The 72,089-nt window shown below is 44.8% G+C and overlaps 1 protein-coding gene across 1 annotated transcript; it reads right to left on the reverse strand.

The window, feature by feature from the left end:
* Positions 1 to 13,874: 13,874 nt before the first annotated feature.
* Positions 13,875 to 29,452, reverse strand: CIMAP1D (CIMAP1 family member D). Its single transcript, XM_075264282.1, has 4 exons — positions 29,401 to 29,452; positions 25,659 to 25,769; positions 25,011 to 25,124; positions 13,875 to 14,359 (listed from the first exon to the last, which is right to left on the reverse strand). The coding sequence occupies exons 1-4, from the start codon at positions 29,450 to 29,452 to the stop codon at positions 13,875 to 13,877; spliced, it is 762 nt and encodes a 253-aa protein (XP_075120383.1).
* Between the last annotated feature and the right edge of the window lie 42,637 nt (positions 29,453 to 72,089).

The following is a 72,089-nucleotide window of genomic DNA, read 5'->3' on the forward strand; positions in this document are numbered from 1 at the left end:
CATAATTCAGCCACCCTCTGACCCGGCGGACACGTGATCCACCGGGAGCAGAGTCTTACAAGAGCTGCTGGGTCCTATAGGATCCAGATCAGCTCAGTAAGCTGTATATACAGTGTGCAGGAGGCTGGATTTCTCCTGCAACTGAGGCTAAATGTACCAGCCCCAGTTATAGGAGAAATCAGCCTCAAGTGCAAAAAAAAAAAAAAGTGATCAGATGTCCCCAAAAGTCTCTTATCACCTTATGGGGACACAATCTGAAAAAAAAAAAAAAAAAAAGTTTTTTAAAAAAATGTAAATAAAATAATAATAAAAAAATTTATAATACGCTAATAAAACGCCATTATTAAAGGTTATAGCCCCACCCCCGACGACACCATACAAAATAAAAATTACCGTAACGAAGAGGAAATACTATATTATAAAGTTTTTCAGTGACACTTTGTGCTATTAATTAAAAAAATAAATAAATAAATTGAAAACCAGACATAATTTCCCTCCTATTTTGTTTATATTTTCCCAGATATAAAAAAAATTAAAACACATTTGAAAATAAAAACAACATAAAAATAAAGCCCTATGTGTCCCTGAAAAAAGACGCAAAAATTAGTTGACTGAGACATATGGGAAAAATGTTACAGCCCTCAAAACCGCACATACAAAAAAACTCGAAAATGTGTCTGGTCCTGGACAACAAATTGACCCGGGCCTGAAGTGGTTAAAGGTGCTTGAGCATACTTTTCGTTCAGCAATGGAGTCATCGGTGGTGAGCATGCCATATTCAGACACTCGTAACTTTTTAACTTTCTTATATTTCCGTGTATGGGGATGTATAGGACATCTTTTTTTTTTTTTTTTTTTTTTTTTTGCAGGATCAGGTGTACGTTTTTAGTTCTACCATTTTGGGGAATGTCTATTGCTTTGATCACTTTTTAATAAAATTTTTAGCAGAGGTGAAACAGTGAAAAACTGATTTGGTACATTTGATTTTTTTTTTTCCGCTACAGTGTTTACCATATAGGAAAAATACTTTAATAAAATTGTAAATTGTGCATTTTGGAACACAGGGATACCTAATATGTATGTGTTTCACAGTATTGAAGCTGTTTTGCCTCTGATAAAAAAAAATTTAAAAAGTGATCAAAGCAATAGACATTCCCCAAAATGGTATAACTAAAAAGTAAGAAAAGTAGAAGTAGAAATTGATTGTTTGGGCTCAGGTTCAGACAAACCTGAAGAATTCCCAGTTTATCTGATTCCACATTAAATTCTGGACTTTCAGTAGTGAAGGACAACAAATTGAAACAAGAATGTAAACAATAATTATAGAAAAATGGCAAAGTATTCAGAAAAACATGATATTGTATTCATGACAAATTCTGATAAAGATAAATAGGTTATCTGATCAGACTGATTATCAATAATATAACACCTAAGGAATTGTTCAAGTGTCAATTTGGTACAAAAAGTTTTCCAAAATTTATAGACAAACTGAACACCTCTGTGAGACACTAGATTATCCATAATAGTATGTAGACCAGGGGTAGGGAACCTTTGGTTCTCCAGCTGCTGTGAAACTACAACTCCCAGCATGCTCCATTCACTTCCATGGGAGATCCCAGAACAGCAGAGCCAGTATGCATGCTGGGAGTTGTAGTTTTGCAACAGCTGGAGAGCTGTACGTTCCCAACCCCTGCTGTAGACAAACAATATGATCAATAAATAATCTGGAGAAAACTTTGGCATTCAGGGGTTGAGATTATGGAATAAAATGACACATTTTTCTGAAAAGATCTACAACTATCCAATGACAGAGTTTCCACTCAAAAGATGTCAGATCAACAATGAAATCCATCGAGAAATTGGTCCATGGTCTTTGAGGGACTGGCAAAGGAAGAAGATCTCCCAGAGGGCGACTCAAGGGGTCCAGGTACAAGTATGTGGAGACAAAGGCTATGATATCATGAGACACTGTTGGCTTCCAACAAAAACAAGAAACAAGTCTTTTAGTTTTGGAAACTCCTGGATGATCACATAAAGCTGAATTCATTCAACAAACTACAGATGTAGCCATAGCCACCTGGTCTGCTGGCATGATATTTCCCTTTAAATTGTGCACCAAGAGCACCAGTCAATTCTGTTTCCTCACCCCATGGACCGGCTCTTTAATTATCAGCGCTGCATATGAGAGAGAGGCTAGGGCTTACAGTATGTTTCGATTTTAGCTAAACGAAATGTTATACTGCAACCAGGACCATTTATACCACTTGACCCTGGTCGCCTAACAAGGGGACGCTGAAGTCAGCTTGCTATGAAGAGATTACTCACAGTTATTGGATGAATTTAGCGCCAAAGTACTTGCTGTGGTGCTAAAGTCAAATGGGCCAATCACTGGCGAGCCTCTGCGGCTATTGAATTCAATGATTTTTTTTTTTGTTTTTTTACCCACTTTTACCCATTTATCCCTTTATTGTGACATCATAGTGTCATAGCACAGAGATAGACCATAGCAAGACCATCACTGATATTATCAGTGGTGGATCCACTATCACAGAAGAGCCACTGCTGCTATTGAATTCAACAGAAGTAGCGGCTATCCTGTGATTGGCCAATTAGACCAGAGCAGGCGCTTTGATACTAAATTCAAATGACCAAAGTGTCTATACATAGCGGGGCCACGCTCCACTATGATTATTCTAATGAGGTGTGAATTTGCTAGTGAGGAAGGCACAAGGACATAAGTTAGTCATGGAGATGGCCCCTTAGGATAACACCACCCCAACACCGACTTCTGAGTCTTCAACTTCAACAAAGGGATGTGAAAGTTCAGGTTGAACCAGGGTGGGAACTTCCATCAAACTATGCTTAAGAGACTCAAAGGACGAGAAAACATCTGAATTCCAATGAACTAAGTCAGCTCCTTTATAGTGAGGTTAGTTAGAAGTTTTCATTTGAAAGAAAAATTTCAACTAAATCTCCAATAATAGCAAAAAAAATTTTTGCATGGCTTTAAGAGATGTAGGATGTTGAATCTACAATAGCCTGCACCTTGGCTTGATCCATGCTCATTGCTGGCTATTTACTCTTGCCGTTTTGTTACCTGTATTCATATTCCTGACCACTGGCTTTACCTTTGACTATTCTCATTGATTCCAATGTTGTACTGCATTGCTCAACTTTTACCGATCCCTTGGCTAGCTGAACTCCCTTTGTTGTTGTTTGTCTTGACTGTGTTCTGTATCATCACAAATATCTAGGAAGGGTTTTGCCACCAAGTTGTCCTCTGCCACCTAGGGCAGTGAGGCAAGTAGGCAGGGACGGGGGAAAGGCGTGGTTCAGCTTAGGACTCACTGTCTTGTCATGACCCTTCCCGCAGGGTTCACCTGCAGCTACTAGGGAATTGTTCCGCTAGCTATTCCCTTACACCCACGTTGCATAAACACAGCTATATTTGTTGTATATTTTGCTGCATTTTTTTTTAGAGCCAAAGCCAGGAGTGGATTGAGCAGAAGGTAGAAGTATAAGAAATTCATATATATTTCCAATTCCTTATGAAGTCATTCTTGGCTTTGGCTCAAAAAAAAACTCAGCAAAATCTGCAATAAGAAAAGGCTGCATTTCTGCAGTGTGGGACCTTAACCTAAGGGTGTATTAATTAGATTAATTACCCAGCCCTAGTGAAGGCACAAGGTCATCTGCAACTAGCCTATGGCTAAAAAGTGACTTTGGTCACATCTTCTGTCATGCAACCAAAGACTACTGTGTTGCCCTGTGACTCTTTCACCAAGAAGAGGTTGGAGTTGCATTATAACTACTAGAATACTGCAACTTCTAGTCTCAAAATATTGAGCTCTACTCGATCCATTTTTCTTGCTACTAGAAGTTGCAGCACACTTGAGGGTTACAATACAATCCCATTCACTTACATTAGTGAAGTAGTCACACAGTGATTTGGTCACATGACAGCAGTTGTGACAAAAGTACCCACATTATACTCAGTGTTTGACTTCAGCCTGGGTGGCGTGGCACTTTGCCACTACACATAACAATGAATGACAATAACATCTAAAGTCTGCTCTGCCACACACATCTTTCTCCATAGACAGACAAACCACTACCTTGATGAGTTGCCTGTGAGTGACTCTATCAGGTCTGTCTGGCCCAGGACACTTTTTTTGCACATCCAATCAGTCTCTTCTTCGAGTGCTGCAGGTGAGTGCACAGTGCACTGCACATAATAATAATAATAATAATACATTTTATTTATATAGCGCCAACATATTCCGCAGCACTGTACAATTTATAGGGTTCATATAGCATCGGCCAAGCACAGACAAGATAGTGTACAGTAGTACTACCGGTAGCTGCTTTGCACTGCTGCTGCAGAGCATGACCAAGCAAGCTTCTCCCCTCCATCACCCATCTCCCCTAGTACGTCTTTTTTAAAGTGAGAGATCAGTGAGCAAGGCCACAGTAGATGGAGGGTCCAAAGGGGGGAGGGGCATCTCTCTATGTCTGGTTTTAGCAAATCACAACAAAGGCTTCCCTTTGCCCTATTTAGTTACCAATCTCCGCTCCTCCCAGACCTCAGAGAATAAAGATCGGAGGCCTGGGAAAGGTGATCAAAGTTAGAAAAAATAGTGTTACTCACCTCTCCACTCATCATCAGTCATTGGGTCTTCTCAATGATGTCACAGGCGGACGTCACAATGCATAATGGTACTGGTGTAACCCACTTCTGTGATGTCATTCAGAAGCACTGAAAATAGCAGGGAGTTGCGCTGGAGCCCAGGAGAGGTGAGTAAGACTGTTTGTTTGATTTTTATCTCCTCCCATGGGCCTCAAGTTATTCTACTTTCGGGTCTGAAGAGACCCCTGAGTATAATAATAGTTTGTGGATGGTGAACCCCAAAGCTTTTGGGTTCTCCCAAACCTGGAATTTTTGCAACATTTGCACCGAACCCCATAGTAGCCACTATGGGACATTATACCTTCTGAAGGGGCTAGTATGGGACATTACACTGTTTGGAGGGGCTGCTATGGGAAATTATATTGTATGGAGTGGCTGCTACGGAACAGTATACTGTGCAGAGGGGCAGCTACATTATACTGTATGAAGGGGCCACTGTGGGACATTATACTGTGGGAAGGGGTCACTGTGGGCCATTATACTTGGTGAAAGGGTCACTGTGGGAAATTATAGTATGGTTAAGTGCGCGTTATACCGTGTGATTGTCAGGAAAGGAAGTGCTATGCTGTGTGGGAGTGGGGTTGGCTGAAGTCAAAAGTTTGCTATGGGGCCCAGTCTTTGCTACTTACACCCCTTGCTGAGGTGTTCCCACTATGGCCAACATTGTTCTTTGCCCAGTTTCACCCACTTTTTTAAAAAATGCAGAAGGTAAACAGGATGCAGAAAAAACGCTACAATACCTAGACACAAAAAAAGTAGAAGTAAATTTTGCTGCACACACTATATTTGCATAGTGTAATGATTTATTTTATAATAGAACAAACACCATTAACACAGTGCAAAGAAAAAATTGAAAAAGGCAAACTAGATCAATCAATGTTTTGACGTTTCGGTCGTTAAACCTTCATCGGAATAGATCTAGTGCATAGCATGGTAGGGAGAAGTGTCAGCACCCTGACACTTTGCACTGACACTTTGCACTGTTTATCAGTCTTAATCTATTCCTCTGTTGGTGCTAATTCCCATGCATCGAAACTAAAATCTACAGCAGCCAGGAATTGGCGTAGATTTCAAGTATAAATTAGGCCAACTTTCTGGCATTGGTGATAGTAAATTTTTTAGTCTGCCTTGGTTTCCTCTCTGCTTTGCCCACTATTGTAAAAAAAAAAAAAAAAAAAAAAAAAGTGGTAAATGGGGCACAGAAAGAACAATGTGTCAAATTTTTAACTCAAGAAGGTCATCCACCAAAAATGCACAATTACACTCATCTACCCAAGAAAATTGGTGCAAATGGTTAAGGAAATTCTCCCAACTTGGCGACTTCTTTTCCAAGGGGATGATGCTTAGAAGGAAAAGGGTGTTAGATAGATAAGGAAATGACTGAGGGTCCATTCACACGGAGGAAAATGGTGAGGAATTTGGTGTGGTATTTCAGTGCTGAAAAAAGCCTCCCATTGACTTCAATGGGTTCCTTTTTCTGCTAGCAGATTCCACACCAAATTCAGCGCCATTTTCCTCCGTGTGAATGCACCCTTAGAATGTAAGGCAACCTCAAGGTGCAAAGTGGTCACCACCCATGCAATCATTTATGGTACAAAATGGTGTAAATGAAGGCAAAATCTACCCCAGCAAGGGACAAGAACACCAGAAGAATGAACCTAATTCATAATGAGGGGCAGCCTTAACATGAAATTAGCACTCCCTCTACTGGCATAGGAAGTGGCAATACCAACATATAATATGCTGGTCTTGATGAATTACCCCCATAGTCTTTAAACTGGTTCATGTTTACTCTGTCTGAAAATTTAACTGGATTCTGAAATGTGCCTCACTATCCTACTATGTAAAAGTGAAAAAACCACTTAGTGTGGTGTTAAATTGCATTTAAGCGCTGTATTGTTTCTTTGGGAGAAAGCCTCTGTACAACTGCAAGTAATGCTGCCTTTTACAGTACCAGCAAAGTCAATGAGCTTTTGTCTGATCTTATCCACACAGTGTGAGGGAAAAGCTGTAGAAATGCAGTGTTTTTAAAACCACAAGCATTTATGTAAGGCCTGGTTAACATCTGCGTTTGGTATTACATTTGGGAAGTCTGTATGGGGACCCCCGAACAGACTACCGAACGCATTGACAAGTGGTGAGCAGTAAAAGCACATGCCCCCCCTCCCCCCCCCCCCCACACACACACACAGAACATGCGGACAGAAAAGTACTTCACGACCTACTTTCCTGTCCGCATGACTCGTGCAGACACCGTGCAGAAAACACACAGACCCCATTATAGCCTATGGGGTCCATGTGCTTTCACTGCAAACTGCTTGTCAATGTGTTCGGTAGTCCGTTCGGGGGGTCCCCATGCGTACTCCCTGAACGGATTACCGAACGCAGATGTGAACAGGGCCTAAGACATAGCATTTACATTTTAGCTGCTGAATTGTTTGCCTCTCAATGAAAAATGCAGCAAAAAACCCCAAAACACAGCTGTCTTTTGCTACATGAGGCCTTAGCCTATATCTGATTTGTAGGGTTGAACCGATCTTGAGATTTCAGGATCGTTTTTAAAATCTGATTTTCGATCATTTTCCAGCCGATCCCAATCGTGAAATTTGCTCCATTGCCGATCGGAATGCGATCTTTCCCCGATCCCGATCGCTCAACCCTACTGGTTTGTCATCAGGTTAGTTTTGTGTTTATTGCACTTGATCTTGTACCTGTACTACGGATGTAAACCACTTTACAAATGTCCAGTGCCAAGGAATTAGTTATGCTATGTAAATAATAAGAATCTGTTGCGATGTCTCCCTTCTGATCAGCAATATGAATGAAGAAATAAGAATGAAAATTCTAATAGACCTTACACTTTGAGAAAAACCCTGGGGATACACAAAGGTCCTTACTCTATTGGAAAGAGAAAATCTTTCTTCTGATCACATGAATACTGGGGTCTGATGATGGCCACAGACATGAAGACTGTTATTTATTCCTAAATCATTTGGAATGAAACCCAGTTATCTAGTGTTTATAGTTAGTGTTAGGGGAATAAACCACTGACAGTCTGCCTGACATCTTGGGCACAGAACGGCATTCTGCAGTTTGCTATGTAGTGTACATGCTTGCCAGCTGCAGATGCCAAAGCAACATTTTTAATTAAACCTAATTAGATTTTTTTAGCACAATTTATATGCAATTCAATTCAGATTCTGCACAGTTGTCCAAACTATTTACCCTGGTTGGAAAGAACCTGTAATATAAACATTATACATAACATAATAAATAGAAAATATGATCTGATAATATGACATATATATCCAACTCTCTTGTGTCTGGCTCCATTCATCACCTCCCTACTGTTCTTCAGTTCTTACCTCCCCTGCCTCAGTTTATTTCTCACACACAGTTCTGTAATCTTATTCCTCAGAGACATTTGTTTGCATAGAATACAACTAGATTCTGCATAATTCATTTTCTTTACATAAATGGTAAAGGGCTATGTGTGACGCCAGTGGTGGGGGAAGCTGAGAAATAACTGAGTGTCAATAGATTGCTATATAGCTACCGGGGGATGCAGCTATTAGTAGGTTTGTAAATTGACTGAGATAGCTGTGCTCTAGGGTGGGCGACACTAGTGATTAATGCAAGGAACTGAGAAGAAGCAGTGGCAGGAAATAAGGCAGCGCTGTGTCCTGCGTATAACACATGGTTATCCAACACCACGTACACAGAAATCTACCAGTAGCATATGTCCAATACCATGCCTCCCAACTATTCTGGATTCAACGGGACAGTCCCAGGTTTCCTTCTCACTGTCTCGGTCGGCTGGAGGTATATCCTGGTTTAAAGTCATCTGCGTCTTCTCCGGACCCAGATAAGTTGAATACAATAATGGTGAAGCAAGGTACCATTCACTCCCTGCTTTCCAATTCAGCCCCATCTGTACTCTGTCAACACATCGCGCCTGCAGCTCCCTTAGGACTTAGAAAGGGGGAGGATAAGTGAAAGGGCATGGAAGGGACCGGAAAGGGCAAACAGGGGGGTGTAGGGGGAGGGATGAGAAAGAGTACATTCATACAAAATTGAAAATAGATGCAAGGTAAATACTGTTTTGTTTATGCTGGGTGAGAAAAGGGCCAAGGAGCGGGTGGGAGATGTAGAATGGTAAATTGGTAGGCAGGTCTAGATAAACAATTCTACTGTATATTAAACTTTATTCATAGCAATGGTTATACAAAAGGTATAGAGCTCCAATTTATTTACAATGGCTGTCATATTTCCCTTTGGATAACCCCTGTGTGCAGACATAGTACTTAATAACAACAGACATGATTTAGTTTGCCATAGAAAATAACTGCAATTCTTCATAGTAATGTCATTTTTGGTGATACAGTCATACATCTGTGATGCAATCGGATATGCAGTACAGACCAAAAGTTTGGACACACCTTCTCATTCAAAGAGTTTTCTGTATTTTCATGACTATGAAAATTGTAGATTCACACTGAAGGCATCAAAACTATGAATTAACACATGTGGAAATATATATTTAACAAAAAAAAGTGTGAAACTGAAAATACGTCTTATATTCTAGGTTCTTCAAGGTAGCCACCTTTTGCTTTGATTACTACTTTGCACACTCTTGCCATTCTCTTGATGAGCTTCAAGAGGTAGTCACTGGAAATGGTTTTCACTTCACAGATGTGCCCTGTCAGGTTTAATAAGTGGGATTTCTTGCCTTATAAATGGGGTTGGGACCATCAGTTGTGTTGTGCAGAAGTCAGGTGGATACACTACTGATAGTCCTTCTGAATAGACTGTTAGAATTTGTATTATGGCAAGAAATAAGTAGCTAAGTAAAGAAAAACAAGTGGCCATCATTACTTTAAGAAATAAAGGTCAGTCAGTCTGAAAAATTGGGAAAACTTTGAAAGTGTCCCAAAGTGCAGTTGCAAAAACCATCAAGCGCTACAAAGAAACTGGCTCACATGAGGACCACCCCACGAAAGGAAGACCAAGAGTCACCTCTGCTGCGGAGGATAAGTTCATCCAAGTCACCAGCCTCAGAAATCGCAAGTTAACAGCAGCTCAGATTAGAGACCAGGTCAATGCCACACAGAGTTCTAGCAGCAGACACATCTCTACAACTGTTAAGAGGAGACTTTGTGCATCAGGCCTTCGTGGTAAAATAGCTGCTAGAAAACCACTCCTAAGGACAGGCAACAAGCAGAAGAGACTCGTTTGGGCTAAAGAACACAAGGAATGGACATTAGACCAGTGGAAATATGTGCTTTGGTCTGAGGAGTCCAAATTTGAGATCTTTGGTTCCAACCACCGTGACTTTGTGTGACGCAGAAAAGGTGAACGGATGGACTCTACATGCCTGGTTCCCACCGTGAAGCATGGAGGAGGAGGTGTGATGGTGTGGGGGGGGGGGCTTTGCTGGTGACACTGTTGGGGATTTATTCAAAATTGAAGGCATAGTGAACTAGCATGGCTACCACAGCATCTTGCAGCGGCATGCTATTCCATCCGGTTTGCGTTTAGTTGGACCATCATTTATTTTTCAACAGGACAATGACCCCAAACACACCTCCAGGCTGTGTAAGGGCTATTTGATCAAGAAGGAGAGTGATGGGGTGTTACGCCAGATGACCTGGCCTCCACAGCCACCAGACCTGAACCCAATCGAGATGGTTTGGGGTAAGCTGAAGGCAAAGGGGCCAACAAGTGCTAAGCATCTCTGGGAACGCCTTCAAGACTGTTGGAAGACCATTTCCGGTGACTACCTCTTAAAGCTCACCAAGAGAATGCCAAGAGTGTGCAAAGCAGCAATCAAAGCAAAAAGTGGCTACTTTGAAAAACCTAGAATATAAGACATATTTTCAGTTGTTTCACACTTTTTTGTTAAGTATATATTTCCATATGTGTAATTCATAGTTTTGATGCCTTCAGTGTGAATCTACAATTTTCATAGTCATGAAAATACAGAAAATTCTTTGAATGAGAAGGTTGTCCAAACTTTTGGTCTGTACTGTACATCACTACAGTATAACCAAGTCGCACCTTTGCTCTTCTTTGTTTCTTAACCTGAAATAAAGACTCAACACTGTGTATCATCCCAAGACAGATGGCCTAGTGGAGAGGTTCAATAAAACCCTTAAGGGCATGTTAAAGAGGGTGGTTAGCAAGGAAGGCAAAGATCAGGATTGCTTACTGCCCTATTTAATTTTCAATCTGGCAGTTCAGAAAAAAATGCAGCAGGAAATGCAACAAGTTTTTTTCCGCTTTGTTATTTTTTGTGTTTTCAGTGAGTTTTTCTCAGCAGATTTTCTCACCTTAGTAAGATTTTAGTTGTCATGTGAATGGATCGCCGCCCCAAATCTCATTTCAGGGCTGTCAATCCACTGCAAAATGGCATCACCCATGTGGTGGGGGAGGGGAGGTTAAATGCTTAGCGATCAGTACAAGCACTGATTTTGGATATAGCCCCAAATGTAAAGCACCATGGAATTAATGGTGCTATATAAATAAACAATAATAATAATAATAATAGCTGCCAGGTCTGCACTGTATAATACAGCAGAGACACAGGGGCTATGGCGACCACTCAGCTCCTGTATAGTCACTATATTTTAATGTATTATTATGGCGGATGTTCAGAAAGGAATGCTAAAACTATGCGTTTTTGCAACGTTGGGCTTCAGCCTAAGCCAAATCACACATTTTCCAACATTATTGCTACCATCAAATTATTTAAATTTAACAAAACACTAATTACAAAAACACACACACACATACATACTTTTAAACAGCCTTTTATTTTTTTCCTTCATTTATTACAGTAGTTAACATTTGCACACCTAGATAGTTCTTATACCTCCTTTTGTATTTCCTAAATGCAATCCTCTTCAGGTCAGTACAAGGGGTTAAGGTTTCGTTAAGTGAGCAACAGAATTTTTAATAAACACCTTTATATTTGGACTATGTATCACAGATGTAACAAAAAATCTCAGGGCCCCATAAGAAATTGTGGAATGTAACCATCAATCAGCCATAATAGCGAAACATGAGTATGGAGTCAAGTTCACATTCAGTCTGGCTGCGGTCAGGCTGAATGTGCAGTGGGGGAAAGGACCTCACCTTGTGGAATAACCCCTTTAAGGGTATGTTCACATGGACTTTTTTGGAGCTGATTTTGATGCGGAATCCGCCTTAAAATCCCGCTCCTAAACCGGCTCCCATTGACTTCAATGGGAGCTACTCGTCTCTTTTTTCCGCTAGCTAGTAGCAGAAAAAAGAAGCGACATACCCTATCTTTCCGCGGAGCGAGACTCCCTCCCGATTAGGCCCATTCTTCAGGCCTAATCCGGAGCGGAATGCCGCAACTGAATGCTGGTGCACTGTACCGGCATCCCGCGCAGCAAATTCCGCCGTGTGAACATACCCTAAATACTATAAACAGTGTCTTAGAGCATCTAGATCAGGGGTGCTCACACTTTTTCAGCATGTGAGCTACTTTGTTAGCTGACCAAGGCAAAAGATCTACTAGGGCGGGGCCGGGTCTGTGGGCAGGGGTGGGGCAGGGTTATGGGCGGGGGTCAGACATGTGGGTGGGGCCGAACGGATCGTGAGAGCAGGAGACAGCAGCGTTCTGTGGCCACCCAGGGATCCTCCGGTGTCTGTTCACAGCGCAGGCTGAGAGTGTCAGGAGATGACTCTCAGCCTGTGCTGTGAACAAACAGACACCAGGGATCCCTGCATCCTGCAATCGACCCATATGTCCTTTGCGATCTACCAGTAGATCGTGATCGACGTATTGGGCACCCCTGATCTAGATAAACAAACATGACATACCCAGATAGGATATAACAAAAGCAAATAAATACTGGCATTTAAGGGATTGTCCAGGATAAAAGTGGATTTTTTTTAATTAGGCTAAGGAAGATTAAAAAAAAAACAAAAAAAAAACAACAACATACTCCCCTGTCCGCAGTGCTCTGGTGTGTCCCAGAAAGGTCCATTTCTGCAGCTCTGTTGTTGTCTTCCGGTGGAATCAGTGGCCTCAGAGGAAGGGACCAGGACGTCACAGCCAGTGAGGACTTCCGCCACAAGAAGACAGTCAAGCAGCAGGACTAGACTGTGCTGGGCAGACACAAGCCCACCAGGGACACGTGACACTAAGTTCACATTAGCATTCGACTTTCCATTCTTCTGGTCCATTTGGGGTGAGGACGGAATTCCTCAACGGAATACAGGAGTAGGTGTGAACCTAGCCTAATGCCACAAAGTAGTAATATAAGTAGTGCATACAAAAATAGGGTAATTCAGTGTTTAAATAAATAATGTACACAGTATCAAGATAAAAAGTGTATCTACCATGCAGATAAGTAGTGTGACATCATTCAGATTAATATTGTCATACAGCAATCACTGCAAAGCATCCACTTTACTTTTTTTCTGGTAGGTTTTCAAAGAAAACAATAGGTTACTGCCTACATGGAGAACAAGAGATTATTTACATATAACCTTTCAAGTGCTATATCCATTCACGAAATACGGAATTACCTTTTTTTCCAAGTACATTCTATTTTTTTCAATGGGATCTGCATGCTGTCCATTTTTTTAGGGATATACAGACTTTAATGGGTATCTGTGATACATAAAAACAAATACATAAAAACCTTCACAGTTTTGTAGGTTTCATAGCTTAAGGCTGGGGCCCCACGTTGTGAAAACACAGCGTTTTCACCACGGTGGAAACTCTGCGCCATAAAAACTCTGCATATTACCATGCCTGCAAAGTGGATGTGATTCTGGCTTATCCCGTCCACACATTGCAGAAAAAAAAAAAACCTGAGTTTTCAAAAACTGCAGCATGTCAATTATACAAATGTTAAAGCTGGTGTTTTCCATGTAGGCATAATAAGGGCAGAAAGTCCACAGAGAAAAACTTAGCAAAAATGCAATGAAAAAGACAGCGGAAAAAAACATGATGCGTTTCCACCACGTTTTTCTCTGCAGCATTTTTGCTGCAACTCGCAACTTGGGGCCTCAAACTAAAGGGGTTCTCCTAGCTTGGTTACTGATATCCTTACAATACGATGGTGGTTTCGGGGAACTGCAGCACTTCTCCTATTACTTGAATAGATTGAATTCATTGAATCAGTTTGGAGCCAGAAAAACTAGTCAAAAGTTAGTTAGGAACTTCTATTATAAGAGGGGTAGTATATTCAGAGTGTCGAATACCCATTGAGTATGCAGGTGCTTTTCTCTTGTGATTTGTTACTTTCTCTGGACTATGAGCCCCTGGACCTGGGGCAACAGGCCCTACTTTTGAAGTTTCATGTCTCCCAAGCAAGGAGTAAGCTGGACCTTTTCGCATGTAGATGCTGTTATCTGTATAGTTATAGTGAGCTGGACCAGGCGTATTAGCCAAATCTTCAGAATGCCCTCCACGATGTGTTCTACCAGACAGACTGAATGAAGGGGCAGATCCTTTCAAAGGAACACGAGGACCCACTACCGGAGGAAGGGAATACGTGTTTGGAGCTGGTACTTGATCTACCAATCTATACCGTGTTCTGGAGCCTATGGAGTATGATGGTGGTTTCCGATGTGTTGGAATAAGGCATTTCTCTGGTCTATAAACTCCTGGACCTGGAACCTTCTCCTTATTATCTATGAAACATACAGTAATGGACAGAGAATTAGTGTTTAAAAAGTCAAGATTTACAGCTATAAGCAAATGATATGCCAACATAATAAAAACTGTATAAACTTTTTATTTCGTTTATTATTATTTTTTTCATCCCTGCCTTACAAGAGCCATATCTTAAAACTTATTAATCTGGTTATCTGGTTAGTTTGTTTAGCTGAACTATTTGGTTAGTATTTGGAAAAATGTTTTAGCAACATGGCTACAGATGATGGCCCACACTGTTGGGTCTCCATGCTCTTATAAATGCTCCAAAATTTACCCAGTATAATAAGTTAAATACCGGTACTAATGTAAAATTCTACAATCCCATATGATTGTAATTTCATCACATTAGACATATTTAAGCCGGGGCCTCACAGGACGTAAACGCCACAATTTGCCCGCAGCATTTTAAAGTACAGGCAAAGTGGTGGGATTCTAGTTAATGCCTTGTCCACTTTGCAGTAAAAACCGCCACGTTTTAGGAAAACGCAGCATGCTAATTATACCAACGGAAACGCCGGCGGTTTCCCTATAGGTATAATTGCAACAGAAAGTCCGCGGAGGAAAACTCAGCAAACTTTCTATTTAAAGCGCTGCGGGAAGGACTGTGATATGTTCCTGCTGCGCTTTATTGCTGCAGGTCATCCCGTGAGGCCTTAGTCTTACAGATTTTCATTCTACAGTCAAAACCCACAAAACTCAGAACCACATTCTGTGAACAGTTTTTGTATTGGAGTTGACACAATATATTACATTCATAGTAACACATATATGTAAGATTAGTGGGTGTATTGCTTCTGCTTCGATCTTGTGTTATGTTAGGAATTAATTCAGATATAATAGAATATACTGTACATGGTTCCTCTAATAATAAGGTAATATGATGGTTTGAGAATAAAAAAAACAGTACAACACATTGATCTTAGAAATATCTGTTCATTATACATAGACATATGCAGTAATTCAAAGTATCTTGTTTCTTAGAAGTAGGGGACATGCATCTATTGAGACAATGGCAATATGTTTGGTTCCAACTAAGAGAATTAATAGTAGAGTTGTGCATGGATGAAAACACCAAAGAATTTAGTATGGCACAACATTATAGGTGACTAACCCAGGCAGCATGACATTGAATAGAGAATGCAAATAAAGCTACCCTTGTAGCCATTTATATGGATACACTTAAATAAAATGGGAATGATTGGTGATACCAACTTCCTGTTTGTGGCACATTAGTATATGGAAGGGGTAAAACTTTTCAAGATGGGTGGTGACCCATGCAACCGTTTTGAACTCGGCCATTTTGGATCCAACTTTAGTTTTTTCAATGGGAAGAAGGTCAAGTGAAACATCAAAGTTATTGAGAATTTCACAAGAAAAACAAAGGTGTGCTTGGTTTTAACATAATTTTTTTTATAGAGCATACAATCTTATAGATTGTAAGCTCTTGCGAGCAGGGCCCTCAGTCCCATTGTGTGAAATGACTTTCTTTGTAATGTATCTTTCTGTCTGTATTGGTACCCTACAAATTGTATAGCGCTGAGGAATATGTTGGCGCTATATTAATAAATTGACATGTCGCAGAGGTTAACACGTGAGGAGCGGATAGAAATTGTGTTGGTGTCCGGTGAATGCAGTACCCAGGTCATTGCAGCAGATTTCAATGCAAGACACCCTACGAGACCACCCATCTCCAATGCAACAGTTGGCAAACTGCTTGCCAAATATCGTGATGTCAACAGTGTTGGATTTGCCAAAATGTGGACGCATGAAAACTGTCACTAATGAAGAAACATCAGTGGCTGTCTTAGCTTCATTCAGCAACAGTCCACAGCGTAGCACTCGCCGCATGTCACTGGAGAGTGGCATCAGTCAAACATCCCTTCGGCGGAAATTAGCTACTCACAAATGGCACCCTTACAAACTCCAGCTGCTGCAGCACCTCAACGAGGATGACCCAGATCGGCGCACTGAATTTGCAGAATGGGCAAATCAAAAATTGGAACAAGACCCTCAGTTTACCCAGAACTTTATGTTCAGTGATGAGGCAAACTTTTTGTGAATTTGTGAAGTTAACAAACAAAACCACCGCTATTGGTGTGACACTAACCCACACTGGATACATCCCTCCAAGACTATTGGAATACAAAAATTGATGGTATGGTATGGTATATGGGGTACAAAGATAGTGGGGTCATTCTTCATCAATGGAAACCTCAATGCCACTGGATATCTGAAATTGATACATGATGATGTGTTTCCTTCTTTATGCACTGAAGCTGGCAAGTTCCGAGCTTTTCCAGCAAGATGGTGCAACACCACATTATGGGTGTCAGGCCGAGCATTGCTAGATGAACAGTTTCCTAGAAAGTGGATTGGTCATTGTGGGCCAGTTGAATGGCCACCAAGATCTCCTGATCTGACCCCCTTAGACTTTTATCTTTGAGGTCATCTGAAGGCAATTGTCTATGCCGTGAAGATACGAGATGTGCAGCACCTGAAACAATGGATACTGGAAGCCTGTGTTAGCATTTCTTCTGTGGTGTTGCTATCAGTGTGTCAAGAGTGAGAAAAGAGGGCTGCATTGACAATCCAACACAATGGCAGCACTTTGATCATATTTTATAAGTGATCAGAAATTTGTTAATAACTGCTGAAAAAATAAAGTTACATTAAAAGCAAGCATACCATTGTTTTTCTTGTGAAATTCTCAACAAGTTTGATATGTCATATGACCCTCTTCCCATTGAAAAAAAATGGCCAACTTCAAAATTGCCACCATGGTCACCACGCATCTTGAAAAGTTTTCCCACTCCCATATGCGAATGTGCCACAAACAGGAAGTTGATATCACAGCCATTCCATTTTATTTAGGTGTATGTATATAAATGGCCCACCCTGTACTGTAGTTGATGACTGTTGTCTCCCTCTAGTGGAAACTGAGTTTATATAAAGGTGGAAATACTTGTCTAAAAGTACTACTCATTACAGTATAGATTATTTTAGGACGAGAGTTTGAGAGTTATATTATGGCTCCACATACTTTTCACTGGTACAGAGCCATATTTGTCAGTGCAAAGCAGGAGACTAGAGATGAGCGAACAGTGTTCTATCGAACACATGTTCGATCGGATATCAGGGTGTTCGCCATGTTCGAATCGAATCGAACACCACGTGGTAAAGTGCGCCAAAATTCGATTCCCCTCCCACCTTCCCTGGCGCCTTTTTTGCACCAATAACAGCGCAGGGGAGGTGGGACAGGAACTACGACACTGGGGGCATTGAAAAAAATTGGAAAAAGTCATTGGCTGCCGAAATCAGGTGACCTCCATTTTAGACGAATAGTGGATTTCAAATCCGGGTCATATGAGAATGTGAACTTTGTGACTATGAGACAGGGATAGCTGTACAGGCAGGGATAGCTAGGGATAACCTTTATTTAGGGGGGAATGTTATTAAAAATAACTTTTTGGGGCTCTATCGGGTGTGTAATTGTGATTTTTGTGAGATAAACTTTTTTCCATAGGGATGCATTGGCCAGCGCTGATTGGCCGAATTCCGTACTCTGGCCAATCAGTGCTGGCCAATGCATTCTATTAGCTTGATGAAGCAGAGTGTGCACAAGGGTTCAAGCGCACCCTCGGCTCTGATGTAGCAGAGCCGAGGCTGCACAAGGGTTCAAGCGCACCCTCGGCTCTGATGTAGGAGAGCCGAGGGTGCACTTGAACCCTTGTGCACCCTCAGCTCTGCTACATCAGAGCCGAGGGTGCGCTTGAACCCTTGTGCACACTCTGCTTCATCAAGCTAATAGAATGCATTGGCCAGCGCTGATTGGCCAATGTATTCTATTAGCCTGATGAAGTAGAGCTGAATGTGTGTGCTAAGCACACACATTCAGCTCTACTTCATCTGGCTAATAGAATGCATTGGCCAGCGCTGATTGGCCAGAGTACGGAACTCGACCAATCAGCGCTGGCTCTGCTGGAGGAGGCGGAGTCTAAGATCGCTCCACACCAGTCTCCATTCAGGTCCGACCTTAGACTCCGCCTCCTCCGGCAGAGCCAGCGCTGATTGGCCGAAGGCTGGCCAATGCATTCCTATGCGAATGCAGAGACTTAGCAGTGCTGAGTCAGTTTTGCTCAACTACACATCTGATGCACACTCGGCACTGCTACATCAGATGTAGCAATCTGATGTAGCAGAGCCGAGGGTGCGCTAGAACCCCTGTGCAAACTCAGTTCACGCTAATAGAATGCATTGGCCAGCGCTGATTGGCCAATGCATTCTATTAGCCCGATGAAGTAGAGCTGAATGTGTGTGCTAAGCACACACATTCAGCACTGCTTCATCACGCCAATACAATGCATTAGCCAGTGCTGATTGGCCAGAGTACGGAATTCGGCCAATCAGCGCTGGCTCTGCTGGAGGAGGCGGAGTCTAAGGTCGGACCTGAATGGAGACTGGTGTGGAGCGATCTTAGACTCCGCCTCCTCCAGCAGAGCCAGCGCTGATTGGTCGAGTTCCGTACTCTGGCCAATCAGCGCTGGCCAATGCATTCTATTAGCCCGATGAAGTAGAGCTGAATGTGTGTGCTTAGCACACACATTCAGCTCTACTTCATCAGGCTAATAGAATACATTGGCCAATCAGCGCTGGCCAATGCATTCTATTAGCTTGATGAAGCAGAGTGTGCACAAGGGTTCAAGCGCACCCTCGGCTCTGATGTAGCAGAGCTGAGGGTGCACAAGGGTTCAAGTGCACCCTCGGCTCTCCTACATCAGAGCCGAGGGTGCGCTTGAACCCTTGTGCAGCCTCGGCTCTGCCGAGGGTGCGCTTGAACCCTTGTGCACACTCTGCTTCATCAAGCTAATAGAATGCATTGGCCAGCACTGATTGGCCAGAGTACGGAATTCGGCCAATCAGCGCTGGCCAATGCATTCTATTAGCCCGATGAAGTAGAGCTGAATGTGTGTGCTAAGCACACACATTCAGCACTGCTTCATCACGCCAATACAATGCATTAGCCAGTGCTGATTGGCCAGAGTACGGAATTCGGCCAATCAGCGCTGGCCAATGCATTCTATTAGCCCGATGAAGTAGAGCTGAATGTGTGTGCTAAGCACACACATTCAGCACTGCTTCATCACGCCAATACAATGCATTAGCCAGTGCTGATTGGCCAGAGTACGGAATTCGGCCAATCAGCGCTGGCTCTGCTGGAGGAGGCGGAGTCTAAGATCGCTCCACACCAGTCTCCATTCAGGTCCGACCTTAGACTCCGCCTCCTCCAGCAGAGCCAGCGCTGATTGGCCGAATTCCGTACTCTGGCCAATCAGCACTGGCTAATGCATTGTATTGGCGTGATGAAGCAGTGCTGAATGTGTGTGCTTAGCACACACATTCAGCTCTACTTCATCGGGCTAATAGAATGCATTGGCCAGCGCTGATTGGCCGAATTCCGTAGTCTGGCCAATCAGCACTGGCTAATGCATTGTATTGGCGTGATGAAGCAGTGCTGAATGAGTGTGCTTAGCACACACATTCAGCTCTACTTCATCGGGCTAATAGAATGCATTGGCCAATCAGCGCTGGCCAATGCATTCTATTAGCGTGAACTGAGTTTGCACAGGGGTTCTAGTGCACCCTCGGCTCCGCTACATCAGATTGCTACATCTGATGTAGCAGTGCCGAGTGTGCATCAGATGTGTAGTTGAGCAAAACTGACTCAGCACTGCTAAGTCTGCATTCGCATAGGAATGCATTGGCCAGCCTTCGGCCAATCAGCGCTGGCTCTGCCGGAGGAGGCGGAGTCTAAGGTCGGACCTGAATGAAGACTGGTGTGGAGCGATCTTAGACTCCGCCTCCTCCAGCAGAGCCAGCGCTGATTGGCCGAATTCCGTACTCTGGCCAATCAGCACTGGCTAATGCATTGTATTGGCGTGATGAAGCAGTGCTGAATGTGTGTGCTTAGCACACACATTCAGCTCTACTTCATCGGGCTAATAGAATGCATTGGCCAGCGCTGATTGGCCGAATTCCGTACTCTGGCCAATCAGCACTGGCTAATGCATTGTATTGGCGTGATGAAGCAGTGCTGAATGTGTGTGCTTAGCACACACATTCAGCTCTACTTCATCGGGCTAATAGAATGCATTGGCCAGCGCTGATTGGCCGAATTCCGTACTCTGGCCAATCAGCACTGGCTAATGCATTGTATTGGCGTGATGAAGCAGTGCTGAATGTGTGTGCTTAGCACACACATTCAGCTCTACTTCATCGGGCTAATAGAATGCATTGGCCAGCGCTGATTGGCCAGAGTACGGAATTCGGCCAATCAGCGCTGGCTCTGCTGGAGGAGGCGGAGTCTAAGGTCGGACCTGAATGGAGACTGGTGTGGAGCGATCTTAGACTCCGCCTCCTCCAGCAGAGCCAGCGCTGATTGGTCGAGTTCCGTACTCTGGCCAATCAGCACTGGCCAATGCATTTCTATGGGGAAAAGTTAGCTTGCGAAAATCGCAAACTGACAGGGATTTCCATGAAATAAAGTGACTTTTATGCCCCCAGACATGCTTCCCCTGCTGTCCCAGTGTCATTCCAGGGTGTTGGTATCATTTCCTGGGGTGTCATAGTGGACTTGGTGACCCTCCAGACACGAATTTGGGTTTCCCCCTTAACGAGTTTATGTTCCCCATAGACTATAATGGGGTTCGAAACCCATTCGAACACTCGAACAGTGAGCGGCTGTTCGAATCGAATTTCGAACCTCGAACATTTTAGTGTTCGCTCATCTCTACAGGAGACACTTCTGTTTATTGTTGTGCACACTATAAATGAGCACTCAACCCATCGGCAAAAATTTAGAGTGAGATGGAATGTGTTTTTCCTTCACTAGCAAAGACTGGGCCCATAGCAATCTTTTGACTTGAGACCCACCCCCATGGCATAGCGCCCTCTTTTTATGGCCCTTACACAGTATAACACGCCATTTATACATACTATAATGTCCCAAAGTAGCTTCCAGATAGTATAATATTCCATAGCATCCCCGCCACACAGTATAAATTTCCATAGTGGTCCCTGCACATAGTATTATGTCTCATGGTGGCCACTAGAGTGTTTATTGCAAAAATTTCAGGGTCGGCAAATATTATTATACTGAGGGTAGGTGACAAACAAACACCTGTGTTTCCCACCTCTCCTGGGCTCCAGCACAACTCCTTGCTGTTTTCAGCTTTTTTCAATGACATCATAGACATGGGTTATATCGGCATAATTATGTATTGTGACGCATAACAGAGACCTGAAAATAGCATGGAGTTGCACCAGAGACCAGGAGAGGTAATTAGCACAGGTTTTTATGATCGCTCACCTACCCTGGGTCTCCGATTGTTATCCTTGTGCTCTAAATAGACCCCCAAGTAAAATGACAGTAGTATTTGTTGGGGTTTGTGGGCCCGTGGCCTTACTTTCTGTTTCCACTCCTGCTCAAGCCTGCTTCTGCTTCCACTTCTGCCCTCTAGTAGGCCCCCATGTATCCCATATCACGTTGCTGGGATGCACGGGGCACCCTGAAGGGCCTAAAGGGAAGTGAAGGTGGCCGCAAGCAGGTCGCAGGCCTCATGGCAGGCCCAGCAAGGTGGGAGAGTGAGGAGAGGACCACTGCAAACAAGCTTGGAGGCCTACACAAGGTACTGTTCTGCACTACTGTGGGAGGTGTTTTTATATAAGACACTTTACTTCGACATCTACAGTGAATTGAGATCCACAGTGTGTAGTTAGAGAAGTCAATAGGATCACTGAAGGTCACCAGAGCAAATGACCAAGGGAGTGATGGCCAAGAAGTGACCATTGTTGTGCAATTGATCAAGCCATGCAATGTGCTCAGATCGAGGAGAGGGACAACAACCAACACTAGGATGTCAGCTAGGTCCCTTGAACTGGCGTATCAGCAAGATCCAAAGGCCTGCGACAGCAGAAGTGTGTCATTCACCCTCACAGCTCAAAGGCCTGTCCTACAGTACTATCGGTGTTGTTCCATAGAAGGGACCAGAGACTGCATTTCATTGCGACCCCAGATTACAGGTCTATGATTTTTAGGACTGTGGATTTAAAAACTAAGTTTTAATGTTTTGGCAGCATTCTATGACACAGTACCATTAATAATGATAATATTATCACTCTCTAAGTTCAATACTGCTTGCATCTGTCCTGCTGAGGGGTTCTTATGCCTCAGCTGATGTGGGACAGATCATTTCAAGAGTTTATCCACTACAAATTTTTCAAATGTACCAATTAGAATGGTTGTATGGTGGGCGAGTAGCTGTACTTTTTGGACATAAAGGGGATTCCCTCACCTTTGTTGAGGAGATCCTCAAGAATATACAGGCCCTGTAACTCAAATACTTCCAACCCCTAGTCATCAGAATGTTTTTGTTCAATGATTGTCATGTATTTAGTCCATCTAAGTTTCCCTGTGAACAATGCAATGTCCTTAACCCAGGAAAACAGATCAAATTTATTAGTAGGTACAAATGATAAACTTTTTGATAGGACCGACAGTTCGTCCTGATTTAGATGTCGTATAGAGAGACTGATAATCTGTAATTCCTTGTCATTCTGATTAGGGTCTGGAACGGCAAGTGCAGGTTCCTCTATGATACTTAGGTTTTGTTGCGACCCCTCAATATATATATATATATGTTTTAGTGTAAGCCATATGATATACAGTATACATTATAATGTCCCGGTACTGCTCGTCCCATTCGCTTTAATAGTCCTTGCAGACCGAGATGGTATGGACATTTGCATATGAAGTAAAGAGGCATCTCCCCATTCCTTCCTATATAGTTAACATATATTTCGATTTCACAAGAGCCAGCACACATGGGGGTCTATTAATGCACCGTCTTGTGGATGTTTTGTGAACTGCACCTGCCTATACTTTCCATTGTAATTTATGTCTGTGATTGCATCATCCTAGTGTGCTAATGTAAAGGAGTGTCCAGTATGATCAGGTGACCTTCAGAACCAATCAAGCTCCCTTGACTGCCCTGGAGGAGGAGTTGAGTTACAGCCCTCCCTAGAGAGGGTGGAAACCCTGTGGTCTTTGTGTGAAGAGATCTACACAAGTATCTCTATTCAAGTAAGTCTTTGGGACAAATCTATATTTAAGGAGTCCATAGCTAGTCTGACAGAATTTGAGGGTCTCCTGCTGTCAACCCCTCTATTTCCTCTACTACATACGTGTACCCAGTTTGTTGAGGACTAACCCCCTGGATACAGGCCATCTTTACAAGTATATACAAGTTTAACTACCCAAGCAACTACTAGTTAATCAAGCCCAAAGTATTCCTGCTCCAAGCTCCATCACCTGCTTAACTGGAAACTACCTGCAGGGATCACAGAGTTGTATGTGAAGAATTACTCCATCTGTACATTTGTATTACCTCGTCCTGCTAGTAAAAGAGCAACGACTACCCCCAAGACCTGGTTGTCTTTTGTCATTGTCAGGTACCACGTGGGGGCGGGTAGTCGGGGACATCAAAAAGGCTTTGTGCACATTTGGGATCCAGGGCCTCTCTACAACCCGGCCACATCTGACATATTACCCGTGACATCAGTCCTGGCCCTCCTGAGTGTTACAAGCGAAGCTCTTTTGTAGGTACAAATGATAAACTATTTGATAGGACCAATAGTTCGTCCTGATTTAGATGTCATGTAGAGAGACTGATAATCTGTAATTCCTTGTCATTCTGATTAGGGTCTGGAACGGCAAGTGCAGGTTCCTCTATGATACTTAGGTTTTGTTGCGACCCCTCAATAGATATATGTTTTAGTGTAAGCCATATGATATACAGTATACACATGTAATATCCATATGTAACACCTAAACTGAAGACTGTACTGGGGACCCTATTGGCATATAATGTTCCTTAGTGGTTATCACTGGTAGACCTGTCTGAGAAAGAGTTTGCAGATGTAAGATCATTACTGTTGAAGATTGTGATTTTCAGTGAAACACCACTCCTGCTGTGAGCAGGAAGCAGGATAAGTACATGTAACATGTGCTCGGATGTTGAAAGCTTCCAGCTGCCTATGTTTAGACCAGTGTTTTTTTAGCTTGTGGTATGGGCACCCCAAGAGGTATTCTGAGAAGACTCAAGGGGTATATGCCATGGCTGACACCCACTGCTCTGGAAGTGAAAGACTAAAGATGACCTTTCACGTCCTCATGGATGTGCGGTATTAAAGACGACCTTTCACAGATCTGGGCACAGGCAGTTCTATATACTGCTGGAAAGCTGACTGTGCTGAATTCAGCACACTGTCGACTTTCCCGATCTGTGCCCCGGGTAAAGAGCTATCGGTCCCAGTACCGTAGCGCTTTACAGTCAGAAGGGCGTTTCTGATAGTCAGTCAGGTACGTCCTTCTTCACAGCAGCTCTTTAAGTGCTCAGGTTCTAGGCTCCATGGGGCTAGTGCTGTCCAAACCACCTTACCACATCAACATAGGGTAAGAATAGGTAATTACTGACAATTAGTAAAAGTATTATTTCCTCATTTAAATTCATGTACTTATATTTATGTAATCGTGACCAACCCCTTTCATTATTTGTGCACCCTACTTACCTTCTGATTTGCCTCGTGCTAGCATGGAGTAGGCAGGACCATCACTGCGGCCAAAACGTGTTAGACATGGCTCCACATAATACCGCGGTCCTGGACTACAATCACTGAGATGAGCTACAGAAGAAAACAAACAATAGCAAAAAACGAAGAAACAAAGAACAGATTGTCAAATGACGAACTGAGTTAAACTGGTTGCACACGAACGTGCGTGCTAACCGGTTACTGTTAATTAACGGCACAGGTGGCGCATGGGCGACACACAGATGTCGTGCATTGGCCATGCTTTTGTGGCCCTTTTCATTAAATTATTTATATTATAAATTAACAGGAGCAGGGCTGCAAGATCAAACAGGAATAGGATTTGTTCTGTATTTTGCTGCCTGGACGGTCAGCCCATACACGTGACCGTATAACTCACGGTAATGTGTGTTGGCCCATAGAAATGTTTGGGTCAGTTTGCTATCCGGGAAAAACCCAGATATCACACTCATCTAACACACGGTCGTCTGCAATAGGGCTTAGAAAACAAAGGATGTAAAGTGATAATAGAGATAAAATATGTAAAAGGTGCACAGGATCCAGTGTCACTTGATTTATTATTTCAATGGATTCATCCACTGCATAGAAGGATGTAAACTCAAAGCTTACCAGAATGACTTGTACGTCCATGGAAAGAATAAGCAGGACTGGAGAATTTAGTATAGTCATGGCCCACAAATCCTACTGTAGGGGGTAGATTGTACCGTCCAGGGCCAGGTCCTAAGGATTTACAAAAGTCAATATTTGTGAATTGTGATCACATCCAATATTTCCCTCTAATGCAGACCTAGGCAAAGCACGGCCCCGGGCCATATCTGGCCCTCTGACTGATTCAGACCAGCCCGGACAGCTTGTCTAGGGAGGCGTGTCTAGGGGGCGTGTCTTAGTGCCGGCAAGACAGTGCAGGAAGATGGAGACGTGGTGTGTGTCATAAGGTACTGGGGAATGTGAGATGCAGGGGGGAGTGTGTGTGTGTGTCTGTATGTGTCTGTCTGTATGTGTGTCTGTCTATGTCTGTATGTGTGTCTGTGTCTGTATGTGTCTGTCTATACGTGTCTGTCTATACGTGTCTGTCTATACGTGTCTGTCTATCTGTATGTGTGTGTCTCAGTAACCTAGGGGCAGAGATGGAAGGGGAATGTTATACTAGGGCAGAGACGGCAGATGGAGGGGAGGACATGAAACTGGGGGGGACATGAAATGGGGCAAATGAAGGGGGATATGAAACTGAGGGAGACATGGAGGGGGGGGGACATGAAACTGGTGGTAGATGAAGAGGGCACTTAAACTGGGGGGACATTAAAACGGGTACAACTGGAGGGGGCATTAAACCATGGAGGTAGGTGGAGGGGGACCTGTCTGCCTCTAGTTGCCCCCAGTTTAATGTCACCCTCCAGGTACCCCTACGGTTTAATGTCTGCTTCCAGCTTCCCGATTTTAATGTCCCCCTCTAGTTGCCCCCAGTTTCATGTCCCGCTCCAGCTGTCAATTTATTGCCCCCCTCCAACTACCCCCACTGTTTAATGTCCCCCTCCAGCTGTCCCAGCTTCATGTCCCCTCTAGATTCCACCAGTTTAAACTGGGGCACCAGGAGAGGGACCTAATACTGTGGGGCAGTTGGAAGGGAACATTATAATGTGGGGAAATATAATGTACAGGTGACTGTAGGAGGATTATACTTTGTGGGGGCACATGGAAAGATGATTGGGAATGGGCGGAGTCAACATAGAAGTGGGTGGAGCTAAATTTGCCATGGTGTGGCCCTCTAGCATAGTTTCAATTTCTTATGCAGCCCCATGGGGAAATTAATTGCCCACCCCTGCTCTAATGTGTAGTTAATGCTCAATTAAAACATATCAGTGAGATGTCAAAAGCAGATATCACTACAAAGAGGTGCTGTAATGGGTTATCTGGGAGGCTAAAAATTACATTCTTACTTTTTTCTTTGTGTGTTACATTATGATTACAGCAATACCAAAACACCAGTGTGAACAGAGCCTAAAGTGATATATTAATGCTTCAACTGTTATAATAATAAATTGCTTAAATATTTCATTCATGTCAGATCTTTATACAAATGTTTTTTTTTTACCATTTAATATCTATAAACATCTATCAACATCTATCAACATCTATACAGAATGACAAGTGTTTTCGCCTTAGAAAATTACTGGCACTGATTTTGCTGAATTATGCAAACTGGTCTCACCTAGAAGGCTAATAGAAGAAGAAGCATGTCTAAGGGTAAGTTCACACACAGATTTTTGGTCAGGATTTTGAGGCCGTATCCGCCTCAAAATCCTGAACAAAAAGACGGCTCCCATTGTAATCAATTGGAGCCGCTCAGGAGAAATGGCTCCCGGAAAAAAGAAGCGAGATGCTCATTCTTCAGGCCGTTTCGCCTTACAATTCGACTTGAAGACACATTCATTGAGCCTAATCCGGAGTGCAGTGCGCGTTTGGATGCAGTGCACCGGCTTTCAGTCACGGCTACCCAGCTTTTGGTCCGGAGCAAAAATCTCTGTGTGAACTTACCCTTGAAGGGGTTGTTCAGGCAAAAATGGACAACCCTTTTAAAGTTTAAATAAGCTGGGGGCAGTGAAATAAAAATAAAAAATCCATACTCACCTGTCCCTAATGTGCTGAAGCCGCTGATTGGCCTCAGGGGTCATGTGGCTGCTGAGGCCAATCAGTGAAGGGCCTGAATGCCACTACCTTTGACATCACAGGTCGCCCTCCTGAGGCAAAATGCTTTGGCACAATGCCAGAAGAGAGACGAACCGGTAGGCGCAGATCGACACCAGAGCAGCAGAGACAAGTGAGTATGCATTTTTTTTTTTTTTTTATTTCATTCACTGCCCCAAGTAGATTTAAATTTTAAAGGCTTTGCCTGGACAACCGTTTTAAAGAGCTGAGAAGAATATACGAATTGATATCTGTGTTGTGAATTACAATTTTGTACTTGACCACAGTAGAAGAATTTAAGCAGTAAGGAAATATGGATACTAACAGCAGGCACCAACAACTTATCATAGGGTAAGGTGCGCTGCATTTACCTATTGTGAGAGAGTGAAGGGTGTGGTCTGGGAAGACAGGTATGTCTCGGCCAGGCAGCTAAAGGGTGTTTGGTAAAGATTCACACCAGGGAGGTCAACTGACTAATCAGGCCCTAATAACAGTCTGTATGTGAAGACTAGCATTGTGGCACCGCAATGACAGAGCTGACCTGTCCAGACTGGACCTCCAAAGCAGGTACTGTGCCACCCATTGCTGTTGCCAAGGTGGGAGACTGGTAGCCAGGAAAAGTTTCCTTACGTTTAAGTTAGTTTCTCAGCCGAGAAGGGTTTTGTTTTGTTTATCCTGTGGCTTTTCAAAAGCAGTGTATGTGCTACATGTGAATAAAGCCTGAACCTGTGTGCAATCCAGTGTCTGTGTCCCTGTTTCCTGCACTGCTACAAGCATCTACCTGAGCGATTTCCCACACTATATTTTTACTGTGAAATGTTAATTAAGAAATGGCCCCACGTGGCGTAAATGCCGTGGTTTAGCCAATGAGGAAACGGCATGGAAAAAACCCTGGCATTTTACAGTCTCAGCAAAGTGGATGGGATTTTAGCGAATCCTATCCACACTTTGCAGAAAAAAAACTTTGCGGTTTTGAAAATTGCAGCATGTCAATTATACCTACAGAAACACTGGCGGTTTCCCCATAGGTATGATTGAAACAGAAAGTCTACAAAGGAAAACTCTGCGGACTTTCTGCAAAAAGAGTTGTGGAAAAAACTACAATTTGTTTCAACCTCCTTTTTCCTCTAATACTTTTTTGCTGCAGCCTACTACATAGGGCCTTAGCCTTAGGGAGCCTGCACATGGAGTTACGCTCTGCTCATTCTGAACGTAAAATTGGTTCAGAATGAGCACGTAAAAACCAGATTCCATTGATTTCTATGGGTGCCAGCATACATGAAATCAATGCGAGGCTTTTTTCACTATTGCTTTCAATGTGATACGCGCGTATCACATTGAAAGCAATAGGGAAAAAAGCCAATGGGTTTTGTTTTTTTTCCCCACTAGCAGAATTTCAATGTGAGGCTTTTTTTTCAGCATGGAAAATTCCACACCAAATTCCTCAACATTTTCCTCCGTGTGAATGGACCTTTAAATCTGCAATGGAGCCTTCAGAGATGAGAACACAGCCTTATGCATTAGACAAGAACAAAAGCAGAATTTGATGTATTATCACACAAACTGTTTAGATTTAAGGTTAGAGAAAAGATCTAGATATGATACAGGACATGTTGGAATTTGTAGTGAATAGTGATGCAGTAAATAATATGACTAATAGACCTACCAGTCTCCTTTGCTGCAATCATGGGTACTTTTCTTTCTGTGTGCTCTTCCATCCTTTGTCCTTTAATTGGCAATCTCTTTATAAAGAAATGTTTTATCCAGAGAAAATGGTTTACTATATATAATAAATGTTCTAAAACAGATTCAAGGAAGTTTAAGAAAGTCTGCTCTATATTACTTACATATGGACTGTGATAATGCAGTCTTTACATGAGCAAAGCCGTCTTGTTGTCTTGTCATGGATGTTTCTTCGCTACCGTGCAGGTCACAGCGAGGTAATATGACCTGAGGATGTTCTAATAAAGTGTAAGCTTATCCCACTGCTGTCTCATCACCCCCTCCCAAACATATCCATCAGTACCACTTACGCAGGTTCCAAGTCACTGGTGCAAGACTGGCTCCATTATGACTATTGCTCAAGCTTATTTAACTATTTATTTGCTTTTTCAGGCACCTGTTGCATTGTGTATTACTCTTAACCCCTTAAAAACCAGCCAGTTTTCGTTTTTGTGTTTGTTTTTTCCTCCTCATCTTCCAAGAGCCATCATTTTTTTTTCCGATCTATAGACACATGATGGGTTATTGTTTGCGGGACAAATTTTACTTTGTAATGACACCATTCAATTTTTAACAATGTATTTGGAAGCTGAAAAAAAATTCTGAATTAGGTGGAATTGGAAAAAAACGCATTTGCGCCAATTTCATATGGGTTTAATCTTTACGGCATTCACTGTGTGATAAAAATGACATGTTACCTGTATTCTGTGGGTCAGTACAATCACGGCCATACCAAATTTATATAGTATTTGTAATGTTTTGAAACCTTTAAAAAAAAAAAAAAAAATGAAAACAGGTTCTTACACCGGTAACTTTTTCATATTTACAAGCATCTTTCTATGCGGACAATATCACATTTTTATTGATACCATTTGGGGAAAGATCAGATAGTTCGATCACTTTTATTCAATTTTTTATAGGAGGCAAAGTGATGAAAAAAATTGCGATTTGGCCATTTTGATTTTTTTCCCCTCTATGAAGTTCACCATATGGGATAAATATTTGAATATTTTAATAGTTCGGACATTTTTTGAGAATAGGGATACCTAATGTGTTTATGTTTACTTTTGTTTATTTACTTTTACATGTGATCTAAGAAATGAGGGTTGATTTGAACTTTTGCATTTTTTTATTACTTTTAAATACATTTTTTTTCCTTCTTTTACTTTTATAATCAGACCTTGAACCCTAGGGGGTCGGATCGCTCATACTATTCACTGCAATACTAATGTATTGGTGTGCATAGTAAAATCCCCTGACTTCTATTACACACTACCTATGGCAGCGTTTAATAGAACTGATGTAATGACAAGCTTGGGAGCCTTCCTCTGTAATGACACTTCCTCTGGAAGCCAGGGGAATGTCTGCTCCAGTAAGAAGGGGGATAGGAGCGCAAAAGACTAGACAGGTGCTGGTAGTGGGAGATTCAATTCTTAGGGGAACAGATAGGGCAATCTGTCACAAAGACCGGGATCGTCATACGGTGTGTTGCCTTCCTGGTGCTCAAGTTCGACACATCGCGGATTGGGTTGACAGATTACTGGGTGGGGCAACAAGTGGCTCAAGAGTTGGTGTAGGAAAGAGCGGTTTGGGTTCCTGGAGAACTGGGCCGACTTTATTGAGGGCTACAGGTTCTATGCTAGGGATGGGCTGCATCTCAATGGGGAGGTTGCAGCTGTGCTGGGAGAGAAGATGGCTAGACAGTTGGAGGAGTGTTCAAACTAGGTACAGGGGGGGGGAGGGTAACAGATGTAGAAGGCAAGATAGTGTAGAAATGGAAAGAGGGCTAAATACGGTAACTGGGGGCGGGGGGGGTTAGAACAGTCAGTAGGCAGTGGAAGAGTAGGGAAAATAAATCTATGAAATATATGTATACGAATGCCTGAAGCCTCACTAACAAGATGAAGGAACTAGAAGTGATGATGCTGGAAGAAAATCATGACATGGTGGGAGTAAGTGAGACATGGCTGGACTCTAGCTATCACTGGGCTGTAAATATACAAGGGTAAGACTGCCAATGAAAAAGACTTAGGGATTTTGGTGGACAGCAAGCTTACCTTTAGTGACCAGTGCCAGGCAGCTGCTGCCAAGGCAAATAAAATTATGGGATACATTAAAAGCGGTCTAGATTCTCATGACAAGGACATAGTTATGTCTCTATACAAATCACTGGTACGGCCAAACTTAGAATATTGTGCGCAATTTTGGGCCCCGATATACAAGAAAGACATAATTGAACTTGTAAAAGTGCAAAGACGGGCAACCAAATGATTAGGGGAATGGGTGGACTGGAGTACAACGATAGGTTAACAAACTTGGGGTTATTCAGTTTAGAGAAAAGGCTTCTAGAGGGAGATCTAATAACAATGTACAAATACATGAAGGGACAACACAAAGAACTTTCTAAGGATCTTTTTACTCCTAGGCCAGTGACAGCGACAAGAGGACACCCTCTACGTCTGGAGGAGAGAAGGTTTCACCAGAAACATAGAAGGGGGTTCTTCACAGTAAGAACAGTAAGGCTCTGAAACTCTCTGCCCCAGGAAGTGGTGATGGTGGAGTCATTAAACAAGTTCAAAGAGGGCTTGGATGCCTTTCTTGAAGAGAAAAATATAACAGGTTATGGTCTGTAGATTTTAAGGACACGTTGATCCAGGGTTTTTATACTGACTGCCAGATTTGGAGTCGGGAAGGAATTTTTTCCCCTGAAATAGGGTAATTGGCATGAGCCTCATGGGGTTTTTTGCCTTCCCCTGGATCAACACTGTAGGGATTGTAGGGTTATAGGTTGAACTTGATGGACTGATGTCTTCATCCAACCTCATCTACTATGTAACTATGTAATAGTCTAACATCTGTCATGGCAGCTGATCGCCGCCATCTGATAATGTTCTGCCGTTTAATCATAGCATCTAAAGTATTAACAGCTGTGAAGAGTGTCGGCACCAATCGAAGCTGATAGTGGTAGTCGCTGGGTGTATTATACAGCTGGCTTCCACTGGGAGGGCTCAGCTCCCGAGCCTTCTCCATATAACCCCTTACAATCTATCTAGGACATACTCTATTATGTCCTTGATCATTAAGAGGTTAAAGTAACATTATAGCTTTGTTTTAATAAATTGTCTTACAAATGTAGATTTATAAATTTAGGTCTTCTTTTATTCCATCTATATTTCTTTTTTCCTTGTTGCATTCCAAGAGCCATAACTTTATATTTTCATTGACAAAGCTATATGAGGGCTTGATTTTCACTAGACAAGTTGTGTTTCTCATTGGCTTAATTGTAAGGTACAAGTAGCGTATTAATTAACTCCCCTACTGATTATAATGCGCTCACCTTTTCTATATGGAAAAGTCCAATACGGTTTTGAACATCTCTAATTTTTCCTAGTCTTCATTGCAGCTGCTAAATAGTAGCAGACAGGATGAGACTGCTGCCCCCCCCCCCCCCCCCGTTGGAACCCCCTGTTGGACCCCCAATATACCCCGGTGTGGCAAAGCACACTCACTGCACTTTATACAGTTATCATAAAGATCCAGTTTACTTTTATATACTTTAGACATAACACACTGGATGGATGAGAGATTCTCAATCACACTGCAGGGGCCCCAATAACCAATCATCCTGTAGCATCTCGCTGCTGCCTGATGCCTGTTGCTGTTTTAGCATATATTCCTTGCTCAAATAACTAAAAGAGTCAAAGTTCAAGGCAAGAGATGTAAGCAGCAGGCTAGATGTAAGACACTGACCTGGATTGGTGACGGCTGAGTGCAAGTCCTGGAACGTGGGCGGGAGCAGGTTGGGAAACTTTCCCTATAAGAACCCCTGACTGAACCTGCCTAACGTCAGAGTAACGTCCTTACAAGGGCGCCCCTCACAGTAACCTAAATAGATTCCCTATAATAACCCTACAGTGGGCTGAGATGTAAAATGAAACAGGGAATAACTAGTAGCGGCAGGTAACAGAGAACAATAGCTGTATAGAGTTCAAGCTAGACCAGTAGTAGGTATAGGTAAGAAGTAGAATGCTGAAATAAACAAGTAGACGAAGCAGGCAAGGAACAGGAAGGGAAAACAAAGATTAAGAGTTTGTAGCAAGTGTACAAGTATAAAGAACCTGGAAATACCAAAGTATATAGAACCTATAGCAGGCAAATGAAGATGGGTGAGTGGCGTTAAATAGGAACTGGGAAACAACCCCACCCATCACAGATGGGAATGACTGGCCAGACAGCCTGCCAGTCAAGCCGAGACCAAGGAGGCAACTTAACCCCTCAGTGTACTAAACACGACCAGAGGAATCACTGACACGCCTCCGGGGCATGCGCCGCCTGGCAGGGAAGCCATGGCGTCCGCGAATCCTGACACTAGATACTACAGGAAAAAATATATATTTTAGCAACATTTTAGGAAAGAATATTTGTAATATTTGCATGTAGCTATATAGTGGTTCTATATATGTATTTCTATGTACTTATATCTACTTCTGTCTGCTTGTGAAATTACAGATAGGATATTACTCACAGACAGCAAGTACCTTTCCTGACTGTGCTTATATATTAATTTTTCCTGTATTCTACCTGCTTGCCTTCATGTATTTGTCCTGTATTTGCAATCCAATGTTTCTGGATCTCCTATATTATTGTCCCATGTGCTTTTTTGAGCTATTTTGTTTCCTATTGTATAGTTACTCCTGGCAGCATGGCAGAAACACTGACAGAACATCATGTACAAAGGCTTAAACAGTCATACAACAGACTGCCCAGAAAGACCCTGTGCATATTTTCAACTTATGCTAACAAAGTGTGCTCTGATCGCCAGGTATTATCACATCTCCCTACTCTTTTACGTGCCCCTTGGCCTTCTGTGTTTCCTTTGCCCCTGCAGTAATAAAATAATCTTGTGACCCCACAATTTTGCATAGTTTAAATAGCAGCTCTCCCTTCAATTTCCCCACTGCAGGTCGGAGTAATACTTACCATAGATGGGCAAACCTATCAATATTCCTTTTGTTTTGGGTTCAGGTAGGTCGGGACCAAGATTTTATTTGGGTTGAAAAAGTTTGGTGTGAAATACAGCTTAAATTGGCTTAAAACAGAATGTACACTCTCCGGCCACTTTATTAGGTACACCATGCTAGTAACGGGTTGGACCCCCTTTTGCCTTCAGAACTGCCTCAATTCTTCGTGGCATAGATTCAACAAGGTGCTGGAAGCATTCCTCAGAGATTTTGGTCCATATTGACATGATGGCATCACACAGTTGCCGCAGATTTGTCGGCTGCACATCCATGATGCGAATCTCCCGTTCCACCACCTCCCAAAGATGCTCTATTGGATTGAGATCTGGTGACTGTGGAGGCCATTGGAGTACAGTGAACTCATTGTCATGTTCAAGAAACCAGTCTGAGATGATTCCAGCTTTATGACATGGCGCATTATCCTGCTGAAAGTAGCCATCAGATGTTGGGTACATTGTGGTCATAAAGGGATGGACATGGTCAGCAACAATACTCAGGTAGGCTTTGGCGTTGCAACGATGCTCAATTGGTACCAAGGGGCCCAAAGAGTGCCAAGAAAATATTCCCCACACCATGACACCACCACCACCAGCCTGAACCGTTGATACAAGGCAGGATGGATCCATGCTTTCATGTTGTTGACGCCAAATTCTGACCCTACCATCCGAATGTCGCAGCAGAAATCGAGACTCATCAGACCAGGCAACGTTTTTCCAATCTTCAATTGTCCAATTTCGATGAGCTTGTGCAAATTGTAGCCTCAGTTTCCTGTTCTTAGCTGAAAGGAGTGGCACCCGGTGTGGTCTTCTGCTGCTGTAGCCCATCTGCCTCAAAGTTCGACGTACTGTGCGTTCAGAGATGCTCTTCTGGCTACCTTGGTTGTAACGGGTGGCTATTTGAGTCACTGTTGCCTTTCTATCAGCTCGAACCAGTCTGGCCATTCTCCTCTGACCTCTGGCATCATCAACGCATTTCCGCCCACAGAACTGCCGCTCACTGGATGTTTTTTCTTTTTCGGACCATTCTCTGTAAACCCTAGAGATGGTTGTGCGTGAAAATCCCAGTAGTTCAGCAGTTTCTGAAATAGATAGCCCTAGACTGTGTAAGGAAAGGGCTGTGGACTCATTGGCTAGATTATTAAAGATATTTGGTAAATATTGGTGACGTTTTGGTCTTAGTCCATAAAAAAGAGAGCACGTAGGCGGGTACTCACCTTCTACCACGGACGTTTTGGTGAGAGGAACAGTACCTGCAGATGGCAGACTCTTTGGAGCGTTTGATTCAGGAGAGGGTGGCCAGCCAGGGCCCTGGCTGGCTGCTCAGCATCCTGCAGCAATCCTGCGACTCCGGTGTCGGCGGCTCCTTTTCCAGGAGTTCGGGCAGGCCGCAGCGGGTATCTCGCCCGCCGGCGCGGTTGAGCCCCAGCCCGCCACAGCGTGGAGGTGCCGGCGCTGCCAAGCAGCGTAAGGAGTCTCGGGCTCGCGGAGGACCGGCGGCTTCTGACTGCGTCGGGACAGGTGAGCAGTCCGGCGGGGTCGCGCAGCGGTCCGGTGGGGGTGCGGGGGGGTCCCTTGCTCCCGTGGCGGCCGGCTCGCATAGGCCCAACATGGCCGCCGCCACGAGGTCCTGTGCTGGGGCTGCTGCGGTCTCGGGGGGGGGAGGAGCCTCTCCTCTCCTCTTCGATGACGTGCCTCGGGGCGGGTCTTCCCCCTCCAGAGCTGGTGGGACGGCCGGAAATGAAGGGGCGGAAGGGGCGGGGCCTAGCTCCGTGCTTGCCGGAGCTGAACAAGACTTAACCCCCGAAGGCCTGGTCTGCAGCGCGGCAGCAGCAGCTTTTCCTGGAGGCGGTGAGAAACCTCAGCCCCCTGCAGGGCTCTGCATTGGGGACCGAGTGCGTGCGGGTGCCTCGGGCATAGTGACGTCGGGGGGCGTGGCCTCGGGCATAGTGGTGTCGGGGGGCGTGGCCTCGGGCATAGTGACGTCGGGGGGCGTGGCCTCGGGCATAGTGCCGTCGGGGGGCGTGGCTTCGGGTGTTGTCATGGGTACGGGCTCCGCCGATTTTGCGGCCGTGCGCATGGGTGGGTCGGCGCGTTCCGCCCCTTTGGGGGATTTTTCTTCGGGGGGTGGGGGGGCCAGAGGGGTCCGCCGGGTTGCTTCGGCTAGCGCTTCGCGTGGCGGCGTTCCGCGCGATACCAGGGTCAGGGAAGGGGGCCGCCGGTTTTCGCGTCATCATTCTAACGTGTCTCCTTTTTCTGAGTCCTCCTCATCAGAGGACGACAGGTACCGCCGTGGCAGTGGGCGTCACCTGGATTCTTCTGGAAGGCACGGCAGCAGGAGGAGCTATCGCAGTCGCACAAGCCATACTGGACGTCGCACCCCGAGCAGTCGTTCGTCCTCCAGGTCACGTCGGAGCTATAGCCGCTCAGACCGAAGGCTGCGGGACCGGTCGCGACATTCTTCATCACGCAGAGGGAGTCGTCGGGGATCTCCAGCCGAGGCTCGTCCGGAGAGGGCTACGTCTTCTGCATCCGGTCCTAGTCGTCAAGAATCACAGCCTCTACCGACCGCTCCAGTGCCGGCTGCTCCTCTTCCGGTCCCTACAGGGCCGCAACCCGGTGAGTACGCCCGTGCCTGGGCACCTCACACTGCACCTACACTAGCTCCCGGTCAGGACCTCTCTTCTTTCCTTAGGCAGTTACTTGCAGTCTCGGAGGGATCGCAAGCTAGACAGGACGTGGTTTCCGCTACTGCACCCGGGGGGGTTGCTCCCTCACCGGCCGTAGAGTTGGTTTCCAATTGCATGCTCCGAGACACCATGTTCTGTGGGGTTGCTCCGTTAGGGACTCATGTCCCGGCGGAGCTTAGAGACAAGATAGGGAAAGGGGAATTTATAGACATTTGGTCCTTGCTGTCGGCAGACCATATTGCCGTCGACAAGGAGCGAACTTTTGAGAAGGGTTCTGAGCGTAAGCAGAAAGTGGCCAAGACCTTCGGCAACTGGCTGCAGGCTTTCGCCACTATGGCTTACATTATTTGCCAGACTTCTCCGTCAAAGGGCCCGGAGCTCTTTGTTTACCTGGACACGGTGTATAGTGCGTATAAGTTGCACGGGGGTTCGGCCTGGTGGCGGTACGACGAGGAGTATCGTCGCCGCCTGGCGCTTACCCCCTCCGTCGGTTGGGCCTCTAAGGCCACCGACGTTTGGATACAGTTGATCCTTTCCCAGCGTCCCCAGCGGCCATTTCCCTCCGGTGCCGCCGGTGCGGGGCAGCAGCCCGCAGCGGCGGCACAGCGGCAGAGTGGCACGTGTTGGCTCTACAATGAGGGCCACTGCCGTTTCCACTCTGCCTGTCGATTCAAGCACGAGTGTTCAATCTGTGGTGGGTCGCACTCGGCTTTGCGCTGCTTCCGACGCAACAGGCAGGGCGGAAAGCTGGGTGCTGCCGGCAGCGCAGAGAACACCAGTGAACGTGCGGCTGCTGGAGCAGTGGCTCGCCCTCTACCCCAGGAGGCGGGAAGCAAGCCTGCTTCTTGAGGGTTTCTCTAGTGGTTTCTATATTCCCCATGCTTCTTCTTCGGTTATGTTTCTTTCACCTAATCTGAAGTCGGTCAGGGAGAACGAGGAGATGGCTTGGGAGAAGGTAATGAAAGAGGTGATGTTGGGCCGGATGGCCGGTCCTTTTGCCGATCCCCCGTTGTCAAATTTGAGAGTTTCTCCGTTGGGTTTAGTGCCCAAAAAGGAGGCTGGCAAGTTTCGACTCATACATCACCTCTCTTACCCTCCCGGGTCGTCGGTTAATGACGGCATTTCGAAGGAGGATGCGGCGGTGTCGTACACCTCCTTCGACAGGGCCGTTTTTCTGGTTGGTAAGGCTGGTCGGGGTGCTCTGTTGGCAAAATCCGACATTGAGTCGGCGTTTCGTTTGCTGCCGGTGCACCCCGACTGTTTCCATTTGTTAGGCTGTAGGATTAGGGATAGTTTTTTCGTCGACATGTGCCTGCCTATGGGATGTTCCATTTCCTGCTACTATTTTGAGTTATTTAGCTCCTTCTTGGAGTGGTCTTTGCGCTATGAATCGGGCATCCCGTCGGTTTTGCACTATCTCGACGATTTCTTGTTTGTTGGTCCAGGGGATTCACCAGTTTGTGCTTATTTATTGGCTACCTTTCGGTCTCTGATGTCCCGGCTTGGGGTTCCCCTTTCGGCTGAGAAGACGGAGGGCCCATCTACACGGCTGTCGTTTCTCGGTATAGAGATCGATTCAGCCGAGATGGTTTTCAGGCTTCCGCCGGATAAGCTCGTCCGTCTCCTCGGCATGGTTGGGGATTTCCTTTTGGCTAAAAAGGTCACGTTACACCAGATGCAGTGTCTCCTCGGCCTCTTGACATTCGCTTGCCGGGTTCTGCCCATGGGGCGCGCCTTTTGTCGCCGGCTGTCGCTGGCCACAAAGGGCGTGCTGCAGCCCGACCATTTTATTCGCATTACGCGTCCTTTAAAAGAGGATCTGCGTGTTTGGTGCGCTTTTCTCTCTCAGTTCAATGGTCGGGCGGTTTGTCAGCAGGCTGAGGTTGCCAATGCCGAGCTTTCTTTATTTACGGATGCGGCTGGTGGTGACGGTTTCGCGGCTGTTTTCGGGGATGAGTGGTGCAGGGGGTCTTGGCCACTACTGTGGTTCGAGACGGGCCTGGTTAAGAACTTGGCCTTATTGGAATTTTTCCCGATTGTGGCCGCGGTAGAGCTTTGGGGAGATAGGATGGCCAATCGTAGGATAGTGTTCTGGTGTGATAACCTTTCTGTAGTGCAGGTCATTAATAGTCAGTCTTCCTCCTCACCTCCGGTGCTGGCGCTGCTTCGGCATTTAGTTTTGCTTTGTTTACAGCGTAATATTTGGTTTAAAGCGCGCCATGTGCCTGGGGTGCGGAATGAGATTGCTGATGCCTTGTCTCGCTCACGTTTTCAGGTCTTCCGTGCCCTGCATCCGTCGGCGAGACCGGAGGGTTGGTTCTGCCCCGATTCCTTGTGGAGCCTGGTAGGGAACAACTGCTAGAGCTTATTCGAGATTCGGTATCTGCGACTACTTGGAGGAGTCACTACAGTGCTTGGGTCCTTTGGTTGTCTGTGTCTGGCGGTTCTGTACCCGCGGACGCTCCGAAGCTGCTAGATGTATCTTTGGAATTTTTAGTCAAGTTGAGAGATCAGGGGCTGTCTTACTGCGCTGTAGTTAAAAAATTGGCTGGGGTGGCGTTTATGCTCAAGCTTTTTGGTTGAGTTGATGTTACAAAGCATTTTGCTGTTAGACAAGTTTTGAAGGGTTGGCGGAAGGAGAAGCGTGGGGGGGATCGGCGCAGACCGGTTTCTTTTAGTTTGTTACGTCGTTTGTTCGGGGTTCTAGAGGTAGTGTGTCGGGATGGGTACGAAGTGGTGTTGTTGCGGGCCGCTTTCGCTTTAGCCTTTTTTGCGGCCCTCCGTATTGGGGAACTGGTCAGTCCCAGTAAGTCTAGGCCCGGGGGTTTGGGGGCGGGTGATGTTGTGGCTTCTGAAGCAGAGATTAGGATCTGTCTTCGTCGCTCGAAAACGGATGTTTTCGGGCGGGGAACATGGATCACGATTGGGCGCACGGGATCGGAGTTTTGCCCCGTGTTGTTGGTGAGTGATTACATGTCTCGGCGCCCCCAAGGGGAAGCCTTTTTGTTGCATGAGGCTGGTGCTCCGCTTACTCGTTTCCAGTTTTTGTCGGTTTTTCGTGCCTGTATAGTTGCTGTAGGGCTGGAGCCTCGGGACTTTGGCACCCATTCGTTCCGTATCGGTGCCGCTACAACGGCCGATGCTTGCGGTTTGGGCGACGAGGCTGTGAAGCGCTTGGGGCGCTGGAGGTCCGACTGCTTCCGGTCCTACATTCGGCCTGACCTGATGACTCCCTGAGCCTCGGCGTCCGCTGAGCGTGATGGGGTGCTGATTTGGGCCTTTCCGTCCCCTTTTTTGTGCATGCTATCCGTTTTTCTCTTTCCTCTCTTTGCAGATAATGGCCCGGTAATGGTGTGGCTCATCGGCCACTCTTTTTTGTTTTGGGCGGAGAAGAGAGCTGCAGTTCAGCCTGGCGGTCTCCACTTTGGGCTGACTGGAGTTGATGTTCGTTGGCGGGGTCGACGGGGATTGCAGTGGAGGCAAGTGCTACCGGAGATAGTGGCTGCGGGTCGTGTGACAGCTGGTCCTGCAGTAGTTGTTGTGCACGCCGGAGGTAATGACTTAGGCCATGTAAAATTGGCCGAACTTATTACTATGATAAAAGAAGACCTCCGCCGCGTTTATGATTTTTTCGATCGCGTGGTCCTCGTCTGGTCGGAGGTCGTGCAACGCCTTTGCTGGAGAGGGGCGCGTGATGTTGCCGCAATTGATAGGGCGCGGCGGGTTTTGAACATTAGGGTCTCCAAGTTTGTTTCGATCCTTGGGGGGGGTTGCTGTTCGGCATGTGGAGTTAGAGGGTAATAATGAGAGGCTGTTGATGAAGGACGGGGTGCACCTCGGTCCCATCGGGTCTGATATTTTCCTTTCAGGGTTACAAGATGGCTTGGAACGGGCTTTGGTTCTTTTGGGTGGGGGGGCCAACAGGCAGGTGTAGAGGGTGGGCGGTACACTGCCTGTTTGGGTGGCGGGGGGTCCATGCCCAAGTCTGAAGTGGTATTAGCCTACATGCTCGCTGGATCGCAGCGGAGCGTTCAGGAGAAGATGAGAAGGAAAACCGGAAGTGGGGCATGGACGGTTTACCCGTTTATTCGTTATTGGTTTTTTCTAAATAAAGCTGTGGCCTACCCCACTTATACCACACTTTAGTTTACTGTGGTTATTTACTTGCATATGCACATTTAGTAGGGATAGTCACCAAGGGGTAAAGTTATTCCTATAAAGGTATGGGTCCAATGAGTCTAGATAGCCCTAGACTGTGTAAGGAAAGGGCTGTGGACTCATTGGCTAGATTATTAAAGATATTTGGTAAATATTGGTGACGTTTTGGTCTTAGTCCATAAAAAAGAGAGCACGTAGGCGGGTACTCACCTTCTACCACGGACGTTTTGGTGAGAGGAACACCCGCCCACCCTGCCCTTCTGGTTTTGGTATCTGTGGACTGGTTTTTTCTCTTTGTTTGTTCGTTTTTTTCTTTCTTTCAGATTCGTTGTCACAGCTGGCGGGGGGTCCATGCCCAAGTCTGAAGTGGTATTAGCCTACATGCTCGCTGGATCGCAGCGGAGCGTTCAGGAGAAGATGAGAAGGAAAACCGGAAGTGGGGCATGGACGGTTTACCCGTTTATTCGTTATTGGTTTTTTCTAAATAAAGCTGTGGCCTACCCCACTTATACCACACTTTAGTTTACTGTGGTTATTTACTTGCATATGCACATTTAGTAGGGATAGTCACCAAGGGGTAAAGTTATTCCTATAAAGGTATGGGTCCAATGAGTCTACTCAGACCAGCCCTTCTGGCACCAACAACCATGCCACGTTCAAAGGCACTCAAATCACCTTTCTTCCCCATACTGATGCTCGGTTTGAACTGCAGGAGATTGTCTTGACCATGTCTACATGCCTAAATGCACTGAGTTGCCGCCATGTGATTGGCTGATTAGAAATTAAGTGTTAACAAGCAGTTGGACAGGTGTACCTAATAAAGTGGCCGGTGAGTGTATAACACTGTCAGGGCTTATAGGAACTTTAATGTCCAATTTCTAGCAACCACAACCAAAGTTATGTCAAAGTGAAAGTGAAATGTATGTCCATGGAAAAAAAATGAAGCAATGGATATAAACTATTAGGGTTAGTTCACACGGGGCAAGGGGGGGTGTATTATGGTCATCATTTTGACATGGGAAACCGCATCAGAATAGGACCAAAATACGCCTGCTGTGACTTCTAACAGTCACAGCACTCCGGTCCGGAGAAGGCCTAGTCCGGAGCATGCTGCTGCGAGGCGGACGCCGCGGCTGAATCAGCCACAGAATTCGCCTGAAGAAAGGGCAGCTTGCTTCTTTTTTCTGTGAGCGGCAACATGCTGCTCATGGAAAAAAGTAAGCTAGCAGTCTACATAGACCTCTATTGTGAGGGGGCGGATTATGACGTGGATTCAGTGCCAAAATCCGCCCCCTCTTGCCCAGTGTGAATGGGGCCTTAGTTTAACTATACACCGTGCTGCCACTTGCTTTTACGCATTATAACATTTAAGATGCTCCAAAAATTACCCTCTTTTTGAGGAAAGGTACTAGTCTGCGGTTAGACACACATGGAGGTTATATTGCAAAAAGCAAGGGTTTTATAGAACTAGTATAAAATTAGTCTGTTTTGATGACTTTTAAGTGCTAACGGCTTGTTATTTGGGAGACACATTTGTGCCTGTGAGCCTATTTGAAAAGTGGTAAAGAAGTGACTTTCCCAACAAAAAGCAGCCAACAATGATCCCTTCATGTGAACAGATATGAAATTAAAATGCTTTTCGTTTTTTTGATGCCAACATTGTGGCACTAACGCTGTTGTATAGTGGAATGTGATATACCAGGCTGCAAGACATGTCTGGTGATGGCAGTAGTGGTAGCTGTGTTAACATGAGCGGCAGTACAGCAGGGAATAATATGATGGGCCATGTCTGGCTGAGTGGTAGCGGTGGTGGTAGCTGTGGTGAAGCTCAAAAAGCACTGCCATCTAGTACTCATTCCTCTGCTTGATACTAATAATATACTTGTCACTGTGTAAGCAGCGTGTGCATGGACCCAAGGGCCTACCATGGTTGGTGTTCTTGGCCAGCATGGTTGTCGCTTTCCATTGTCATCTTCCAGTTTAGGAGTCCCAGTTCCTCCACCATAATGACCTTGACCCAGATCTTCATCCTCCTCCAGTTCCCCTAGCTTCAACTCAGTGTGATGATATTAAGTAAGATGTAGGGTTGTTAGGGTTGAGCTGATCTTGAAACTTCAGGATCGTTTTTAAAATCCGATTTCTGATCATTTTTTAGACGATCCCAATTCTGATCCTAATGCAAGTCAATGGGATTTTTTTTTTCCAAACGCTATGAAAAGTTACCAAAAAATACATACAAGTTCTTAGAATTCATAGAAAGAGCAAGGGAACAGTTAAATGTCCATAAAACATTGTATTTTTTATCACTACACAGAGAATCTCTATGGGAAATGTCATTTTTCGCATAACTCAAGCTCCCAGTTTCTCCAAGTAGTATCTCATGGGCTGCCACGAGTTGTGCTTGGCTACTCTTCTGCTTCGTCCCTGCTTTACCGTATACTCAGCTCTGCTACATCCCCATTACTGTACATTGACATGTCTATCTATTCTTCTGCTTCGTCCCTGCTTTACCATATACTCAGCTCTGCTACATCTCCATTACTGTACATTGACTTGTCTATCTACTCTTCTGCTTCATCCCTGCTTTACCGTATACTCAGCTCTGCTACATCTCCATTACTGTATATTGACTTGTCCATCTACTCTTCTGTATCCTCCCTGCTGTGCCATATACTGGACTCTGCTACATCTCCATTACATTGACTTGTCTAACTACTAGGATTGAGCGATCGGGATTGGAATTCCGTTCTCAATCATTTTTAGGCGAGATCGGAACCCGATTGCGATCGTGAAATTTACTCGATCGCCGATTGGGATCCGATCTTTTCCGATCCCAATCGCTCAACCCTACTAAGAGGTGGAAACTGATCCTCCTTGTCTATCCTTCATATGAGTGAGTTTCCTATAAGATATATAATAAAGAGATCGCATGCTGCACATTTCTGGCCCTGAGGAGCACCTCTTTTTATCCACTATACATGTTAATAATGCAGCGCTCCACCAGCTTAAGCACATGTACCATACAAGGACAATGTGTTATTCAACCTAACTGCAGCGCAGCAACAATATTGGTGCCATTGTCACCGGCAATACTGTCCAATTGTAGTTAGTGAGGATACATCTATCGGAATACTTGTTGCAAGGTATAGCAGAACAGCTTCTTCACTGTGTGACTCCTCTTATCTAGGCTCATTAATGGTAAAACCGTGTGGCAGTGCTTCACTTTACACCCATGAAATGAGGGAGGAGTAGAAGCAGCAACATGTCCTGGTGAAGATGGGGGTGGGGAATCGTTCAGAGAGCAGGATCCAGAGTAGGCGAAAGGTTCATGTTGTCACTGGGCCTGCTGAAATTGAGTGGAATTAGCACCAGGCTTTTTTACGTTGCTGGACTGTGTCTGCAAAAACAAAACAGAATCCTAATTGACTTCAGTGGGTTCCGTCTTACGCATGCTACACATTGAAATCAATAGGAGGCTTTTTTTTTTTTTTTTAAAGGTAGATTATGAGCCCCACATAGAGCTCTCAATGTACATTTTTTCCCCTATCAGTATATCTTTTTGGAATATGGGATGGAAATCCATGCAAACATGGTGAGAACATACAAACTCCTTGCAGACGGTTTTTTGCCCTTGGTGGGATTTGAACACCAGGATTCCAGCGCTGCAAGTCTGCAGTGCTAACCACTGAGCCACCATGTGGCCCCTCGATGGGAGACTTTTTAACCCATTGATTTCAATGTGTTACGCGCGTAAGACGGAACTCATTGAAGTCAATGGGATTCTGTTTTGAAGCGTTCACTCTAACACGTGTCCAGTGGGCCAAGAAAGCCATGTCCTTGTCCATAATTGCTGCTCAATGTATCGAAAGTGGCATGCACCTTTCCCAGGACTCCAGGGAAAGGCTCACTTTCTCCGAAACATGGTGATATAACATAGGGACAGCTTTCCTAGAGAAATAATGGTTGAGCACAGGTTGAGCACATGTCACATCACCAGTTGGCTAAAAAGTAGTGGAATCAACTAAATCAGTGGTTTCCAAATTTTCTGAAGGCAGGACCCACTTTTGGACAAGAATTTTGAATCCCCTGTACAATACTTAGTTGCATTTGAAAAAGAAATATCCCTGCCTGTATTCCACATCTTATTCCACTGTATCCTTCCTTTAATTCTGCAACCTTAGCACTGCAGTGTTGAAGACATACGCGGCTACAGCAAGGAGCTGTCACAGTTCAGCTCCTTGCTTTGCCATTGCGTCTACACTAGTCACTGTGTAGACGCGATGTGATGACGTCACATCGCGTCTACAACTATGTGCCAGTGAGAGAGAGAGAGAGACGTGCAGAGAGCAGCGAGGAAACGTGGAGAAGGTAAGTGTAATGTGTACACTGCGGTGGAACGTGAAACTGGGGGCAGATGAAGGAGAAGACGGCATGACACTGGGGGCAGAGATGGAGGGACATGAATCTGGGGGCAGAGATGTGAAGACATGAATCTGGGGGCAGAGGTGGAGGGGACATGAATCTGGGGGCAGAGATGGAGGGACATGAATCTGGGGGCAGAGATGGAGGGACATGAATCTGGGGCAGAGATATGGAGACATGAATCTGGGGGCAGAGATGTGGAGACATGAATCTGGGGGCAGAGATGGAGGGGACATGAATCTGGGGGCAGAGATGGGGGACATGAAGCTGGGGGCAGAAATGGGGGGACATGAATCTGGGGGCAGAGATGGGGGGACATGAATCTGGGGGCAGAGATGGAGGGAACATGAATCTGGGGGCAGAGATGGGGGGACATGAATCTGGGGGCAGAGATGGGGGGACATGAATCTGGGGGCAGAGATGGGGGGACATGAATCTGGGGGCAGAGATGGAGGGGGGACATGAATCTGGGGGAAGAGATGGGGGGACATGAATCTGGGGGCAGAGATGTGGGGACATGAATCTGGGGGCAGAGATGGAGGGGACATGAATCTTGGGGCAGAAATGGGGGGCATGAAACTGGGGCAGAGATGGGGGGGCATGAATCTGGGGGCAGAGATGGGGGACATGAAACTGGGGGCAGAGATGGAGGGACATGAATCTGGGGACAGAGATGGAGGGGACATGAATCTGGGGGCAGAGATGGAGGGGGAGACATGAAACTGGGGGCAGATGAAGGGTGTATATGAAGCTGGGGGAGAGATAGAGGGGGAAAATAATTTACGGGTGACTGTAGGAGGATTATACTGTGTGCGGGCACATGAAAAATGAATGAGATTGGGCGGAGTCAACATAAAAGTGGGCGGGGCTAACTTTGCTACATTTTGTCCCTCTTTCGGTTCTTCAAAAGTTCGGAGGTATGGGTACAGGGGGCAATGTAAAGATGTTAGAAGATGGACGGGGGGAGGGATTGTTGGGGCATCGGGTGTGCGGCACTGCGGAGAGGGAACTGGAGCAATAATATATAAGTTTTTAACTGGAGAACTAAAAAGCACACTATACCTCCAAAGGTATGTGTGCTTTGTATTAATAATGATGTAGGTTGCTATGCTACTAGCATAGCAGCCTGTTTGGGGGTGGGACTTTCACTTTAAAGGAGAGTTCACATTGCGTTTTTGGCCTCCCTTGCCGGGATACGTTGGTAACCAGTCACAATCAGCTCCCCACTTATCCCTGCATGGAGAACCCCCTTTTTTTTTTTAATGGCCAGTTCTTCGTTCAGGGATAAGTTGACAGCTGATTCTGACTGGTTACCAACGTATCCCGGCAAGGGAGGCCAAAAACGCAATGTGAAAAAGCCCTGAGGATTTATTAAGAGGGCTCTTATAAATGGTGTTGGTTCTCTATAGGCGCTTTCACACGTAGCAGATTTTACCTGCAAATAGAATCTGATTAAGCCTTGTAATGCTGCTAAATAAAGGTAAATTTAATACATAATTGGTATGTCGCAAAATAAAGTAGTTTTAAAATGGTGGGGGGGGGGAGACACTTAGACTGTATGGGGCCCCAAAATTCCTGATGGCGGCCCTGGCCCCACACAGTATAATCCTGCACAGTGGCCACTTCCAGTATACTGCTCCACAGTGTCTTCACACAGTATAATGGTCCACAGTGGCCCTACACATTAAAATGCCCCACAGTAGCCCCACACACCATAATACTCCACAGTAGTCCAACACAGAATAATGCTTCACAGTGTTTCAAGCAGTTTCATTATTAGAAATGAGAGAACCACAAGATTTGTTTTAATAAATATTCATAATTTCCCCCAGAAAGGCCCTGCAGTAAATTACATGTTAAAATTAGGAGGAACACAAAGAAGACTGACTCAAGATCACATCACTCCTGGATGAAATAGCCTCCTGAAACTGAGATGAGCGAGCTAAAATATAAAAAACTTCATCTTCGTTCTTAGGAAATACAACAATTCTTCAGCTACTGGTGGTGCCACCAACCAGAAGTAATATTGCTGTTGCGAACCCACATTATTGTTAGTACTTGCACAAATGTTTCCTTTTGTCATTTTTTGTCTCTGATCCCTCTCTACTGGCGAAAGCCTTCCAACTTATCAGTATCCGAGTAGATGAATAAAGTGGACCAAATATTAAGGTTTGAGGAACTGTTGAACTGGTGTAAATTCGCTCACAACAAATATCTCAAGTTGTGGACCCCTTGCCTCAAATTCCCAACTGCTCACAGTTTAATCCATCAAAAGTAAATGCCTCTTTCTTGGTCTTCCTCCTGCTCCCATTCTCGTTTCTGCTCCTGCTCCTTCCCTCGAGCTCACTGAGCTTGTCTCCTCTAGTCTCTTCTTTTTTTTTCTCTCTCCCCTCTTCTGCTTGTGCTTCTGCCACTTACTCACCTTCCTCCATTATCCTCTTCCCCCCTCCCCTCTCAACTTTTATGGGCCCACTTCAGGCTTCTGATGGCAGTAACTTACTTTTTCTTTTAGACTTGTATGACTTTATATATGAAAAAGTTGTAAATTGTAGAATGTGTTCTGCATTGTTTCTGGATACAAAAACTTGTAAAAACTCAATCAAAAAGTGATTTACAAAACAAAAAAAAAGGAATGGGAAATACAAAGAAAGTTCTTATACTGCTCAATCCACTCCTGGGTTTTGCTCAAAAAACCACAGCAAAATTTGCAACAAAAAAAAGCTGTGTTTCCACAACATGGGGCCTCAGCTTAACAGAGATTTTTTTCCAGATTAGTAGGCTGTATCACACTATATGGGTGCATTCACACTACGGAACGCCAGCGTGTATCACAGCCGTACACGCCGGCGTTACAGCAGGGCTGCCGGACACTTCCAATTCATTTCTATGGGAGCCGGCATGCGAGCGCTCCCCATAGAAATGAATGGACTGCTTTTTTCCATTCATTTCTATGGGGAGCGCTCGCATGCTGGCTCCCATAGAAATGAATGGGAAGTGTCCAGCAGCCCTGCTGTAACGCCGGCGTGTACGGCTGTGATACACGCTGGCGTTCCGTAGTGTGAATGCACCCTATATTGGGTAAGCAAAAGAACCAACAAGAAAACTGAGATTTTTCCAATTAGCGCCAGCTGAAGGACTGTTTGAGCAAAAAAACACTTCCTTAACCAATGGACATTTTTGCAGATTAGCACAGGTAAAATAAGTATTTTCTTGTTAGAACAGCAATGTGTGTGCATTTAATAAAAAAAAAAAGAGTAAACTCTTGTACAAAAAAAACCTTAAGGCTAAGGCCCCACGGGCCGTATCCGCAGCACTAAAGCGCTGGGCTAAGAAAAGATTTTTCAATAACAGGACTGACTTTGTGAGTTAAAACTATGTAAAACACTAACAGACAGGGGCCTGTTCACAAAACGCACGTACTCAGGTTGCAAGCCTGCCACTCTGCATCCTGAGTACGGGAGTCAGCTGAGTGGAGCAGCAGAGCACAACGTTGTGCGGCACGGATTTCATGGGATAATATACACACGACCTCTCGTGGTACGGATTGAGGTGCTAGGCAGCGTGGCGCCACTACATCACTCCTTTGTTTCTGTCAGGACGTGCCACCCAGTGGGGTCATTGCTTGGGAGCTACTGGCACTAGCTGGAGTTGGGCACAAGAAGTATAAAGTGTTGGAAGAACTTAAGGCAAAGACTCTTTCAGGATCCCCGAGCTGGCGGACACAAGCCTTACAGCAGATTGTCTTGCACTTGAGAAAGGGCTGTGAAGCCCAGAACGCGTCGTGCTCAATAAAATTGCCTTTTGTACCTGTCCAATTGGGTGAACGCTGGTTTTTGCCTATCTCCTTGGAGGATGACCAAGTGGTGAAAGGTCCTCTTTAAGGGTTAGTCGTTTATTGGGTTATTTATGTTAGCTTGGGTAAGCTATGTATGTAATAAGTTGTATTTATTAGTACCACCCCCTCTTCATGGTGGTACTGTGTTTACATGTTAATGTTTGGTTGTACTGGTAATAAATCGGATCTCAAGAAGATTTCTCCAGTTATACATCATGACAATTGCAGTGAAGCATAAAAAGACAAGCCATACGCGAGTTAACTAACAGGAATGATGTTGTCATTAAACAGTCTGATAAAGGCGGAAATACAGTAATCTGGCCTAAACGTATGTATGAGAAAGAAGTCTTCAGACAATTAAGAAACAATGGCTGCTACCAAAAAATTACCTTCAATCCTTTAACCAAATTTAAAAATTAATTATTGACTTTATTACAAGCGGCTGTAACCAGGAGCATCATCACTCAGAGGCAATATTCTTTTCTTTTACCAGAACACCCATCTGTTGCGACCTTCTATCTGCTTCCTAAGATCCACAAGAATGCAGCCTGTCCACCAGGAAGACTAATTGTCCCTGGCAAGTCCCTGTGAATCCATCTGCAAACTTGTTGGTTGCCATTTAAAACCCATTGTCGAGACATTACCATTGTATATAAAGGACACTTTTGATTTTTTATCCAAGATCGATGGGATACATCTTGAATCAAACATGCTGCTTGATACTTGTGATGTTGAATCACTGTATATGTCCATTCGCCATAATGACGGCTTGGAAGCGATTGGAGCCTTTTTGAGGATGTCAGACGTAGACGACGCCAAGGGTGAGTTTATTTTGGACTTATTATGTTTTATTCTAACCCAAAATGTTTTCCTATTTAAGGAATGTTTCTATCTTCAAATACAGGGTACTGCTATGGGGGCGTCTTGTGCGCCCTCATATGCAAATTTATTTTTGGGTTATTGGGAAAGATTGGTCTTTTTGACCGATCCACCTCCCTTCATTGAACAAGTCCAGTACTGGGGTCGTTTTATCGACGACATTTTCATTATATGGCAGGGGGATAGTCTTGAACTGGATTTGTTCATGAACTACCTTAATTCTAATAATCGGAACATCTTCCTTACATTCAGATACAGCAATTTGGAAATGAAGGTCGCAACAGATGGGAGTATCAATACAGATATTTTTCTCAAATCCACAGCAACTAATTCCCTCCTACATTCCACTTCTTCTCATCCAAGGAATTTGGTAAATAGCATTCCAACAGGACAATTCTTACGCACTAGGAGAATACGTTCAACTGATGAAACATTCTTGGCATCCTCTCGTGATTTAGGTCGCTGTTTCAGAGAAAGAGGATATGGTGAGGGACCCATATCAAGAGGCTTTAAAAGAGCTAGCTCAATGAACCGGAGAGATACTTTACAGAATCGGGTGAAGGATACACTCCCTCAAAATCAATTACGGTTGATAGCCACCTTTTCCTCTAGGAGCTGTGAACTAAATCGGATTTTACGTAAATATTGGCATTTACTTACACATGATCCTATTACTAGACTGTATGTTAATCACCAACCAGCCATTACATACAGAAGGTGTTATGTCAGTCCAGGTAGCTGCAACGGGGCTAAGGGATTGCAGTAGGGAATCTCGCCCTGCACTACTCCCACTAGCTAACCCGGTCCCTGCCTCACGGGTGTAGGTCGGCTGTTCTCAGGCTAAACCTGACCCCGACAGCTCCTCTCTCACTGACACCGTAGGCCTAGAGGGAAGTGGGAGAAGGAATGCCCTATAAGATCTCTAGGGACTGGAGACTAAAGGGGGTCACCCCTAACGAACAAGTGAAGCTGCTACTGACAGGGACTGACAAGGGTGTGCGCTGACTAACAACACAAGCAGCACACAGGAAACATGTAGGAAAGGAATTCCCCAAACCAATATGGGAAGGAACCGTACACTAGGAAACAAACACAGGGAAACTGAGTAGAAATCAAAGGATAAGGCAATTCACTCACACAGTCAATTATACACGGAGGGAGGATTGGTGAACACAGAAGGGAAAACACACAAACCAACTTGTTCACCCAAAACCTCCCAAAAACCAACCACGGAACTTCCTCTATCCAAGATAACACCCTACTCCTCCTGCTAAGGCCTAGCTCTGTAAAAGCGACACTCAGCACAGAACCATGGGAGGCATGGGTTTAAATACAGAGTAGAGACCACTCCTGCCAGGTGCAAATGGGAGGACAGACTAATGAACCAGGAAATCAAGCTGCCTACCAACAGTGCGTGCGAGCGAGTCAGAAGGTGTGCACCAATACCCACGACACAAAATACTCCTAACAGGATCCTCCCCTCAAGGAGAAGACTCCGGATTCTCTAGGAGCATCCTTCTTCGGGAACTCCTTGTGGAATTTCTCCACGAGTCTGGGGGCTGACATATCCGACTCCAGAACCCAAGAATTATCTTCAGGACCGTATCCCTTCCATGCCACCAGATACCGTAGCTTCCCCCGAACATATTTGCTATCCAGAACTCGGGATATCTCATACTCCCCGGACTCAGAAACTGGTGGAACTTTAACTGGAGACGTTCCCTTCTTGGCCTTCTTTAACAAGGAGACATGAAACACCCGGTTTATCTTCCACCTTTTAGGTAGTTGCAGCTGCGCCGCCACTTCATTTACCATCTTGATGATCTTAAAAGGACCCACAAACCTGGGACTCAGCTTCTTGCTAGGAACCTTCAACCTGATATTCTTGGTGGATAACCAAACCATCTCACCAGGGAAGAACTGCAACTCCCCTCTCTTCCTATCCGCCTGGACCTTAGCCTGGTGCGACGCCCGCACCAGATTCTCTCGGATACGGGACCATACCCCTTGCAGCTTTTTAGAAAATAGCTCCTCCTCCGGAACTGGGGACGAAATGGAAGAAAATACTCCGAAAACAGGATGTCTACCACCGGAGCAAAAAAAAGGTGTGGTACCTGTGGCGTTGGAATCATGGTTGTTTAAGGAAAATTCTGCCAGGGGAAGAAAGTCAGCCCAATTATTCTGATTCTCTCGAACAAAACACCTCAAAAACTGTTCCACATCCTGATTCTACCTCTCTGTTTGCCCGTTAGACTCCGGGTGAAACCCGGAGGAAAACGACAGTGTAACTCCCAACCTGCTGCAAAAAGCCCGCCAGAATTTAGCCACAAATTGCGGACCCCTGTCCGAAACGATCTCCTCAGGAAGACCATGCAACCTTACAATTTCTTTAATAAATGACCCTGATAGTGTCTTGGCACATGGCAGCCTGGAAAACGGGATCAAATGGCACATTTTCGTGAAGCGGTCAACGACTACCCAAATGACCGTGAAACCCTTAGACACTGGAAGGCCCGTGATGAAATCCATAGACAGATGAGTCCAAGGTGCCTTAGGAGGTTCTAACGGATGTAGAAGACCGTGGGGACGGGTATGCGACGCCTTGGCTCTTGCACAGACCGAACAATTTTGAACAAACTGCAAGACATCCTTACTCCACCCTGGCCACCAAAAATTCCTAGACACCAATCTCATGGTCTCTGAAACCCCCGGGTGACCAGCAAGAACCGACTCGTGACACTCCCTCAGTAGACTTTGTCGGAGAGTAGTTGGGACAAACAGCTTGTTTCTAGGTATCTTGGAAGGTGCAGCGTGTTGCGCTTCGATCAAGGCTTTCTCCAATTTCGTGCCCAATACTGCTACCACCACTCCATCCCCAAGAATAGTGGCCGGCGCCTCTCGTTCCTCCTCAGTCGACATATACCGGGATAAAGCATCAGCCTTAACATTCTTTGAACCCGGCACATAAGTCACGGTAAAATGGAACCGCGCAAAAAATAGAGCCCATCTGGCCTGCCGTGCATTTAATCTCTTCGCCGACCCAAGATAAACCAAATTCTTGTGATCGGTAAATACCTGGACTGGCCTTCTGGCCCCCTCCAGGAAATGACGCCAATGTTCGAACGCTAGTTTTATTGCCAGTAGTTCTCTATCTCCGATGTCATAATTCCGTTCAGAGGCAGAGAATTTCTTAGAAAAGAAGGCACAGGGATGCGTACCCTCCTCGAACTCCTGAGAAAGTACTGCACCCACCCCCACCGAGGAGGCATCCACCTCCACTCGGAAGGCCAACCTCTCATCCGGCTGTCTCAAAATGGGAGCGGAGGAGAATCGCTTCTTCAATTCTTCAAACGCGGCTAGCGCCTCTGGCGACCACTTAGCACAGTCAGCCCCCTTCTTAGTCAAGTCCGAGATGGGTTTCACAACCTCAGAAAATCCCTTAATAAACTGGCGATAATAGTTGGAGAATCCCAAGAACCGTTGGACCGCCTTTAGGTTCTCAGGTCGCGGCCACTCCAAGACTGCCCTGACCTTCTCAGGATCCATCTCGAACCCCTTGTCCGATAGGATATAGCCAAGGAAACATAATTTATTGACCGCGAACACACATTTCTCCAGCTTAGCACTTAATTGGTTAACCCTCAGGAGATTTAAAACCTCTCTCACTCTCTCCCAATGAGTCTCCAAATCCGGGGTGTAAATGAGTATATCGTCCAGATAGACCACAACCCCCCTCCCTATGACGGCACTTAGTACATCATTAATAAAATTCTGAAAAAACGCGGGCGCATTGGTTAGACCGAAAGGCATCACCAGATTCTCAAAGTGTCCTAGGGGTGTGTTAAACGCTGTTTTCCACTCATCCCCCTTCTTGATTCTCAGCAAGTTATACGCCCCACGTAAATCTATTTTACTAAACCAGCGAGCTCCCGTAATCTGGCTGAAAAGATCCGAGATCAACGGGATGGGATAGGGATTCCGCACCGTGATTTTATTAATCTCCCTAAAATCCAAACAAGGGCGCAACCCTCCATCTTTCTTCTTTACAAAGAAAAACCCCACTGCTACTGGGGACTTAGATGGGCGAATATGCCCCACCTCTAGACTCCCCTCAATATACTCTTTGAGCGCCTCCCTCTCCGGAATAGTGAGATTGTACAACCTTGTCTTGGGTAACACTGCATTAGGTATAAATTTAATCGAGCAATCATAGGTGCGATGTGGTGGTAATGTCTTGGCTGCCCTTTCCTCAAAGACCTCCCTGAACTCACATATTTCTTGAGGCAAATTGTCTATAGACAAAGACATCACGGATATGGGCAGACATCGACCATTACACCCCTGCCCCCAAGAAACTACTGTCTCGGTCTCCCAGTTGATAATAGGGTTATGCTGCTTCAGCCAGGGCCACCCCAACACTACTTGTGCTGGTAATTTAGACAACAAGAACAAGTCAAACTCTTCCCTGTGGCCACCCACAATAAACTCCAGACCCTCCACCTGTTTGGAGATGACAGATTGCTGTAGAGGGGTCTTATCAATAGCCCACACCGGTATCTGAGACTTCAAGACCAAAGGACTCACCCTTAGTTGCTCGCAAAACTCTGAGTCAATAAGGTTGACTGCCGAACCACAATCAACCAAAATCCGGCACTTCTGCCCATTTACCCATCCATCAAGGGTCAACCCGGCAGTCTGAGTACAGGAAATATGCACACCTCCCTCCTTAGTAGGTTTTCTCCCCTTACTCTCAATAGACCTGGGGTTATTACCCTCCTTGGCGAACCATTCTCTGGAGGGGCACACCCTTGCTAAATGTCCCATTCCTCCACACACAAAACAGCGTACTGTGCGGGACCCTTCACTCTTGGGTCTAGCACTTCGCACAGTGGCCCCAATCTGCATGGGTTGGTCCCCCGGGTCCTCTCCAAAAACAGAGAATTGAGGAGGGCTAACCCCCCCAGGACTCTTGTCTCCACGCTCCCGGAGGCGCCGTCCAACTCTAATTGCCAGCTGCATGGCCTCATCTAGATCTCCAGGAACAGGGTGAGAAACTAGATGATCTTTAACCTGGTCCGAGAGCCCTGTCTCAAACTGACTAAGTAGAGCGGGGTCATTCCAGTGTACTTCTGCTGCCCACCTACGAAACTCTGTGCAATATTTCTCTATAGCGTGATCCCCTTGCACCACACGTCGTAGGTTATACTCAGCCGTGCGTACCCTGTCTGGGTCGTCATACAGTAACCCCATTGTGGAGAAAAACGCCTCTACAGTTAGTAAGCAAGCTGAGTCGGCTGGTAATGAATGTGCCCAGATGAGGGGATCATCTCTCAATAAAGTAATAATAATCCCAACTCTCTGTACCTCAGAACCGGAGGAAAACGGCCGTAGCCGGAAATACAAAAGACAGTCCTTTTGAAATCGGAAAAAATCTGACCTCTTACCTCGGAAGGGTTCAGGTAAGCTGACTTTTGGCTCCAGAGGCCGACCCACAGGGGCGCTACTCACCTGCCTCTGTATGCCCTCCACCTGAGAGGCTGTGTGTTGAGCCAACTGCTGTACTTGAGATACGCCAGAAGCTTGGATGGCATCCATTCGTAGCTTGATCCCCTCCATCTCAGTGGAGATCTGCTGCACCGCCTGGTACAACTGTTTCAGGTCCGTCATAATGCAAACGAACCTTTCCTTTTTTTTTTTTCTTTTTTTTTTTTTTTTACCGGCTGAGTGTACTGTTATGTCAGTCCAGGTAGCTGCAACGGGGCTAAGGGATTGCAGTAGGGAATCTCGCCCTGCACTACTCCCACTAGCTAACCCGGTCCCTGCCTCACGGGTGTAGGTCGGCTGTTCTCAGGCTAAACCTGACCCCGACAGCTCCTCTCTCACTGACACCGTAGGCCTAGAGGGAAGTGGGAGAAGGAATGCCCTATAAGATCTCTAGGGACTGGAGACTAAAGGGGGTCACCCCTAACGAACAAGTGAAGCTGCTACTGACAGGGACTGACAAGGGTGTGCGCTGACTAACAACACAAGCAGCACACAGGAAACATGTAGGAAAGGAATTCCCCAAACCAATATGGGAAGGAACCGTACACTAGGAAACAAACACAGGGAAACTGAGTAGAAATCAAAGGATAAGGCAATTCACTCACACAGTCAATTATACACGGAGGGAGGATTGGTGAACACAGAAGGGAAAACACACAAACCAACTCGTTCACCCAAACCTCCCAAAAACCAACCACGGAACTTCCTCTATCCCAGATAACCACCTACTCCTCCTGCTAAGGCCTAGCTCTGTAAAAGCGACACTCAGCACAGAACCATGGGAGGCATGGGTTTAAATACAGAGTAGAGACCACTCCTGCCAGGTGCAAATGGGAGGACAGACTAATGAACCAGGAAATCAAGCTGCCTACCAACAGTGCGTGCGAGCGAGTCAGAAGGTGTGCACCAATACCCACGACACAAAATACTCCTAACAGAAGGAGTCCCAACTTACGTGACACATTGGTCCGAAGTCATTACCAAGCTAATATACAACCTTTTATCTTCAGATCTAGTGGTCCCATTAATGGATGTAAACCATGTGACGATTGTCTGGCCTGTCAGAATATAGACGTGAGTAGTGACTTTTGGAGTTCGGATGGGTCTCGTACCTACCAGATAAAACATTCACTCAACTGTCAATCCTATGGTGTAATTTACTTTGCATTATGTCCTTGTAATTTAATTTACATAGGCTTAACTTCTAGAGAATTACGCAGATGAGTACGCGAACATGTCATAGGAATTCAGAATGCTCAGTCAGTCATTGATGTGAACACACTTAAAACTATACCGAAGCACTTTACATTGCATCACAATTGTGACTCATCCCTTTCCGTGTCTGAGCAATCAACAAAGTCCATGTTGGTTCACGTGCAGGTAATTGGAAGCAACGCCTAGCCCAAAAAGAAAGTAGATGGATCTATCGGTTAGATACTGTCCATCCAAAGGGACTTAATGAAAATCTGAGATTTGCTCCTTTTCTCTAATTTTCCCAAAAAATCTTTTTCTACTTACCTTTTACTTTATGAAGCTTTGCTCTCTCCTTTTTTTCAGATTTTTTGAAAAATGTTCTTACTTACCTTCACCATAGTTACCATTACTTCAGTCCAGCCTCTATCTTTCATCTTTACTATGGTTTCAGCGGTTTATTAAAATTGCATGACTCATATTTTGATTTGAGAATGTATTTTAACTTTTATGTTTTTTGTTATGTCTCTGTCTTTCAGCTATGACGCGGACGGTTTCCACCTTGTCATTCTCATACAGTATTTTCTCAACATGACAAACTGAATTCCATGTTTCCTCATACTTACCATTTAATATGTTTTCTATTGCACTTTTTTCACACCAGGCACGAGCACTTTCATTTTTGCACTTTATTTTTTTTTATTATATTATTGTTGAAAAAATATACAGATATGTTTTTTATATACACAGTATATATAGTGTAATATTTGTATGATTGTAATTGCTTGAGTATATTCACTTAATGTATTTTCTATGTCATTTTCACAATTTTTATGTGATTATTGTATGCTTTTATTACCGGTATATTCATCACTCTTTTTCTGCATTATTTTGTGATTTTCGTATGATTTCATTCACACATTGCGTCTTTTGATGCGTTTTTTTTTGTATAGCATCAGAACCTTCACTCATACAATGACATGCAAGTTATCACTTAATAAGAGTGACATGAGGAAATTAATTTTATATACTTATGTCTGCCGTTTTGTACCTTATATATGTTATTTCTGCATAGGAATATACACGCCACTGTTTGTTTTCGCACTATAGAGTGTGCGTATATGCCCTTTGTGTTGATCGCTTGTTGTGATTTCGCTGGTGCTAATGCACGCCTCGCTTGGGTATATGCATCATATTATTGGTTCTTGGCATCTTTGCAGCATACACATTTTGCGCATGCACATTGCGCATTATGGCGGCCATATTGGCTGTATATTGTTACCAATGTATTCTCGTGATACTTGCGGTATGCGCAAGCACAGTAAGTGATACTGCAGTGTCCCAGAACAAGATGTTAATGTTTTGTTTAAAAAGTCATTATGTCACCATATTATCTCTTATACTGTCAGGTGGTAATGTCTGATGTCAGCCATTCTATTTGTGTGCTGTAGTGTATTGTATTGCATTACTTAGCATGCAGTTAGCAATGTCTGCAGCAGTGTAGAGGTTAACTAGCTTTGCACCTTGTTTTAAAGAGGACCTTTCATCAGATCGGGCACATGCAGTTCTATATACTGCTGGAAAGCTGACAGTGCGCTGAATACAGCACACTATCGGCTTTCCCGATCTGTGCCCGGTGTAAAGCGCTATCGGTCCCGGGACCGTAGCACTTTAGTGTCAGAAGGGCGTTTCTGACAGTTAGCTAGGGACGCCCTTCTGCCCAGCAGCGCCTATCGCGCTGTGCTGTGGAGTGGGGAGGAACTCCCCCTCCCTCTGCTCACACAGCTCGTTCATAGACGAGTATTATCAGGAGAGGGAGGGGGGTGTTCCTCCCCGCTCCACTGTACAGCGCGATAGGCGCTGCTGGGCAGAAGGACGTTCCTGGCTAAGTGTCAGAAATCGCCCTTCTGACTGTAAAGCGCTACGGTACCGGGACCAATAGCGCTTTACCCGGAGCACGGATCGGGAAAGCCGACAGTGCGCTGAATTCAGCGCACTGTCAGCTTTCCAGCAGTATATAAAACTGCATGTGCCCGATCTGATGAAAGGTCCTCTTTAACTTTGCAAACCCAGATGTTTTGCAAACCCACATGTTTTAGCATCCTGCAACTTCAGTCACATTTTTTGCTCTCAGCCTATAGGAGCACAAGCTGCTTCTAGGGCGAGAGGAGACTTGTCCATAGTCCAGCCCCTGCTTTCACAGAAAAAGGTGATTGCAGAATGGAGTCTAAGCGTGGCTTCCAGCCAGTCTACATGTCTGCCAGCATTGCTCCAGGCTGGTCAGAACCTCACATAGGCTATATCCAGCTACCAGTCCATCCCAACTACTGAATGGGCCAGTCCACGCCTGGGAGATCATCTTAAAGTCTAATCCTATTCTATTGGCCTAAGTCAGAGGAATTACCTGTTGGATAAAGAAGTCCTCTTCCTGGATCCACGCTTTTCATGGGTTTCCCAGCTGGATCTAACTTAAGTGGCTTCCACATCGTTGATTCACCGCTTTAGCACCCTGCTATAGGGCATTGCTCTAGCACCTACTCTGTAAGTACTCTCTTGCACCACATTGCACAGTATAGCCAAGCTGTGTTGAAGCTCCCAAGGTAGAGCTAAAGCTGCACTGGACTGTATATTCACTATTACCTACCCAGAATCAGTATACCTGCTATTCCAGTGGATATGGGACTGTGACTGAAGTGCTGCAATTACTTGTTATAAGCGTGAAAGCTATACTGCTACTTGCTACTAAATAGAATGATATCTGTATTTTGCATGCACACAAGATTTTTCAAGTAAAGTTCTTTAAAACCATTGTTACTGGACTCTTTGTCACAGAAGTCATTCCAGCCTGTACACTGTAGAAAAGTAACAGCTAAAGTGAAAGGAAAGGTACATGTATGTGACAGGGGAACAGGGTTGTATACCACTCAGGCCTGTGACACAACTGTGACTACTACCCCCATCAGCCCTGGGCTACCACCACCATCGTGCACCCCCTTGCTCACTACAATACGGCGGCCATATTTACTTTTCATTTTTATGCCGTTCTTAAATCCGTCCTACGAAACAATGTATCACTCGTAGCTGAGTCCAGTTATTTCCAATTGAACTTCCTATATATAGCCACTTATCCACACGAGTCTTTTGTCCCCCTGACGAAGCTTCAAAGCGAAGCACGCATCGGGGCACATTCACTGGCGGTATGTGCATCTGCTTAACTGAAACTCACACTGGGTCATGGTTATCAATTGTATCCATTATTGTATCTTTGTCACTGACTGATAACGGTGGTCTTTACCTGTGCACTTTCATGTTATTGTGACAATTGTTATTCATCTGATGTTTTTATTGAGCACATGACCCCTCGTTATATATCACACTATTTATTATTGCTACCACCAGTGTTATCATTGAAGTATTTGATCCCCCCTTTTCATATGTATATGTTTAATTCATTTTATATGAACATTTAATAAAGATTCTACTATTTTATTCATGGTGCTTCTGTCTGTTTGACAATTTTTGCTACTGTTAATAAATTGGCCTATCCGACCAGTTTTAAATTCATCATGTGTCCTAGTCATTATTTGAAAGAGGGTTGGAGCTTTGGGGGGGTATGTCCAAGGGTTATAGGGAAGGTTGACACTGGAGGACCAGCATTCCTCCTCCCCTTGTAATTGATTAACTCTTCTCCTAAGATTCTCTCAATGTATACATGAGTCCCCCTTTGACAACAATAACAAAGGATTAAGTCCCGCCCTTCCTATTTCCGGTCGAAGATCTCTTTCCGGTTTTGAGAGTTTGCCATGTCTAGCAGGGGTATAGGCATACTGTTTCGTGGTTACGACGAGCCTGCTGCAGAACCTCATTTGCTAAATGCTATACAGTATATATATTCATTTGCCGAATGCTATATATATGTATAGCATTCGGCAAATGAACACTGATTCTGCAGCAGGCACGTCCTTGCTACGGGCAGGCAAGAGTTTTTCTCATTGGAATGAATAGTACGATGTTAGACTCCGCCTCCTCAGACGAGCCTCTGGCAGAACCAGCGTTGATTGGCCAAATCACTGGCAACTGGCCAATCAACGCTGGTCTATTCATTTCAATGAGAAAAAGTCAACTGGTAACAGCATACTTACCTGCTCGTAGCAAGGACGAGCCTGCTACACAATCAGCCTTCATTTGCCGAATGCTATACACTGTATAGCATTCAGAAAATGAGGTTCTGCAGCAGGCTCGTCGTAACCCGAGGACCATACCCTGAAGTACATACCCAGCCCTGGTTAATTCACTAAGGAACAGGAAGTCTTCTTGCCGCCCTTCCATTGCGCATGTGCCAACCGGAAGTTCGCAGGGGGACTCATGTATAGCAAGCTTTGCTGCTATAAGTACTGTGTATTGTAAAGAAAATGAAGTAATTGCTTTGGATTATGCAGTGATGAATAAATACATCTATCCACTACTTCCACCATCACTGAAATGCCTTGTGTTCCAACTCAAAGCATCTTATGGAGCATTAATGACACCAGCACTGTAAGGTGTCCCCCTACCAATAGCTATTGGCTGAGAAGATTCCAGGTGACGGAACATCCCAGTGACTCATAGACACGTGTGTATTTTTACTGCACAATACATGTGGTAGCAGCCAATTATTCATTATCGTTAAAAACCAAACTATTTGGAATATTTGAATGGAACTGGTTTCCCCATCTCTAGTACTTATCACACAATATATAGCTATAGATGTAAGCTGGTCTTTTTTTAAATTGCATATTTCTCCTTCTCTCTCTCTCTTACTATAGATCTATCTATCTATCTAAATACGCCTCCAACTTTCAAAGGGCAGAAAGAGGGACAAAATGTCTCTCCATCAGTCTCCTCCGAGCAGCTTCTGTCACACAATGTCCTGTCCAGAATATCTCCACACACATAGGAGTCTGATCACATGGTCATGAAGTCACCAATGGTCCTTTAGCCCGCTAGGATTTAGCATCAACCATTACCCTACCCTAACAAAGTTTAACAGCAAAACACTTCAGGGACATAGCGGAATGAACCGTAAGCTAACCGGGACGGCAGGACAGCAGTGTAAAATCGAGACTGTCCCGCTGTATCTGGCATGGCCGGAAGATATACATATATAGTAAATGCGGGTGCTTGGGGCTGGTTGTCAGGCAAGTAAAACACACGTGAATCTTGGTCTTCAGGTTCACACTGGTGCTTGGTTTATTAGGTGCAAATTCACAAAGTTCAACATAAACAGCTTTTCTTCAGCAAAAAGGAACACAAAAGGCTTACTTCAGCCACAAGGCAGTGCAGTCCACAAACTTAGCAGGCTGGTCCTTCTGGTTCTCCACAGCTACACAGGGTTTGGGTCCTCAGCTCTCAATAGCAGCAGCAGCATCAATGAAAGTCAGACACACCCTACTGTCTTCACAGGGTTAAGGCTCCAAATGTACTGCACGAAAACTCAGGGCCAGAGCTTGGAACCTGGGTCTATGACTACACCCCAACACCCGGAACTGGATTCATCCTTTACCTAGTGGAGAGGAGCCATCTACCATCATATACCATATACCATCATCATATATATATACATCATATACCATCATCTAGCCATCATATACCTTCCCTCCACCACCTTTCCCTCCACTTGCCTACAATATATATATATATATATATATATATATACACACACACAGTGCCTTGCGAAAGTATTCGGCCCACTTGAACTTTTCAACCTTTTGCCACATTTCAGTTTTCAAACATAAAGGTATAAGACTTTAATTTTGGGCGGAAGAATCAACAAATGGGACACAATTGTGAAGTGGAAGGAAATTTATTGGATATTTTAAGCTTTTTTAACAAATAAAAAACTGAAAAAATTGAGCGTGTAAAATTATTCGGCCCCCTTGCATTAATACTTTGTAGCACCACCTTTTGCTGCGATTACAGCTACAAGTCGCTTGTGGTATGTCTCTATCAGTTTTGCACATGGAGAGACTGAAATTCTTGCCCATTCTTCCTTGCAAAACAGCTTGAGCTCAGTGAGGTTGGATGGAGAGCGTTTGTGATCAGCAGTTTTCAGCTCTTTCCACAGATTCTCGATTGGATTCAGGTCTGGACTATGACTTGGCCATTCTAACACCTGGATACATTTATTTGTGAACCATTCCATTGTAGATTTTGCTTTATGTTTTGGATCATTGTCTTGTTGGAAGATAAATCTCTGTCCCAGTCTCAGGTCTTTTGCAGACTCCAACAGATTTTCTTCCAGAATGGTCCTGTATTTGGCTCCATCCACCTTCCCATCAATTTTAACCATCGTCCCATCTGAAGAAAAGAAGGCCCAAACCATGATGCTGCCACCACCATGTGTGACAGTGGGAATGGTGTGTTTAGAGGGACGGCCGGGTCTTGGTAGATTTGCAGTGGACTGATACTCCTTCCATTTCAATATGATTGCTTGTACAGTGTTCCTTGGGATGTTTAAAGCTTGGGAAATGTTTTTGTATCCAAATTTGGCTTTAATCTTCTCCACAACAGTATCTCGGACTTGCCTGGTGTGTTCCTTGGTCTTCATGATGCTCTCTGCGCTTTAAACAGAACCCTGAGACTATCACAGAGCAGATGCATTTATATGGAGACTTGATTACACAGAGGTGGATTCTATTTATCATCTGTCATTTAGGACAACATTGGATCATTCAGAGATCCTCACTGAACTGAACGGAGTGAGTTTCCTGCACTCAAAGGGGCCGAATAATATTGCACACCCCACTTTTCAGTTTTTTATTTGTTAAAAAAGTCTAAAATATTCAATAAATTTCGTTCCACTTCACAATTGTGTCCCATTTGTTGTTGATTCTTCCCCCAAAGTTTAAATTTTATATCTTTATATGTGAAGCCTGAAATGTGGCAAAAGGTTGAAAAGTTCAAGGGGGCCGAATACTTTCGCAAGGCACTGTGTATGGAATTTCTGTTGTCTCTTCTTTGTGCATAGCCAAACAACAGGGCTAATCTGCACCATATTTGACAGGTGGATAAATCTGGCACTTTCAAAGGGCCTGACCAGGTTTTTATAACAACCCAGAGATATATTCCCAAAAGCACCACTAGCTTCCATATCAAGTACCTTCCTTCATATCACATTAGATGACCCATATTAGCCAATAGATGCTCGCAGGTTGATCATTCTTAGCTGCACTGACATACGCACATTTTTAGACCAGGTTTCCATAACAACCCAGACATTTTAGTGTTCCATTGGGTTTCCATAACAACCCAGCCATTTTATAAGATGCTGGCTTCAAATCAGCAGCAAACAACCAAAATAGACCCATGCAAAGCTGGGCAATTCTACAAGTATGTTATATAATTAGCTTGGTCATGAAGGGGTTAATAAACACTGCGTTATGCTCAAACTTTATTTAGATAAGACACATATTCAAGATCTACAATTTAGTGTGACTGGGGATTACAGGGGTTTTCCCAAAGCATGAACTTTGATGATTCAAACTATTTTTTTTTGTTCCAAATTTTGAATTTTTGTAAAGTCATTAAAACATAATAATTAATAATAATAATAATAATAATACATTTTATTTATATAGCACCAACATATTCCGCAGCACTTTACAAATTGTAGGGTTCAAGTACAGACAAAAAGATACATTACAGAGCAGTAAATTCACACAATGGGACTGAGGGCCCTGCTCCCAAGAGCTTACAATCTATGAGGTAGAGGGGTGACACGAGGTAGCAGGGGCGGCATCGGAGGTAGCATTGCTTATACAGTGGTCCAGCTGTTTTTGTGATAAAGGTTACTATCATTACACATATATAAAGCTGTATGATCCATCACCAGTCAGTGTCCTTTAACCCCTTCCCACCGGTGCCATTTTTTGATTTTTCACTTTTTGACATCCCATAACTTTTATGTTTTTCTGTTCACAGAACCATATGAGAGCTTAATGTTTGTGAGACAAATTATTCTTCATAATGGTACCATTTATTATTCTGTACAATGTAATGGAAAGCTGGACAAGAATTCAGAATGGAGGGAATTGGAGAAAAAGTGCATTTGTGCAACTTTCTTGTGGGCTTAGTTTTTACGGCGTTTACTCATCAGCCAAAATGACCTGTCATCTATATTGTATTTATAAATATTTTATTTACATGCTGGAGCGGTATATTTCCCCCAGCTTTCTGATGTATGTGTGGTCCAGTACAGGTCTTGAGTGGGTCCTGGGCTCAATACTGGGACATAAAAGGCTGCAGAGCCTACACTTCAGGGTAAATCATGGGAGTTAGATGAGGCGCCTGGGTCTTTCTTGAAATCCTGAGAGACTGGAGAGACCTAAGTGTGGAATTTGTTTATGTGGCTGGTAGTAAGCCACAAGTATAGCTAGCCTTATTCTGTTTAGTTAGAGCTCTGACGAGCAGGTTTTTTAAAATATTTTTGTGTACCTGAAGCCAAGGTTTATTTATTTTCCTTTTTTTTTTCAAATAAAAATCTTTGCACTAGACATCGTGGCCCTGTCTCTGACTGGTTGGGTCTGCACCACTGCTGCTACCAAGCTACCCACTCCACAACAGTTTAACCCTCTTAACAAAAATCTAAAACTTTGCAAAATATTTTTTTTCTAGAAGTTGCCATATTCTGACACCTATAACTGTTTTATATTTCCATGTACGGGGATGCCTAGGGCATCTTTTCTTGCGGGGTCAGGTGTACTTTTTAGTTATACCATTTTGGGGAATGTCTATGGCTTTAATCACTTTTTTTTTTTTCAAATTTTTTTCAGAGGCAAAAGAGTAAAAAAACGGTTCAGCGCTTTTTTGGGTTTTAACCACTACGGCGTTCACCATGTAGGAAAAGTATTTTTATAGATTCGTAGATCGGGCATTTTCAGACACAGGATACCTTATGAGTATGTGTTTGACAGTACTGAAGTACTTTTATATCTATTCTGGCTCAGAGTAGAGGCTACAGATCTGCATGGAGTCTGTGATGGAGATCTGACTGTAGATCTGAGAGAGACTTCACTGAGTTTATGCCTCAATACATTACCAGATAGCAAAACTCCTCTGTAATACAGATGGAAGACGTTCAGATAAAGGTTTCTTCAAGTCGAACTCTTGATAGATGTAATACAGGGTGTATAAAAAATGGTAGTTTTCCAGGCTGAGAGGAGGCAGTAAATAAACAACTTACAGAACTTACAGACAGGAGGGAGGATATAGAGTGAGTAAAGGAGCAAAAATAGGACAAAATTAGATGAGAAGCAAAAGTAAAACAATGTGTAACAATAAACAGTGGAGCACTGTATGCTAGGTGGGACATGATGGTCCTCGTCTGAAATGTTAGAGATTTCACAATAAACAATAATGAAGTTATGGGTCCAAATCCTTTGACCTCAAACACTAATAACAAGTTAGAACGATGCAAAAACAAGATTGTACTCCTTAGGGGGTATGTTGGCATAACCCATCTTCAGATTGGGGAAGCCACAATTGCAAACACTTCCACCAACCCATAACATGAAGGAAGGAGTTTACATGTTCAGATGTAACTGATGACCCATGGTGGAAAGAGGGCTCCCCGCCATGAATGAAGTCAGGAAATGGAGTTTCTCCTATGCAACCTTCTTAGAAGGGAGAAGTATTAGCTCTGTAATTGGATGGAGGAAAACTCAAGCCAAACCTCCTTTGGTCCCTCTGACCTCCACTTTCCAAATCTTTCCATCATCGATGGACATGACTTTAGTGATATGTGCCATAGGCCATTTGTTGCGATGGGCTTCTTTATCCTTGAGAAGGACAAGGTCACCTGACTGGAGGTTCTCTTGTTGCCCACTTTGGATAATGACTTCTTTAGCATGCTCAATTTCCGTCATTGCTGACCAGCACTTTGATGATTGTTCATTTTGAAGCAGCATGCGATGTGAACTAAGCGGGTGACAGCTTCTACAATGGACAATCAGTTAGAAAAGCACTCAGAGTGGTGAGAATCTAGTCCTGACTTGAGGATGATGAAACTACAGAGAGTAAAGATTGAGTCTTATTGAGTCTTATTTCATTATAGGTTCCTGGATTAACCAGCTTGTATTTTGTGTCAGCAGGAGTCGAACAAGAGTTTTTATATAAGAGTTCTAGAGGTGAGAACCATTGGTTAATTTGTGAACCTGATGGGGCTTCAGATTTTGTTCTCCAATCTGCTGGGATAAGTTCAGTAGAAATGTAGTGCTACTGCGCAGGAGTGGAGAAACTTCTGATGCGCTCTACTCTGCTACTGATGTACATGCAAAATTGCCTAGTTTCGTTGTAGATACATCCAAGGACAATTTTGTTGTCCGTGTAAAATACAAAGGAGTCAACTGGAAAATCCACTTCCTCCCTTATGGCCTCGACAATTTCTGTCACCAGAATGACAGTGCAAAGTTCAAGTCTAGGCACTGAGTGAGAGGGTTTAGGTGGTAGTATGGCCTTACCTAGGGAAAATCTGCACTTTGGTGCGTGGTTGCGTTGTAGCGTCTTCAGGTAGGCTACAGCAGCTATTGCTTCAATTGATGCATCAGAGAAAATGTAGATTTCTCTCCCAGCAGCAGTTGAAAGAGAATTTGGAACATTAAAATGTGAGACTACTTCCATTCATCCCACCTGTGTTGTTTTTCCACGGGTAGTGGAGTGTCCTAATCTTTATTCTCGGTGGTATACTGTATCAGCAACATCTTACCATGTATGGTGATGGGAGTGATGAATCAAAGAGGATCATAGATGCTGTTCACAACAGATAGCACTCCTCGCTTGGTAAACGGTCTGTAGCAGGCTGACACTTGAAACATAAATGTGTCAGACTTGATGATCCACAGTAAGCCTATGCGGCGCTGCATGCGGGGATCATCAGAGTCAAGGTTAAGATCTTGTAAGTTTGAAGCATGGTCATCAGAGTGGAATGTTTTCATTAGCTCCTGGTTGTTAGAGATGATCTTGTTCAGCCTGAGATTTGCTACAGCTAGCATTTCTTGTGTTCTGGTGAGAAGACTGGCTCTTCGCTGGTGGGTAGGGATTTAAAAGGGCTCTATCATTGGGAAAAGTCATTTTTAACTAATCACATCTTTGCATGGGCTTTAGAAAGGCTATTCCACACCTACCTTTAGTATGTAGATTGCCTCAGTGGTTTTTGAATAAGTCCATTTTTATTCATATGCTAATTAGACTGGTGCATGATGCATTGTGCACGCTCTTTGCTATTGTTTCCTATAGCACAGGCTGCTGCTGATGATGACACACATAGGACATAATAGAAGAGACAAGTGCTGCTGGGAACTTCCTGTGCTGGCTGGAAGCTCATTAGCATATGAATAAAAACAGACTTATTCAGAAACCACTGAGGTAATCTACATACTAAAGCTAGGTGTGGAATAGCCTTTCTAAAGCCTATGCAAGGATGTGTTTAGTTAAAAATGACTTTTCCCAATGATAGAGCCCCTATAGATCTGTCGTCCACATGCAGGGCCGCCATCAGGAATTTTGGGGCCCCATACAGCCTAAGTGTCTGCCCCCCCCCGCCGCCATTTTAAAACTACCTTATTTTGTGACATACCTATTATGTATTACATTTCCCTTTATTTAGCAGCATTACAAGGCTTAATCAGATTCTATTTGCAGGTACAATCTGCTACGTGTGACAGCGCCTATAGAGAGCCAACACAAACTATAAGAGCCCTCCTAATAAATCCTCAGGGCTTATTCACATTGCGTTTTTGGCCTCCCTTGCCGGGATACGTTGGTAACCAGTCAGAATCAGCTGTCAACTTGTCCCTGCACGAAGAACTGGCCATTAAAAAAAAGGGGGCCTGCAGTTCTCTGTGCAGGGATAAGTGGGGAGCTGATTGTGACTGGTTACCAACGTATCCCGGCAAGGGAGGCCAAAAACGCAATGTGAACACTCCTTTAAAGTGAAAGTTCCACCCCCAAACAGGCTGCTATGCTAGTAGCATAGCAGCCTACATCATTATTAATACAAAGCACACATACCTTTGGAGCTATTGTGTGCTTTGTAGTTCTCCAGCTAAAAACTTATATATTATATATTATTGCCCCAGTTCCCTCTTCGCAGTGCCGCACACCTGATGCCCCAACAATCCCCCCCCCCCGTCCACCTTCTAACATCTTTCCATTGCCCCCTGTACCCATACCTCCCAACTTTTGAAGAACCAAAAGAGGGACAAAATGTGCGGCGCACTTTGCGCGCCGCGGCAAATTTAGCCCCACCCACTGTTATGTTGACTCCACCCATTCTCATTAATTTTTCATGTGCCCGCACACAGTATAATCCTCCTACAGTCACCCGTACATTATATGTCCCCCCTCTATCTCTCCCCCAGCTTCATATACACCCTTCATCTGCCCCCAGTTTCATGTCTCCCACCCAATCTCTGCCCCCAGATTCATGTCCGCCCATCCATTTCTGCCACCAGTTTCATGTCCCCCCTCCATCTCTGCCCCCAGTTTCATGTCCCCCATCTCTACCCCCAGATTCATGCCCTCCATCTCTGCCCCCATATTCATGTCCCCTCCATCTCTGCCCCCATATTCATGTCCCCTCCATCTCTGCCCCCATATTCATGTCCCCTCCATCTCTGCCCCCATATTCATGTCCCCTCCATCTCTGCCCTCAGATTCATGTCCCCTCCATCTCTGCCCCCAGATTCATGTCCCCTCCATCTCTGCCCCAGATTCATGTCCCCTCCATCTCTGCCCCCATATTCATGTCCCCTCCATCTCTGCCCCCAGATTCATGTCCCCTCCATCTCTGCTCCCATATTCATGTCCCTCCATCTCTGCCCCCATTGTCATGCCGTCCTCTCCATCTCCGCCCCCATATTCATGTCCCCTCCATCTCTGCTCCCATATTCATGTCCCTCCATCTCTGCCCCCATTGGCATGCCTTCCTCTCCATCTCTGCCCCCATATTCATGTCCCCTCCATCTCTGCCCTCATATTCATGTCCCTCCATCTCTGCCCCCATTGTCATGCCGTCCTCTCCATCTCTGCCCCCATATTCATGTCCCTCCATCTCTGCCCCCATTGTCATGCCGTCCTCTCCATCTCTGCCCCCAGTGTCATGCCGTCCTCTCTCTGCCCCCAGTTTCACGTTCCACATTACACTGACTGACTTACCTTTTCCTTCGTTCCCTCGCAGCTCTCTGCGCGCCTCTCTCTAACTGGCGCACAGTTATAGACGCGATGTGACGTCATCACATCGCGTCTACAAGCCAGTAGCGGAGGCGGCGAAGCGAGGAGCTGACACAGGTCAGCTCCTCGCTTCAGCCGCATATGTGACAGCGAGAGAGGCGCACAGCGGCGAAGCAAGGAGCTGACCTGTGTCAGCTCCTCGCTTCGCCGCCGGCTACTGGCTTGTAGACGCGATGGCTGAAGCGAGGAGCTGACCTGTGTCAGCTCCTCGCTTCGCTGCTGACGCCGGCTACTGGCTTTTAGACGCGTTGTGATCACATCGCGTCTACAAGCCAGTAGCAGCGGCGGCGGCGAAGCGAGGAGCTGACACAGGTCAGCTCCTCGCTTCAGCCGCATATGTGTCAGCGAGAGAGGCACGCAGCGGCGAAGCGAGGAGCTGACCTGTGTCAGCTCCTTGCTTCAGCCGCGTATGTCTTCAACTCAGATCTGCGTCCTCTGGATGCAGATCTGAGTTGAAATAGGACATACACAATGACTGCTACGGGTGCCAGGGGGCTGGCACACGGTAGCGGGCCAAAACCGGGCCCCCCCATTTTTCAATTTGGCCGGGCCCCTGACGCCAGTACCAGTAGTACTGGCCTATCGGCGGCCCTGTCCACATGGAAGTTCCTTTCCACAAATCGATGTGTGTTAGATACATATTCCCTTTCTCCCTCTTGAGCTGTTCTTTTCAGCCCATAGATTGTGACAGCAGGAGAGAGGCTGTTACCAAAGACATGAAACTTTCATCCTGTAGACTATAACTTCCTTATTGACTTCGTTGTCCATGTGCCAAAGGAACGTGAAGTAGTTTCTATCATCTTCCTTAACAATGAAGCAATGAGACATTTGCGGAATGTCAGCCACCACTACGACAGGTTCCTCTCTGCAACAAATCAGTACTCCCATGATACCACTCTAATTGGTTAGGTTTGCGGGGGTGGTACACTAAAAGACGGAAGGTAACAACATATTTCCTCCCTCTTTGAGTGGTGGTGCAGGCTCCTCATGGTCTCTATCAAATATGCTCTACATGAAGTCCACAAACTGTCTTTCCATCTTTGGCTTCCTCATCAGAGTTTGTTTTAAAGATACGAATCTGGACTGTGCTTGCAGAAAATTGTTTGGCAACCTTGTTCTTGAAGAGTGGAAAGGTAAAGGTCCCACCCAACTATTAGAATCCTTCTGGATGAACTCCCTTTCCATTACCTTGAGAAATTCTCTCTCTTCTCTTGCAAGCGCTAGCTTGTTATCATCACTCATAGACTCGAATACTGTAGATCCTAGGTTGTCTGTCAGGATACGGAGTCGCCGCGGTCTCCTTGCTGCGCGGCGTCTCCCTGGGAGACGTGTTAGGAGTTCTATTGGGTGTGCTTAGGTCATTAAGGGTTAATCTTTTCCTTGCCTTCAGTCTCCATGCCGTTAGCCATCAGGTGTGTTTCTCTGCTGCTATTTAAACTCCACCCAGGCATGGATCCTTGCCAGCCATTCACTTTGTGTTTCCTGGTCCCCCTGCTCAGTCTGATTCCCTGTCTGTTTGTATTCCATATGTTTCTTGGTTTTTAGACCCGGCTTGTATTTTTGACTATCCCTTGTCTTTTGATTTGGTACCTTTTATTATATCTCCTGGCTTGACCTCTTGCTCGTCTGAC

The sequence above is a fragment of the Leptodactylus fuscus genome, chromosome 1 (assembly GCF_031893055.1).
Source record: "Leptodactylus fuscus isolate aLepFus1 chromosome 1, aLepFus1.hap2, whole genome shotgun sequence".
Lineage (NCBI taxonomy): Eukaryota > Metazoa > Chordata > Amphibia > Anura > Leptodactylidae > Leptodactylus > Leptodactylus fuscus.

Coding starts and splice junctions, on each gene's coding strand:
- CIMAP1D (XM_075264282.1), bottom strand. CDS start 29,452: ATGGAAGAGCACACAGAAAGAAAAGTACCCATGATTGCAGCAAAGGAG. Junction 25,125..25,658: donor TGGACGTACAAGTCATTCTG/GTAAGCTTTGAG, acceptor TTTCTTCTGTAG/CTCATCTCAGTGATTGTAGT. Junction 14,360..25,010: donor AGCACGAGGCAAATCAGAAG/GTAAGTAGGGTG, acceptor TATGTTTCATAG/ATAATAAGGAGAAGGTTCCA.